The 70,437-nt window shown below is 38.9% G+C and overlaps 2 protein-coding genes and 2 pseudogenes across 3 annotated transcripts; all 4 read right to left on the reverse strand.

Annotated features, from left to right (window-relative positions):
* Positions 1–5,281: 5,281 nt before the first annotated feature.
* Positions 5,282–9,177, reverse strand: LOC143547267 (lipoxygenase 2, chloroplastic-like). The gene is made up of 9 exons (XM_077038736.1): positions 8,756–9,177; positions 8,421–8,680; positions 8,021–8,258; positions 7,487–7,810; positions 7,319–7,404; positions 7,095–7,205; positions 6,727–7,028; positions 6,380–6,646; positions 5,282–6,291 (listed from the first exon to the last, which is right to left on the reverse strand). The coding sequence occupies exons 1-9, from the start codon at positions 9,126–9,128 to the stop codon at positions 5,532–5,534; spliced, it is 2,721 nt and encodes a 906-aa protein (XP_076894851.1). The 5' UTR covers positions 9,129–9,177; the 3' UTR covers positions 5,282–5,531.
* Positions 9,178–28,086: 18,909 nt separating this feature from the next.
* LOC143547241 (lipoxygenase 2, chloroplastic-like) lies at positions 28,087–32,530 on the reverse strand (annotated as a pseudogene).
* Positions 32,531–34,343: 1,813 nt separating this feature from the next.
* Positions 34,344–38,872, reverse strand: LOC143547270 (lipoxygenase 2, chloroplastic-like; annotated as a pseudogene). The gene is made up of 9 exons (XR_013137742.1): positions 38,419–38,872; positions 38,068–38,335; positions 37,226–37,476; positions 36,395–36,712; positions 36,236–36,320; positions 36,014–36,123; positions 35,615–35,938; positions 35,266–35,532; positions 34,344–35,197 (listed from the first exon to the last, which is right to left on the reverse strand). The product of XR_013137742.1 is annotated as a lipoxygenase 2, chloroplastic-like (transcript).
* Positions 38,873–40,779: 1,907 nt separating this feature from the next.
* On the reverse strand, positions 40,780–52,717 carry LOC143547271 (uncharacterized). The gene is made up of 7 exons (XM_077038737.1): positions 52,689–52,717; positions 52,387–52,602; positions 49,388–50,026; positions 48,292–48,654; positions 48,031–48,209; positions 44,322–47,231; positions 40,780–43,616 (listed from the first exon to the last, which is right to left on the reverse strand). Exons 2-7 carry the CDS (start codon positions 52,586–52,588, stop codon positions 41,043–41,045), a joined length of 6,867 nt encoding a protein of 2,288 aa, XP_076894852.1. The 5' UTR covers positions 52,589–52,602; positions 52,689–52,717; the 3' UTR covers positions 40,780–41,042.
* Between the last annotated feature and the right edge of the window lie 17,720 nt (positions 52,718–70,437).

A 70,437-nucleotide genomic window follows, 5' to 3' on the forward strand; every position in this document is an offset into this window, starting at 1 on the left:
GATAACCTCCATGGATAAAATTATCCGAATCAGCGAGTGTCGTCCTGACCAAGCTGTCGGTTATGCCACCCAATCATTTGAAGATGAGGCTATGTATTGGTGGGAGAGTGTGGAGCAAAGGAAGACCCGTGAAGAGATCAAGGCGATGAGATGGAATGACCTAAAGGACATGGTGATGAAGAGGTTCTGCGCTGATACCGAAGTTGAAAGAGTGGAGATGAAGTTTCTGAACTTGAAAGCGGGAGAGATGACACAACGGGAGTATACTACTGAATTCAACCGCATGTCTAGGTTGGTACCTGACATGGTGAACACCGAAGCTAAAAGGATCAAGTGTTACGTAAGGGGACTTCCACCGAATGTTCGCACTTTGGTTAAGTCTAGTAAGCCCGCAACATTTGACTCGGCCGTGGAATTGGCCGAGATGATTTATGAGGACCTTGCCATGGTCATATCCCCCTACAGTTTAAAGGTTTTCACCTTTCTCACGATCGCCAGTTGCGCACGCTATCCGACGTATAGTTCGGGGCAGCGGGACCAGTACACGCTTAGTGGCTGACAATTTCGTTGTCTCCGGCTATATGGAGGATCCTACGAATTATGGTAGACGTACCATACCTTTATAGCGTTTTCACGTTATCTCACGTTTGGGCTAAATCCCGGTTTGGGCAAGTTCCCAGTTTACATCGAATCTTTGGGCCAGTCCCCAGTTTGGGCTTGTCCCCAGTTTGTTGGGCTTGTCCCCAGGTTATTTTATGGGCTTGTCCCCAGTTTATTTTATGGGCTTGTCCCCAGTTTCACGGGCTTGTCCCCAGATTACACGGGCTTGTCCCCAGTTGCACGGGCTTATCCCCAGATTACATGGGCTTGTCCTTAGTTGCACGGGCTTGTCCCCAGATTACACGGGCTTGTCCCCAGTTGCACGGGCTTGTCCCCAGTTTATTTATTAGGCTTGTCCCCAGTTTAATGGGTTCGATCCCAGTAGATAATATGAATTCTTTGCAGCGGATTTTCTAAGTTTTTTCTGAAGATCAAGAAACTAAGGATCCCGGATCCTAATGCTACTCTTGTAAGGATCATTAAGAGTTCGATACTCCTAGTAACTTAGGTCTATCTAGACCTTCTGGTATGTTCTCTATTAGTTAACTTATGTGTATTATTTGTTGCAATTATTTTGGGAATTTCAGTTTGAGAAGCTATTCTCTTAAAGTAATTTGATTACTAAAATCTTTAGTCATTTTAAGGATACGTTATCCTAAAACTTGCCCTGCAAGGAAATTCTCTTTTATAAATGTTATCAACTATTAAGAATGTTTTATCCTAAGATTTACGATTTAAGGATATTCTATTCTAAACGATTTTTAAAGATATTTTATCCCATAAATCTTTTACTCAAAATTATTTGTCAAACTATTAACAACGCCAAACTTATATTTAACAAGTTTTTGAAAATAAATGACAAGTAAATAGTCAAAAGATTTATATATTAATTAAAATAAGCCCCAAGGACTTATCCAAAATCCTTAACCCAGACTTCACCATACGAAAAGATAGACCATCCATCCGGGTTAAGTGAAAGTTACTAATAATTCATAAAGTGCAGGGAAATTAAAAACAGGGGCAACAAAGGCTTCATCCCCACAAACAGAGGATCCCTCCACTTTTGTCACCCCCGCAGATTGTCTTAAGGATCATAGATCCTTTACCCTAAATACTAATGTTTGTTACAAACCACAAAATTTGTTCATGAAAGCATTATAAAGACAAAATAAAACGGGCTCGAGCCTTATCTTTTGTATCCTTCATCGCCCATCGTTGCCTTGTTTCTACCTTCAGTTCCATCCAAACCCTTCACCCCTCTAGTTCCTGTTTCGCCCACATCAACCATCACAACCTCAATTTCCTCCTCTCCTCTACCTAAGTCAATCAAGGCCTGCTTCCATTCTTTGATTTCCCATGAAGACTTATCAAAGGATGGATCATTGGCTTCGGTAACTAACTTGATTCTAGCCTCTAAGATCGACTTAGCTGCCCATACCTTCGCCTCTTCGGCTACCCGATTGATTTCATCCTACATCTGAACGGCCAGGGCAGCAGCATGCGCCTCTATTTCTCTTTTCTCTTTGGTCATCTTAGCGAGGGCCTTCTCATTAGCAGCAGCTGTTGATCTTAGCATGGCGAGGGTCTTATCATGTTCTGCAACAGTCTTCTCATAATAATGTCGGGCATAATCAATGGCCTATGAATAAAAGTAGAATAAGCCAAGGAAAATGTTTGAGATAATGGAAATTGGTGAAGATAAAGGATCCTTACAGAAGAAAACATGTCCAGGATCTGCTTTTCGGCATCAAAGGGGTTCTCTGTGTCTGAGCTTTTCTTTCTCTTGGACCCAGACTTTGTTCGGGTTGTGATTGGACGAGGCTCGGATGTTGGAGTCGAGTTCGAAGTCTTTTTCTTGCTAAGCAGGCAGTCGATATCCTTGAGGGAGAATTTGGACGCAGACTTTCCTGATTTTGGGACACCTATAAATAGCAGATAGCAGATAAGTTTTCAACTTTTAATGCTTTTTACTGAAAATTATTATTCTTACTTGACATGATTGATTCTGGCCTTGGTCTTTGAAAGGCTTCAACAGACTTTGCCTAAAAAGTTCTGATTGCAGGATCCAATGACAAAAACCTCCTTACTCTGTCTTCAACTCCTAGAAGATCGGTCAGCAGATCGAAGTTTTCAACTACACAAATAATAGAAGTGGTTAGCGAAACGATAAAGTATCCTATTTATGTTATCTAAGGATCCTGGATCCTACCCTTTGGTATCCACTTTTTGGGAAGATTAGTTCCACCCGGAATAGAGTCTCTTCTTACGAAGAAAAATTGATTTTTCCAGAGGGTACTCTTAAGGGTGACTTTAAAAATGGGGTTCTCTTGATTAGGTTTCGATTTAAAGACGAAACGTTTGGAACCATGGGTAACGAGGTTGTACAGGTATGCTAATTCTGCTAAGCCAAACTCGATTCCTTCCTCCACTGTAATCCTTTCTATGGTATGAAGGACTCTCCACAACATTGGCATGGTCTGAATATAAAAAATTCCCGCTAAGTTGAAGAACCTTTGAGGTTGGGGAATGGATACTTATAACCTATGAGAAACGGTTGGGCCGGAAAACAAACCCAGGTTTTCGAGATGCTGTCACTACGAGCTGTGGAATCGAAAGGTCGGAAAACCGTGTTGATTGTAAAACATGATCGAATTTCATCAATTTCCGAGTCTGTGAATTTACAGACTTCGGAAGAAGGTGATTGAAGGATGTTTTGCAAATAAAGTTCATCATGAAGGAAAAAAGAGGAGGAAGAGGATGTGGAAACAGTCGACATATCGGTTAAAGATGAATAAAAAAGATACCTGAGAGGCGCTTAGATGTGTGATTATAAAAGGATTATAATTACCACATATATAGGCGGCTTGTAATTATGGTTTGTGAATATCAACCGCCTGGCACACGTCTAATCATCTACTATTTTGCAGGATTTTGAATTTCAAAATGACAGCGGTGCTCCACTGTCACCCGCCATTTTGGGGGCAATTGTTAGGCCACGATTTTTATATTGAGGATCATTTATCCTTGACTGTCTTATGGATAGTTTATCCTTGAAATATATATCAGGATATAAAGGATCGACGATCCTCGGTATTGTTTGTTTACTAATAATTGTGTTTGGTATGGTGATGTGTTAGACAGGTATATCGACTTCAAGACGAACTTGCATCAATTATCCTCATGGGACATCCTGTAGCTGGAACATGGATCTAGGATCCTAATTCAACATAGCTGATTATGGACAAACTCTCTAGAAGATTGACGTTTAAATAACAACAACGGTATCTAGACCTGGTCTACCGCTTTATTCGCTACTGAGTGGCTATCAGCACGTGGTCAAAGAGCACGTTGGTGAAGAATGGAAGACTAGCGGATTAATAGGATGAAGTCATTAAGTTTGTTAATTACCTTTTCCTTATATATTTGAGTATGATCGATAGGAATAGACACATGTACTTACACACACACTAGAGCAGAAGCAATTATCCTCTCTATACACTAGCTTTCATTGTAATCTCGATCATATACTCCACAAATATTTGTAATCACCTTTTGTTCATTAATAAACTTGACGGTGATAGTTTTCACCGTCCGGGGGTTTTTTGTGCCGGAGACCTTGATAACCATATACTCATCGACCAAAGGTTACCTTGTTGATCATTGACTAAAGTACTTCGACCAAAGATTATCCTATTAATCTTCAACCGGAGCTATTTTACCAACGATTGCCTCGACAAGTTTTGACCGAAATAGACTATCGTGATTAAGGGCTTTTTCCCTCGTGATCAAACCATTGTGTTCACCGATATCACACTTATACATTTGTTATTATCGAATTAGCACCTTACCTCACATAACAGATTTGGATACTTGATCCTTAGCTGATTTTTGTCCAAAACAACCATATGATATCCAAAAATACTTAACACTTAACATAGTAACCAAATACATAATCATATCAAAATAATATTTTGGTGTTCAAAATCCACAACTTCTAGTGTTTCACGAGAAAAAAGCTTCAAATTCTTCATTCTTCAAGGAATTTCAACATACACAATACTATTAAACGGATGTTACCGGACAGACGTTACCAGACGTTCACGAACACTATTGAACGACGTGGTCTTTGTCCGTGGTTGTCTGTTAAGCTTACCGAACAAAGTTTTGTTTGTCCGTGTCTGGTTCGTTTATTAAACGAACGAACATAAACGAACTTTCCACCGAACGGACAGCGGATGTCCAGCGGACGTCCGGTTCGCTTACAGCCCTAGCGATAACCCCTTCAAAACTTCTCACTTGCCAGTAGACATGATCAACGGTTCAAAATTGCCGGTAGACATAACCGAAACCCTACTACTCTTTAAGGAACAATTTGGTTCGGGTTTGATGATGTTAGACGGGTCCAAGTGCTAATGAGTTATGAGTTCTACAAGACCCGTTCGAGCTAAGCATGATAAATTCAATTTTATAGCCTAATGACTTATGTCCAATATTACAGACCAATTGTTTTGGTTTATTGAACGTTGACATTGTTGCAACTCAAAACACAAACCAACATGTAAAATTTATTAGAATTCAAATCACAAAATATTTTTACAAGAACAATAAACATATCATTTTATAAAAAACAAACCAACTTAAATCAACGAAATAATATAAATAAATAAATCTAGAATTCTTCTACTATAGGTGTAATTCAAACACTTTACTTCTTGTGGTTTAATCAAATGGTGATACATACCACAGTCTAAAGACGATTTACATATAAGGCATGTTGATCACATTTTAGGCCCAATTCTATAGACTGAGTGATAATAAAACACACAATGAACTTTTATTCCATATCAAAATAAAACAAAACTAAAACCATTGATTAAGACCTTATTACCACACAAACCATTACTCAACCATCATGACCCGAACCGAACCAACTAGATGGATATGCTATTTGGAACACCTCTTCCGGTCACACCTCTATTTGAATACGGCTTCAAAAGTTGGTATGGAACCAATCCTGCACCGCTTCGGTTCTTTAAACTGGGATCATTGTTTCTTAAGTCTATAATACTTTCCAGCTGATTTAGCCTACCTTGAAACTCCTCAAACGCTGCCTTTAAAGCAGGCTCTGCCGCCCATGCTGGTTCGATTTTCGCCCCAATATACTCCTCATCCGGTGAATGACTTGATAAAACATCTAAAACAGTCATCACTTTTGTAGCTTGAATTTGGGATGGAAAACATTTCAATAACACATCTTCTGGTCGTTTTAGAAATGAGTCCCATTCTTCGTCCGTGGGGTCCTCGTTAGGCATTTTGATCCTTGAAATCGTCGGCCTGTTTGGGAAGTAACCACCAAAGTCGTATTGACCAAAGTTGACCGCCGAATGGTGACTCGAAGTCACCCACATGATGGTTGATACAATACCAATTAAATCATCTTGGGTTTTGAGTTGTGGCCACCACGGTTCGTCTTTCTTATCTCCATGACCAACTGTACGGATTTCATTCCACCATGCTTGAAGCTCGTCATCAGATTCTACAAGAGTTGCTTTTGGGTAGCAGTGGTTAACATAAGAAGTAGCCCACCGTTTGATGGCATCATAAATAAGTAGACCATCATTTGCAAACGGGTAATCTTCGATAGTTAATTTTATACCGAGTGGAGAAGTTGGATCTTCAGTCGCCATACCCCTTTACAATACACATACCAAACAATTAATTTCAACAAAATTCTAATTTCCTTCATTATGATTATTGTATATATGCATAAAATGGATACCTGCTAATAAGATCGGCTGGAAGTGCCTCATGATCAAATCTCCATATCTTATCATACGCATCAGAACAAAGTTGCATACAATATTTTCCGGGAGAAAATGTTATCTCTATGATACCACCAGCATTAATGAGAAGCAATCTAGCTAGACCATTGATTTCCATAGTGTAACGGAAATGAGGGAGTAGTAGCCGGTTAATAGGATGCATTTGGCTAAGATGGCGGTTGGTGGCAATTATGTAAGGCTCTGTAACACAATGTGTTCTTAGCCTGCAATAAGATCATCAATTCATCATTCATCACAAAGTTACTAATAGGATAAAACACCATATAAGAAAACGGGAACCGACCAGTGGCTAACAAGTTGGTGATAGCCCGAATCATGGGAAAGGACTTGAGCCTTGGCTACCTTCCAGAGCCAGGCATTAGTTGCATCCCAAGAGGGAGTGTACACATGCTTCCATTGTGGTTTCCCATCAGATGGTGGTCGAGTCAATTCAATGGCTAGTGGGCGTAAAGTTCCCTCAGGCGTAAGGAACATGATAGTTCTTGAACCATAAAGAGTTCTTCCTTGAAGATCTCGTGTTTTATTTACATAAGGTAAGAGCAAATCATGGTAATCTAACATGAACAGTTTCTTTTGTGCTAAAGCCTGCAAGTGCAAAATAAGACTTCATAACCATAAGTCACCAAACTAAGAGACATCATGCTGCATTACCTCATCAAAGGTCATGAAACCTCCAATCTCTTCCTGTATAATCTCCTTGGTGATTGCTGATTCAGGTGGTCCATAAATTTGAGGGTCCAATCTACTCATCAATGGCCACTCCTAGTTATATAATCACACATGTTATAAGTGTATACAGAATCAATTTTTTTAGTTATGATGTGATTTTCATGTATGCTATAACTCTATAAGTAAGAACTTTAACACGAGCGTACCGTAACCAACTGTATGCTACATGGATTGAGACCAGCAAGCATTTGTCTGCAAAATTCCTCATCCCGGAACCAAGAGAACGTGTCCCCTATGATTAGAACCATCCATTAATACACAAAAGAACCTTATTATACTAACAAACCATAGGATGTAAAAGGACAAGCACTTACTGTCAATGGTTTCAGGTGTCTCAAACTGGATTACAGTTTTTGCAATATCAACAGCATCTTTTATTTTTACAAGTCCTGGTAAAACACCTGCAATGCCACTGTTTTGTGGAGGAACATTAACCCCTTGGTTATATAGCAAGTCTATGTGGGTGAACAATGCAAATCCTTTGTCTTTGTCTGTAAAAACCGAGTCTAAAGTCGGCAAAACTCCGTGCAAGGCAGAGTACAAAGTCTTTGCTCCAAACTGTACACTCTTGATCTCTGAAAAATCTTCATCGCTTGGTACATAGAAAGGGAGCAAAGTTCTCGTCTCCGTCAACGGATCTGTAATTCAACTTCATTAATGTAATTAGTTTCACAATTTTCAGTTTAATTATTCCTCAAACAATTTGATTAATTTCACTAACTTTTAAATGATTTTCAGTTAATAATTCAAACAATTTCAGCTTATTTCTCTAACAACAAAGCATTCAATGACATATTAACACTAAAATTATGATATAGACTTTCATTATGCATTGAAATTAGTGTGACCTTTGGTGGACATTGGGCGACCAGTACGGCATCGCCTAGGGTAAGGATATTCCTCACCGCCGAGCACTGGCCGTGCTAAATCAAAGCTTCTTTCAGGATCTGCGAGATCATTGTAAACATCATAATCGTAAATCCTGTCAGATGATTTACGCTCTCCTTCGCCATTGCCTCTAAGAGATTCCATATCTTCCGCTCTTAACGACTTCAGTGCTTCTGGCGTTTGCGACGGAAGGTAAGACTACACAAACAAACCAACCTTCAAGTTAGAACTCAGCGTTGGCGGCAATTAGTTTGAAAATAACAGTTTTATTTTTTTTTTATTTCTTTGAGTTTTTATAAACTAAACTTTAGTCCTTTAACTATTTGAAATACTATAAAATGTAAGTGTTAATAAGATTACCTTGTCAGTGAAAAAGATTCTTTTCCCGGGTACATCATATTTGGATTGAACCCAAGATTCACATGTGAAAGTAACACCATTATTGAGTTCAATGGTCTTGAAGAACATCTTCTTAGTATAATCATTGTCTACCAAGATAGCGCCTATTTCCCCGAAATCATTAGGGACGTCAAATTTGCATTTATACTTGTACACGGTAATGTCAGTATTCAATGCAGCGTATCTTGCGGTCCCCTTCACCGTCTTTCGATTTCCATTTGCTGTATAAAGTAGATTAGAATTGTTATCTAATTTAACATGATATTTTGTGAAAAGATATTAATGAGTGAACGTACAATCAAGGTCATTAGAAACGAGCTCCAATGAGAAAGTGCGTTTTAGAAGATCAGTGACAGCATTAGCAACGCCACCGCCGCTAATTATAGAAGCAAGTGCGGAGCTGATAATTGGTTGGATGTTGATGACAGCCTGAACCTTGGTGCCCTTGTTAAGATCGGGCAATGTTGCGATGGCTTTAATGTTGCCAGCAGTTGAGGTGGACCGAGCATGTGCGGCATTGGACTTGTTGGTGGACGTGTGTTGGCGGAGGATGGCGGGGGAGTAGGCGGAGTAGGAGGAGTGATTGGTGGTGCCTCCATTGATGAAGGGCTTGTGGAGTGGTAGAAGGTTGTGAAGAGAGTGAGATTGGTTGATTTGAGGCTTTAACATGATTTTGTTCCTTTACTTGCCACTTTGGCTCTTGTTGGTGTGACTTAAAACTTGGAACAATAATCTCTATTTATAGGAGTGGGTTGCGATAGTTAATTTGAGCGAAAGATAAAAGGACTAAAAGGTATTTGAAGAGGTAGGTCCCAGCAGAGCCCAGTTGGACCCGCATGACTCACCTTGAAGAGAGACGTCTGCGCAGAAACCAACTGGATCCGCAGGACCCACCATGCTCAGAGACGTGACGTCCTTACGCGCAGTACGCAAGCTGTTCCCGCAGGAAATGCCTCCCAATGGTGAAGTACTCCGCCTGTTCCCGCAGCTGCGGATACAAGCCATCAGGGAAGGCCACCCGCGCAGCAAGGCTACACGCACAAGGCACTTAGCTCTCAATAATTCAGTTGTCACCTGAAGGAATGAGCAAAGCCGGGAACAATCCCGCACAAAGGCGGGAGGGGGAATACTCCCGCCCAAATAAGCCAGTCCGTACGATACGGGAAGATCTTTTGTACTGTACTTGACGAGGTATGGGCAAAAGATCTGACCAAAGATACGACAGCTCATTGACAACAGTATGGCGAGCAGCATGCTCTTGTACTGTATGTCACTATTAGCCGCTGCCTACTCACCAACTCCTGTCATACCACGTGCATAGCCGGCAGTTGGTGGAAAAGGAATAGTACACAGCAGGCCTGGTCACTGTCAGCCGTTGCCTACCCACCAACTACCAGCATGGCACGGGCGTAGGCTACAGTTGGTAGAACAGGAATACTATTCAGCCGGCTATACCTTCTTGGAAACCTACCTTCGGCTATAAATACCCCAAATGGTATGATCATCTCATTTTATCATATACTATCTAGTATCTTACATATTATACCTGATATCTGCTCTAGCAATCTCTTAATATACATTTATATTCAAGAGCAATCTAGTCTGATTCTCACGCCGGAGGGTGGTCACAAGGAGGAACCCCCCCCCCTTCTCAGTGACGAGCTCACGGTCTGTTTTGCAGGTTATCAGAAGAACCATCTTTGCCGGGTCTAACCCCTCGTGGGAAACATCTATTTAACCCCCAGGTTATCCGTAATCTGCCCGGGGTCCGATTAGTGTTTCTTCATTGGCGCCATCCGTGCATAAAAGCTAGAACTTCATTTCTTTTCAGTTTTTTCAAACTTCTGGAAAGATGGTTAAAGAAACTCCGGTAACCACAACCCCAGCTACTGGTGGGAATACCGGCGACTACACAGTTTTTACGAACACTACCCCGGTTACCCAAGCCGGGGCAAGTGCAGTAAATTTTACGAACACTACCCCAGTTACCCAAGCTGGGGCAAGTGCAGTAAACAACCATCCCCTGGGATTCAATAATACCCAGGCGGAAAGACAACAGACGAGACTCCCCCGCCAAACACTTGAACAAGTTAAAGCCTGGGCGGAGGCACGTCAGAAGGAATTCCAAGCTGAGTTGGACGAACGCTTGCGTTCCGTCCAATAGGCTGACGAATTTGGAAGCACTCAACAGCTCAACATGAGCAGTGAGTGCGAGTCCTCGGACGATGATCGGGAGGAATCCGACATCGACGCAAACCCTCGCCATAGGGCGAAAGGGAAGCGTAAAGAAACGGACTCCCAACCGAGAAGGCATTTTGGAGAAACCTTCAAACCAAAAAAACGCGGGTGGAAACCCACGTGACTTCTCCAAAACATTCAGACCAACTGTGGCAAATGCGGGAACGTCCAAATTTGCAAGGGACATTGCGGAAGCAATCGCCCCGAAAAGTGCCAAACAGATGTCCAACATCGGCACTTACGATGGTATATCTGATCCAGACGATCATTTGAACAGATTCATAGCGGGGGCAACCGTCAGTAATTGGATGGAACCTACGTGGTGTTACATGTTCCAAATGACGCTTGTTGGGCCAGCTAGAGCGTGGTTCAATCGTCTACCGGTCAACCACATCTACGACTGGGCAGACTTCCAACAGAAGTTTAGCCAACACTTCAGCCAACAAAGAAAGTATACCGAAGAGCAATGGACAATCCTCAAATGCATTCGAGAGGAAGATGAATCTTTGCCAGACTTCATCACTCGCTTCAACTCAAAGAAGCTAAGTTTGGGTAATATTAGCGAAGATCTTGTTCGCGCTGCTTTCATCCAGGGCGCGAACGACCCAGAGCTCATCCGCACCTTAACGGGTAAAGATGGCATGCCATCCACATGGGATGCCATCATGACAGCAGCAAAACGCTTTGCGGAAACGGAGAAGCAACTGGGTAGAGATCTCCCCCAGAGCACAAACCTCTACACCCAGAAAACAAGGGAAAACAACGTCCTTACCGCCCGACTAAACAAAAAGCGGAAGCTAGGCATTTGGCAGTCAAGGGTAAACTTTGACACCTCATCCGGCTTGCAACATCGGTTAGGCGGAAGGGATAACGTACAGTCGAACCAGAACTCCAGATGGACGCCACTCACCCAAAGCGTCACCGAGATATTCGCCACTGAGGAGCTCCCATGGCCAAAGGCTCCAATAATCCGACATCGTCACAATGCTGATCGGAGCAAATACTGTGACTTTCACAAGACAAAAGGCCACAACACTGAAGAATGCACAGACGTAAAGGACATGGTCGAAGCATTTGTCAGAGATGGGACGCTCGCGCACCTCGTGGCGCAATGAACGCTGAGCAGGCTGATGCGTGTAGAACCCCAGTTGGGGAAAACACGAATAAAATTGCAGCTTCAATGTTGGAGACTACATACTGCGTAAACAACGAGATCCCGAACCAGGTGCATATCGGCTCGATGGCACTCCCATCCCAACAACATGAAAGGGAGCTCAATTACACAGTTTGCATGTAGATCAATTCCAAATTTGTAAAGAAAAGGCCCAGAGCCACTTCTAATGGAAATGATTCTCCTTAAAACATCGACGCTGATGATTTTACATTTATACTTATGAACTTTCAACACTGATGCCGGTTTTCACCGCATAATTACGTGGAAAGTCGTTGCGTGGGGAAGGCGGTAAAACCCGCATAAACGCAAAAAACGGCAAACCTTCACGCAGGTCAGTTAAAGGTAAAGTTCAGTCATCCCACTAAATGAAAGTGCCGGTTCTATCCGCACGAATCATGATAGAGGAAACTGAACACTAACCTATTAACAACCGCGCGTCGAACGGTTAATTTATTCAACACGGATATGCCGGTTTTCACCGCATAATTACGTGGAAAGTCGTTGCGTGGGGAAGGCGGCAAAACCCGCATAAACCCAAAAACGGCAAACCTTCACGCAGGTCAGTTAAAGGTAAAGTTCAGTCATCCCACTAAATGAAAGTGCCGGTCCTAACCGCACGAATCATGGTAGAGGAAACTGAACACTAACCTATTAACAACCGCGCGTCGAACGGTTAATTTACTCAACACTGATGCCGGTTTTCACCTCATAATTACGTGGAAAGTCGTTGCGTGGGGAAGGCGGCAAAACCCGCATAAACCCAAAAAACGGCAAACCTTCACGCAGGTCAGTCATAGGTAAACTTTGGTCATCCAACTAAATGAAAGTGCCGGTCCTAACCGCACAAATCATGAGAGGAAACCGAACCTATTGACAATCGCGCGTCGAACGGTTAACTTATTCAAAATACTTTAGAAAATTTCTAACAGAAGGATGAGGAAAACCTCCACGCAGGTCAGATATAGGTAAAGTTTAGCCATCCTACTAAGTGCAAGTGACGGTCCTACCCGCACAATCACGAAAGAGGAAGCAAAACTTCAACCTATTATCTACCACGTTCAAAGGTTAACTTATCCTAAACACTTAGAAATTTCTAAAAAGATGAGGAAAACCTCCACGCAGGTCAGATGTAGGTAAAGTTTAACCATCCTACTAAGTGCAAGTGACGGTCCTACCCGCACAATCACGAAAGAGGAAGCAAAACTTCAACCTATTATCTACCACGTTCAAAGGTTAACTTATCCTAAACACTTAGAAATTTCTAAAAAGATGAGGAAAACCTCCATGCAGGTCAGATGTAGGTAAAGTTTAGCCATCCTACTAAGTGCAAGTGACGGTCCTACCCGCACAATCACGAAAGAGGAAGCAAAACTTCAACCTATTATCTACCACGTTCAAAGGTTAACTTATTCTAAACACTTGGAAAATTGCTAATTTAAACTAAAGTATGCATGAGCAAGTCATAACGTTTATAAAGCAAGTAATCCAGTGAAAGTAGCGGTCTTACCCGCACAAAGATTTATATTTCATAATATTCATTACAAGAATGGCCGGGTAACTACCCGCCTACAAGAATATAAATCTATACAAGCTAAACCTATCCTAACAGTGGGAAGGGATCTTCAGGATCAAGCTTCAGGGCCACTTCCACTTGGACCAGCACCATCAGCAGAGCGTGGCGGTTCAAGGAAAGCTTTAAGGATAGCTAGCCCATCATCAGCAGCAGCAACTTCGTTCACCTTCTCCCACACCGGATGCGGGAAGGCGGCATACTGATTCACTGCTTGGTCATAAACAGCTTCAGTATCCACATCATACAAAGGGAAGTTGGAAGGCGGGATGCCTTTCTCAACGAACCCTAGACCAAGCAGGAAGCCGGCCTTTTCCCCATCCTCATGAGAAGCGTTGAGGGCTGCGCTCATAGCATCGTCATAAGACGTATCCGTGAAGACTCGATGCACAACCTACAAAAAAAATATACAAGTATCAAAACCTTTTCTATTTACAAAGAAAAGCGTGAAAACATTATGAAGCTAAGCTTACCTGAGACAACGCTTCTCGAAGAAGCCATTCCTTGGAAACCAGAGCCTCCTGGAGGGCAGCTTGAGCTTGGTTACGGGCGCGTTCGGCTTCACTTTCGTTGAGGTTGGCAAGCAACACTTCTTTAGCCGCAGCCTCTTCAACGCCCTTTAGCTTCCGCTCAGTATGGTCAAGCACCCCCCTCTGGTCCAAGATCTCTTGGAGCTTCTTGGCGTCTTCCATCGCCAAGGCATCATGAGCCTGTTGGAGCGCCTCTAGTTTGGCTTTAAGTTCCTCATTCTCGAGGCGTAAAGGCTCAGCAACAGCTTCAGCCTTGGTGGCCCTCTCGGTTGCGTTCCGTGCAGTTTCCTTAGACAGCCGAAGCTGTTCGTTAACAGCTTGGGCAGCCTTGGAACGGGCCTCGAGTCGGGCCTGAACTTCAACCTCGAGGGCCTTGAAGGCCTTCTCCTTTTCCGCAGCCACTGCGGTAAGCCTCCTATTCTCCTCCCGGACAGCCCGCGCCTGAGCTACTTCTTGAATGCGAGCTGCTTTTAACTTGTCGTTTTCACGACAAAGCAGCTCGACGTGCGGCTGCATCCGGGCCAGGAGAACCCGAAGCTCATTGGTTAGCCTACCCTCCTGGTAGCTAGCCATGGCTTCCCCCAACGCACCACTGGGAGCTGCGTGACGAGCCCACTCCACGCACTCCACAGGTGTGCAAAGGGTTGTTCCTAGGCGGATGTTCCATCGTGGAACATACACTTCATTGGAATCCGACACTGCAAAAAACAAAAAGCAGTTAGGAAAAGATGATATATAAAAAAAAAAAAGAAAAAAAAAGAAAGGCCAAAAGAACCCTACGCACCTGTAGGGTCAACAACAGGCCGATAGCCGCCAAACCCATCACCTGAACCCAAGGGAAATCCATCCAAGAGGTCAGGCAGATGGGAAGGAGGCAGAGGTTGGCGAGAAGCCCCAAGCATACCTGAAGGATCGGCTGTAGCTGCCGACGTCGGAGGCATGGAGGCCGCCGCGGTAGAAACCAACGGAGGTGAACTCACCGGAGGTGAACTCACGACCGTGGTCGCCGCTGCGGAATGCGCATAAAAAGTAACTGCCGGCTCAGTGAAAGATGCGGTAAATATGGCACTGACAGCCGGCGGTGATGTCACCACAGTTGGAACAGTTGGCTCAACGGGATGAGCAACTGAACCAACTGAAGCAGGCGCAGCCGTCTGGGTCGTCACCTCAGGTAGGCTGACCAAGCCTACCGTCATGGGTCCGGAGGTACTCCTCCCCGCTCCACCCTGGAATGCGGTAGCATCCACGCCTGCGCAAAGAAGATAAGTATTAATGATAGAAAGCTACGAAGTTAAAAAAAAAGGAAGTTTGTACTTACGGGTTTTCTTGAGCCTAAAAGTGCGGACAGGCGGGGACGAACCCGATGGAGCCGGCCTCTTTATGCCGCTCACCGTCGTCATCCGGGGATCTCCGGAGGTGACAGTCGCAGCCTCCGGAGCAGTAGTCCTATCACCACCCGGGTTCCCCGCCACCTCCTCGCTCTCGGTCTCTGAATCAGACCGAGGCACCGGATCGGCAGTGGAGGCCTTCGCCTTTCCCTTCCCGCCGGCAGCCTTCTTCTTCCTCACCAACGGAGGACCATCTGCGGATTCCTCATTAGAACACAAGATTAGAGGAATTCCAGCAGAGGTTTCAGCATTGAGGGGTCGAGGGTTGAATAACGCCTTACCTGGCCGCCTGGCGCTCAGGATCTCGTGGCCTGGCGGGTAGACCTCCACGAACCGATCCGCCGTCTGTTCAAGGATGGGCAACTCGTTCTCATCTAGAGCACGAGTACCCATCCGAGCGGGACTATCAGCCTCCCGCGGATACAGGAGCGACTGCAAGTCGTTCCCCTCTGAAATAAAAGAAAAACGGTTAGAAGACAAACCTATACAAACAAAGAAGACAGAGCATACCGTAAGGAACAGAGTTCAAACCGTATTCAAGGACGATCGGGATCTTTTGCGCCTCCGCATCCTTCCACACCCGGCTCATCCCGAGCATCACCATCCCGGACTCCGCAAACCGGAGATTGGACTCGGGATATCTTTGAGAACCATTCCGCCTCCTGGTAGTTGGAGGCGTGAAGGCTGGGGAGTGCTTGCCCATTCTTGAACTTCATGGCAAGGGGGATGGCGCGAGCGGAGATATAAAAGAACTCCCGCTTCCATGAACGAAGACTGCGCTCGGTTGCGCAAATCTTCAAACCCTTGATCCGGGTTATCAGAGTATACCACCCCTGGATGCACCTCCAAGAGTAGAAGGTCATCAGGCGGTCGACGAAGGGCTCAACGCCCAGAATCCGGCACACCCACTCGAAGTGGCGAATCTTCGCGATCGCCATCGGGTGCACCTCGGTCAGGTGTACACCGTGCCTCTCTAGGACACGGTACACAAACTTTGTCAAAGGGAACCTAAGATTCCCATAGACAAAGAATGCGGCATATACCCTGATCTTGCCTCTGGGGGCATCATACACCGTCTGATGAGGTTTAGGAAACTCAGGCTCGAGAGACTCGAGCATGAACTTCCTGACGATGTACTGATATAGATCGACAGGCAGAGCACACTGGCACTCGCCAGCAGTACTCTTGTCATCGGCGTACACCCCAGCCTCCTGGGCTGTAGCCTCAAGATCGTGAGAAGACATCTTGCACGTATGAAGAAGAGAACGATTTCAAGAGAATGCTCGACTGAAAAGGTGAGTATTCGCCGGAAATCGTTTTGAAGATGAAGAGAAGTGAAAGTGTGGATTACAAAGGACCCTCTCCCCCTTTATATACTAATCGCAATTAATGCGATGAATTTAATGCGGAAGAGAGAGAAATCGAAGGTGCAATGAAACTATGACACGTGGCAAAAAGCAAGCTGGCAACAGCTGTTGAAAGGACGCGTGCCATTAATTTCGCGGCCACGCGCCCGAAAAATCGCGCCCACGCGCCTGAAAAAGCGTCTGGAATGACCATGTACTGTCACGTCACCATAACTTCCTGCACGTCCTGACACAGTCAGAAGAAACCGTCGCACGACGTTTCAATAGTTTGGACTGTTCTTATCCTTTCACCAACTCTTCGAATTTCAAAATGATTCAAAAGTAAGCGGGAAAATACCCCTTACCTTGGCAAACAAGTAACTGTAAGACAGGTGCGAGTACAGTGTTAAGGCAAAACCCTTCACATACTTAGCACCTGCAGGGAATCGAAGCCAAGAATACATCGGCGACCAAGTAACTATAAGACGGGTGCGGGTACAGTGTTAAGGCAAAACCCTTCACATACTTAGCACCCGCAGGGAATTGACGCCGGGAATACCTTGGCAACCAAGTAACTATAAGACGGGTGCGGGTACAGTGTTAAGGCAAAACCCTTCACATACTTAGCACCCGCAGGGAATTGACGCCGGGAATACCTTGGCAACCAAGTAACTATAAGACGGGTGCGGGTACAGTGTCAAGGTAAAACCCTTCACATACTTAGCACCCGCAGGGAATTGACGCCAGGAATACCTTGGAAGTAAAGTAACCGTAAGACGAGTGCGGGTACAGTGTCAAGGCAAAACCCTTCACATACCTAGCGCTCCGCAGGGAATTGAAACCAAGAAGGATCTTCTGGGCAATGCTTGCGGAAACGGGAATAACATCCCCGCATAGCGGGAACGTCGAGAACTACATTGTTTGAAGCTCCAGGATGGAATTGGTGGTTTTAACATAATTGATCACTATGTTCAAAACTACCAAAACCTCATGGAGAATCCACACAAGTGGGACTCAACGCTCCTGACTTGCGAGGAGGTTACAGACCTACCCGCATCATACCCAAAGATCAAGCAGGAAAGTCAGGAATTTCTGCAAGTGACATAAGGACTTCCGCGGGAAGAATCCCCATGGAAAACCTTAAAACTAAACCCTTTTCAAAACCCTTTGCTTAAAGTCCAAAAGTTCACCTCACTTTATTAAACATTCATGAGAAGAACATTGGACTGGGGGGACTTGAAGAGGTAGGTCCCAGCAGAGCCCAGTTGGACCCGCATGACTCACCTTGAAGAGAGACGTCTGCGCAGAAACCAACTGGATCCGCAGGACCCACCATGCTCAGAGACGTGACGTCCTTACGCGCAGTACGCAAGCTGTTCCCGCAGGAAATGCCTCCCAATGGTGAAGTACTCCGCCTGTTCACGCAGCTGCGGATACAAGCCATCAGGGAAGGCCACCCGCGCAGCAAGGCTACACGCACAAGGCATTTAGCTCTCAATAATTCAGTTGTCACCTGAAGGAATGAGTAAAGCCGGGAACAATCCCGCACAAAGGCGGGAGGGGGAATACTCCCGCCCAAATAAGCCAGTCCGTACGATACGGGAAGATCTTTTGTACTGTACCTGACGAGGTATGGGCAAAAGATCTGACCAAAGATACGACAGCTCATTGACAACAGTATGGCGAGCAGCATGCTCTTGTACTGTATGTCACTATTAGCCGCTGCCTACTCACCAACTCCTGTCATACCACGTGCATAGCCGGCAGTTGGTGGAAAAGGAATAGTACACAGCAGGCCTGGTCATTGTCAGCCGCTGCCTACCCACCAACTACCAGCATGGCACGTGCGTAGGCTACAGTTGGTAGAACAGGAATACTATTCAGCCGGCTATACCTTCTTGGAAACCTACCTTCGGCTATAAATACCCCAAATGGTATGATCATCTCATCTTATCATATACTATCTAGTATCTTACATATTATACCTGATATCTGCTCTAGCAATCTCTTAATATACATTTATATTCAAGAGCAATCTAGTCTGATTCTCACGCCGGAGGGTGGTCACAAGGAGGAACCCCCCCTTCTCAGTGACGAGCTCACGGTCTGTTTTGCAGGTTATCAGAAGAACCATCTTTGCCGGGTCTAACCCCTCGTGGGAAACATCTATTTAACCCCCAGGTTATCCGTAATCTGCCCGGGGTCCGATTAGTGTTTCTTCAGTATTATAGCAAAAGATAAAACCATAAAAGTCCAACAGTTAATTATTGTTCTGTTGAAAAATTTAAAAGTGGTTTTGTTCTATAAAAATACAAAAATGTTTTGTGTTCATACTTCAATACTTGTGATTTTTTTATTTTGAATATCGTTTACAAATATATATATATATCACAGTTTTTTACTTCTCTTTACTATTTAATCAATTACATGCTATATATCTAATGACCATAGTCCCATACCTCACTCAACTGTGTTTAGTTCAATGATATCATATGTCTACAATTCTTAGACCATGAAGTTTTATAGTGTTTGATTCTTTATTCAGACCATCTACACGAGAGAGAGGCCATTTCCTTTTATCCAGTTGTGGGCAAGGATGGATTTGAACCCCTACACCTTAGTTCGTAAGCACATGCTCTAATATTATATATCTACAATTCTCGCCGCGTCTTCACTGAATCTGTATCCAGAAGTTCGCTAAAAAGGAACATTTGATCTCCGCAATTATTTCGGGTTAAGAAGACGTTGAATTACAACTTAATCTTTAATTATTTTATATTTTTAATGACACGTTCCAAGTTGTGAAATGAGAGAAAATGAATGGCATAATAAAGGTTTTGTATTAGACACGTACAAGTTGTGCACATACATATTTTTTATAGTAAAGGAACTTGTTAATAATATATTTTCTAGATAAATAGCTTTTTTGTCAAGCCTTGATCAGTGAATCTACATTCTCTCTCAACCTTTTTTCTAATAAAATCCGGTTGTTGTGGTATTTCGTCTATCCCGCTTAAAAGCTCGTCAATCATCTTAGAAAAGACCTCTTAACTTTAAACGATTTTACAAGTTATATCAAAAGTGTGCATTATGACAATAACATAACCTTAAAATTTATCAGAGTAAAGTGCCAAAATTGTCCCAAAGTTAATTATATGACTTTCGTCTAAAAAGTTTTTTTTGTGTAAATGGAGCCATCGAGGTTTCACAATGAAATAGGGTTGGGGATGGCTGTCATAGGCTAAGTAGCCCGGGAATGAGCACGAGATCAGGATACGGGGACGTTATGGTACGGAAAATGGAAAAAATAAAAAATTCAAGATACGGGTACCGCAAAAAAAATATAATACATTAAACATATTCCAACATGGTATATATTGTTTAAGAATTGAATATGTTACTTCAAACTTAGGGTCACAAATGAAATACACAAACCTAGAGAGAATAGATTGGAGAAAAAACACATTTTATATCAAAGTTTAAAAGTTTTAGAGACTAAATGCAAACAAGTGAAAGATAAAAGGGTTTTTTTTTTTAAAAAAAATTAAACTTGTGTAACCCTTAAAACTTAAAAGTCATGTTCCAGCCACTATTTTACTCAACCTCTATCTTCGTCTTCCTTCTTCTTCCTGGTTTTCCGGCAGAAACTGTAGCTCCGGCGTCGGAATTTGCTATTGGGTTGCCGGAAACGTCCCCTGAGATACGGTTTTGAATTTGTCCCCATTAACCAGATTCGTTTAGGAACGTTTCCAACGCGTTTCTGTCCCCGGGACTAGTACCACATCATCAGTGTCGTCCACGTGCTTCATAGGCCACATGTGTTGCTGGAGTTGGTGAGAAAATCGTCGAAAAAACAACGTGGGGGTGGGTGAGTGAGAATGAAGATGAGATGGTCCCTATGTCGCATAATTGACTTAAGTCTTAGGGGACGATTTTGACATTTGCTAAATTTATCATTTATTTTTAACTTACTTTTACTAATGAGCATCATATTAAGTTGATGTTATATTTAACCCTTGTATGTTATGTCGATTCTCATACTAATCAAGGGTGACTTAGAGTATTCAGAATGTCTCTATTCATACCCATGTAATTTAACCAAAATACACATTTATTCATAAGATTTGTTCACTTTTTATAAATCTTTCACATCCGATTCTCCATATATGTATACACTCATAATTAAATAATACATCTTCCTACTCACAACCACATTGAATTATAAGACACGGGATGAATAATGAATATCCAAATATAAGGTTTTATTGAAGTTTTCAAAACAGTTTGTGGTATAGGTTATGGAGATGAACACTTCAATGTAAAGATGAAAATTAACAAAATCATATATTTTTCTAATAATTAAGGTATATAAAAAGAGATAGGGACTCTACATTACGGGTGCTCTTAAAATTAGGGGAGCATTTCATACAATTCATTTATACATGAGAACCCACTTTCAATTATGTTTTCAAAAACAATTTTGTATTTTTAGTTTAAAGCACTTAAAAGTTAACTTTTTGTCACCACAAGTTTAGTTATATGTATGTTTTATACCGAATGCTTATCTATTTGTTTTGTTGGTATACTCACAATTTTTTTTGTTTTCCTCTTTTAACTTTTAAAATTTAATGTTTTATACAATTTTAATTATATCGTTGTCGGGTTCTTATATTTATATACGTTTGGATGTATATTACATTCCAAATGAGTTGCGCATTAGAATGTACAAATCACCGAAGCAAAGCGTACAACTATTCAAAGATGATACATGTTTCGACTCTTTCACATTTTCCCTGTCTCTTCCCCCTACAACTTTAAAATCTGATGTTGAACTATAAATATCAAATTTGTACATGCTTATTTTATCAGCGTTAATATTTTTATTTTATATCAACTTCGTTTTTTGCCGTCTTATTTATAATAACAATCGGACATGAACTTTTTTAACGGTTATTATTAGTTTTTTTTAATATAGACTTCCGAATATTATCAGCGACCTTGCCGCAAGCTCATGTTTGTAGCGATTGTCTTTTTATAAAGAGTTTCGAATGTTATCAACAACGTAAATGTCTCGTTTTTCTTATGCAAAATTACGTATGTTATCAAAGCCCACTCCAACGTACGGGTTAGCGTTTGCACCTACTGAAGTTCATAGTTTTATTTATAAATTTGTAATATATTAGGTTAAAAAACCCAAGTGACCCATCAAAAAAAATTTTAGTGACCCATTCGTAATTTTTTTAGTGCCCCAAACTTAACTTTTTAAATTTTAAACTAAAATTTTTAAGCCTAAATTTAATTTTGTTATGAACAATAACAATTAAGCCCATATTAGTTAATTGCTTAACCACTTTAATTGAAAATTTGGCATTAGTAGGAGGCGAACAGATTAGGGTGATGGCGGCTTCACATGTTGTCGATGACACTGGTAATAGACCCAAAAGAGACAAAGGTACACAGTCATCAATCAACATTATTATAATTTTGATTGTTTCAACAATGTTGTCGATATGGTAATTCAAGAATTTGGTTATCACTTTAATGAGATTAACACGGATTTACTTCAAAACATGTTGGCTTTCAATCCGTCTGATTCATTTTTCAAGTTTGATGCATCGATCAAAGTTAATGAGATTGTATGAGTTTTATTCATATGATTTTGATAATGGAGATAAAATTTCTTGCATCTCAACTTGGTTTGTATATTGATAGTGTACGAAAACATGAAAGATTTGCTAATCTGAAAGGTATTGCGGATCTTGCTAGAGTTATGGTGGAAACAAGGAAACATCTCTTTTCATTTGGTTTATCGATTATTAAAGCTAACATTAGTTTTGCCTATTGCAACCGCAACGGTTGAGAGATGTTTTTCGACAATGAAGATCCTAAAGACAAATTTATGTAATCGAATTGATGAAGATTTTTTGAATGCTTGTGTAATTTGTAGTGTTGAAAAAGAAGCACTTTTAACTGTTACAAATGAAGCTGTAATTGACCATTTTCAAAAGATGAAATCACGTATAGGTCAATTATAATATGTATTTTGTTTATCTTTAATAAAATTTATTTTTTACATTTCTATATGTGGTTTGTTTAATGTAAATTTTTTACTCAACCCGTTTCGATTTGACCCGACCCATTTTGGTTTGACTTGTTTTAGTTTGAATTGACGAGTTCTAGGTTGAATTCTTTTTGCACCCACTGGCTAAATTTTCTAGATCCGTCTAATCGTTTGAACGTTAATTATTTTCAACTCACGGGTTCGAGGCAATGTTTTGACGTTAGTCATTTTAACAATTTTACGCCCATGCAAGAAGGGTATGGTACGTCCTAGCTACTATACTAGCTAGTAGCTAGTTTCGTGATATTTATGGATTATCATTTACCTTTATTGTCTGATTATGATTTATTAGTATTAGAAGCCAAATCTTCCCTGCAACACCATCACCTCACCACCGCTGACACAATGTACACATAATTCTGTAAGTTCACACCCCCTAGATTGGCGCACCGTTTAGTTTTTGGATAGATTACATGCGTACACACATACATGTAGATGGAGACAATTTTAAGATAACACATGCCGTTCATTTTCCCAAAGTTATATGGATGTTTTTGTTTCCTTACTATTAGCTAGGCTGGCTGGCTGGCGTCGTGGAGGGCGGTCAGAACATCAACGTGTTTATTGAGGATCAAAATCAGTGAAGTGTAATGTATGTAAGAGGGACAGAATATTAAATATATGTATTTTTCCTCTACATGTTTTTATAATGGAAAATTTTCAAAAATAACATATTTTGACCAACATTTTTCATAAATACTCTAGGTTTTCAAAACATCATTAAAAGGATTTATTTTTCTGTCAGATCCAACGGAAATAAGAATTGATCCGACGAGTTAGTATAGCCTATCAGATATTGACGTGCATTCAAATTTTTCGACGGATCCGGCGATTTTTTAAACTATCCGACAGATTCGTGTTTAGGCAACGTAATGGTAAGAAGTCGGATCTGACGGTTTAATTCATGCTTCTATCGGATCCAACTGTTTAATTTATCTATCAAACCCTATATTTTCAATTCTGGGTTTTTGATTTTGTGTTCTAGAGTTGAATTAAATATTATGGTAATGTTCTCAAAAAATTAAGAGATTTGCACTATAAGTTTGCTTAATTTTGTAGAGAAATAAGAAAGATGGAGATGGATGTTGGTTTTAGGGGTTTAGGGTTTGAGAGGTAGAAAATTAACAATTCCGTCGAATCCATTAAATTTTTGTTGGGTACACTAATACGTTGACACGTGGAGCGATTTTCAAAGGTTCACAAATTTCGTCAGATCGGTTCTTGTTTATGTTGGATCTGACGATATTTTTAGGCCATTTTGGGGGTTTTTTTAATAGAATATGGGCTAATTTTAAAAATTTTGGGTCAAACTAGGCTATTTTGGAGATTTGCATTTATAATGTGTATAAGTTTATAATCAATATTCAGATATACGATAAATAAATATCATATATAAGTACAAATAGATGTGGCAATTCATATTGCCACGTCTATGAATGGGTTTGGGTCAGGATGATTTTCTTTAAAATAGTGGGTTAAGATGGGTACGAGTCAAGATGGGTAAAGTTAACCCATCTTGACCCAAGTGAAGTTTAAAATACAAAGGGTTTTAAAACCCCTAAAAGAATTAAAAATAAATAAATAAATAATATCTCAAAATATAAATCAAAAACACAAAATATAAAATAGCTAAAATTTTTCCTCCATCATTCTCGTTCATTAAGAAAACTGGTTTTGTATCGGTTTAGGTTCGATTTTTTTGGTTTTTTTCGGCTCAGTTATGTTTTTTTCATTTCGGTCGATTTCAATTTCTTGGTTTCTATTCGGTTTCGTGGGTTTTGTTTGGAATAAAATGGATGGAGTTTCTTTTACTCCATTCTAACCTATAAACAAACTCATTCTAACATATAACCAAAAGTCACTAGCATTTAACCAACTCATCTTGACCTTTTTGCAAAATTCTGTTGATTCATCTTGACTCATTTCAATTTTAAAAGTTATCTATATTGACACACAACAACTCATTTGGGTTTGTTTTGCCACCCTTTAGAAGTACAAACATACCTCAAGATCTCATAAAATATGATTAAAGTTTCAAGATATCATATACAAAACTCCGGTGATGGATTTAAAACATAATTTTAGGGGCAGAGTGAATTGTTTTTACTGTACATTAAGAAAACTTATTTAACATGTTTCGTGGGTACGGGTGCCCGATTACATGTTTCGCGTATATCGGGGTCTGGTAACGTGTTTCGCGCTTTCCTTATGCGCTACACGTATCGACACTTGCTTACCCGTTTCGCGTATTCCAATGTCCGGTTACAAGTTTCACATGTACCGGGTCTGTTAATGCGTTTCGAACCCATGCTCGGCAACCTTTTTTTTTATTTTAACAAAGATATCCGATGATCAAGACAATTCCAGTGAAAGGGTGTTTTTCGCTCATACAACCACCTGGTTATGCATTACGGGTGTCTCGGGCCTGATTTCGCTTTATGCGCTTACCCCTGCCCGGTTACCTTCTTGGCGTATACAGGAGCCCGATTACCTGTTTTATACCGACGCACGGTAACGCACGGTAACCCATTTCATGCATACCTTCGACCGGTTATTTTAGTTGGACTTTCAAATTTTAAACTAATTGTAGGCTGTTAATCATCTTGGGTTTTAAAACTTTTAAAGGTAAAGTTGTGGGCTTTTAAATATTTTTTAGGGGAACGTAATACAATTTTAGGGGTAACTTAATACATAAACGTAAAAATTTTCACTTTGTCGGAAAAATTGAGGGGTAGCGGGTGCTAACCCTGATATAAGCTGGGTCCTTCCCTGCTAAACTCGATGATAACATCACAAGGTAACATCGGTTAGCCCAGTCGCCTAGAGAATGTATATACGGTTAAACTCTAGCTCTAATGTAAGAATAAGTATATGTACAAATAATAAGAAGTCTAGAATCTCAAATTTACAAATTGGAAAAAATCTCTTTATATATAACATTTACACAGTATATATAACATATGCTAGAATGGTTTTGACCAATTACCTATGGGTAGCTATGATGAATGATATGAGAGATTAGAGCATTAAAAGGGAAATAATAACCCATTTGTCAGTGTTGTTTTGACCCATGACTAGGGGTGTTCAAAACTATCCGAATCCGAATCCGTATCCGAATTATCCGACTATCCATATCCAAACTGTTTGCCTAATTCGGGTCAGATCAAAAGAAAACAGGGAACACAATTTGATTTTGAAGTCTATGAAGGTAAATCAAGATCAAGTAAAGAGGGAAGGGAATTAGTTTAATTTAGTTATTCTATTGTTTATGTTTATTGTTGGTTTAGTTTGAGTTATCTAGTTTTGTTTTTGTTTATTTATTTACTAGCTTTAGATCCCGTGTATTATACGAGACTGAAAAACAATAAAAGTAAATTTCATTTAAGCATTACATATAATAATGATAACCAAAATTATACATTTACAATTCACAATATCTAAAAACCTATTTGTATGCAACATTTGTAGTTATATCTATACATTTTCAATCTTTATCCAATATTAATAGTTTTAGGTCGTCTACGCTTTTCCTTTACATAATGAAACGTAGAGGTGGGCAAATAAACCGGTTAATCAAACCGACCCAAAAAATGAACCAAAACCGAACTGGTTTAAAACCGATTATATAGAAACCGGTTTGGAATTGATTGAACCCGTAGGTTTGGAACCGGTTTATAATTTTCTCCCCCCAAACCGGTTCCAAACCGGGCAAAACCCGAACTGAGACTGTTTGAAACCCAAACCGAAACTGATCGTAACTTGGTCAAGAAACCGGTTTCAACCCGAGCCGAAACCGATCATAAACAAGTTTAACTTTTGTTGACTAATTAAACTGAATTGCTTTCAACCCAAACCGCTTTTGAGTTTAAAACCGGTTTGTTCACCTCTAATACGGTTGTCCCCATCTAAAAATTGGATATGTCAAAAACAAACACACCATGCGCTCATCCCACCAAAACGGTGGAAAATACACCACAAAATGTCTGATAGCTAGACTTCTTATTTTGACCGGCCGGTCAAATTGGTCATAAGGTCAATAAAACAAAAAAGTCAAAGTCCAACTAAAACTTCAATACTTTTCAAAATAGCTGATTTTACGTCGACCGAAGCATCCGATTATCCGAAGAACAAGTAACAATCATTTCAGTTGGTCTAAGAGCATCATCGACTAGAGAGAACCCAAATACGATTCGAATACTTTAACCGCCAAAATAATAATATTGGAAATGCATACATATACAAAAATATAATGAAGAAGAAAGCTAAATCCTAACAAGGCCAAGTATGAATTTACCATAACAAAATAGTCAAGTCAGATATATCATTATATCTAGAACATTAGTTATAACCATCCGATCAATGAATAAAAATGAAGTGTCAAAGATAAAATTGCGATCCACTACGTAAACTAGAATAAATAAGATACTCTGTACCTTAAGATTTATAGTGCTTCAAGTGGGTGTTAACTGTGTTAATCCCTCTTGATCTAACCAGTCTGTCAGCTAGGTAATGAAAATATTGCTTGTAGTTTTTACACACTAATTTTAAGGAAAAGGGTCTTTAAAGTTTAAACCCCAAAATTGAGTTCTTTAGTCTCCTCAAAACTTTCTATTGATTTATCCTAATCCACATGACCAGAAGTGTATATATAAAGACTTAAACACAAGAAATGTATATATAAATGAGTTTTTCTTTCTTTTCTTTGGGCCCATAGTCCTATAAAGACTTCTTGTTCATCATCGTATTGTGTATGAAGAACCAACCACTTCAAAACCTCTTTCAAAGTTCTCTTGTTCAATAAGAGTTATTTTGTTGAGCTTGATTTTTATTGTCACATGACTCAAAGAAATCTTGAGCATCCATGTTAACAGACTAGCATATCTTGAATCTTTTCTTACTTGGCATGCATTTTTTTACATAGGAAAGCCCTTGGTTCCAAGCATCTTCCGATACATCAACCCCTCGGTTCATTTTGAACCGATAAAAAATCAGCTCTAAAAGATAGGAACTATTTAAATAGTACCTTAAAAGAGAATAAAAATTTAAAAGAAAACATGGCTATAGGGTTGGCACACTAATCTTAAAAGAAAATTAACTTTAAACCCAGAAAAATTTTTGAGTTCTTTAGTCTCCCAAAAATCTAGTAAAAAAGTACATGTTTATGTTTATATGTGATTCAAACACTTTGCTTCTTGCGATTTAATCAAATAGAGTAAACCCCCTGGATTATGACCTTATTACCACACAAACCATTGCTCAACTAGATGGATATGCTATTTGGAACACCTCTCCCAGTCACACCTCTATCAGAATAAGGCTTCAAAAGTTGGTATGGAACCAACCCTGCACCACATCGGTTCTTTAAACTAGGATCATTGTTTCTTAAGTCTATTATGCTTTCCAGCTGGTTTAGCCTTCCTTGAAACTTCTCAAACGCTGCCTTTATAGTTGGATCCGCCTTCCATGCAGGCTTGATGGTCCTACCAATATACTCCTCGTTTGGTGAATGACTTGATAAAACGTCTAAAATTGTCATCACTTTCGTTGCTTGGATTTGTGATGGGAAACATTTCAATAGCACAGCTTCGGGTCGTTTTAGAAACAACTCCCATTCTTCGTCTGTAGGGTCCTCGTTAGGCATTTTGATTCTTGCAATCGTCGGCCTGTTAGGGAAGTAACAACCATAGTCGTATTGACCAAAGTTGACTGCGGAATGGTGAGCAGAAGCCACCCACATGATGGTTGAAACATTCCAACTAAATCGTCTTGGGTTTTGAGTTGTGGCCACCATGGTTCGTGTTTCTTGTCTCCGTGACCAACTGTACGGATTTCATTCCACCATGCCTGAAGCTCTACATCATATTCAACAAGATCTGGTTGTGGGTAGTAGCGGTTGACATAAGAAGTAGCCCATCGATTGATGGCATCATAAACAAGTAGACCATCATTTGCAAATGGGTAATCCTCGATTGTTAATTTTATTCCAAGTGGTGCAGTTGGATCTTCAACCGCCATACCCCTAAGGTGTAAACAATACCATACAACACTATTAACTTCAACATATTTTTAACTGATCCCTTCATTTGATTAATGTTTTCATGCATACAAAAGGGTACCTGCTTAATAGGTCTGCTGGAAGTGCCTCATGATCAAATCTCCATAGCTGATCATAAGCATCGGAACAAAGTTGCATACAATATTTTCCAAGAGCAAATGCTGACTCTATAATACCACCAGCATTAATAAGACGCAATCGAGCTAGAGAATTAATTTGCATAGTGTAACGGAAATGAGGGTGAAGCAGTCGGTTAATAGGATGCATTTGGCTAAGATTGCGGTTGGTGGCAATTACGTATGGCTCTGTAACGCAATGTGATCTTAGCCTACATAATATATAACCTAATAAAAAACAACATAATTAACTAGATTAGATAATTAATGCTTAAACGTACAAGAAAAATGGAACCGACCAGTGGCTAACAAGTTGGTGATAACCCGAATCATGGGATAGGACTTGAGCCTTAGCTAGCTTCCAGAGCCAGGAACTAGTAGCATCCCAAGAGGGAGTGTACACATGCTTCCATTGTGGTTTCCCATCAGATGGTGGGCGAGTCAACTCAATAGCTAGGGGGCGTAATGTTCCCTCAGGCGTAAGGAACATGATAGTTCTTGAACCGTAAAGTGTTATCCCTTTAAGGTCCCGAATTTTGTTCACATAAGGTAAAAGCAAATCATGGTAATCCAACATGAACAATTTCTTTTGGGATAAAGCCTGCAAGTGCATAATAACACTTCATAACCACAAGGAACAAAACTAAGAGACATAATGTTGCATTACCTCATCAAAGGTCATGAAACCCCCAATCACTTCCTGTAAAGTCTCCTTGGTGATGACTGATTCCGGTGGTCCGTAAATTTCAGGGTCCAATTTACTCGTGAATGGCCATTCCTAGTTATAAACGTTTACACAATCACTTTTTTTAGTTATGTTGTAGAATTTTCACATGAACATACCGTAACCAACTGTATGCTACACGGATTGATACCAGCAAGCATTTGTCTGCAAAATTCCTCATCTCGTAACCAAGAGAGCGTATCCCCTGTGATTAGATCCACCCATTAATGCAAAAAAAAACTTACACTAATAAACCATAGAGGATAATCACTTACTATCAATGGTTTCAGGGGTCTCAAATTGAAATAAAGCTTTGGCAGTATCAACAGTACCTTCTATAGGTCCTGGTAAAGCATTATTATGTGGAGGAACATTAACACTTTGATTATATAGCTAGTCTATGTGTGTAAATAATGGAAATCCCTTGTTTTTGTCTGTTAAAAGCGAGTCTAATGTCGGTATAACCGCGTGCAAGGTAGAGTATAAAGTCTTTGCTCCAAACTGTGCATTTTTTTATCTCTGAAAAATCTTCATCGCCTGGCACATAGAAAGAGGGTACATTTCTGGCCTCCGTCAACGGATCTGTAATCCAATCGTCTCAAATTAATAGTTTAAATTATTTCAGTAAATTCCTCAAACGAAGATTTCAATCACCGATTAATACTAATAATATTAATATACCTCTAGCAGACATTGGGCGACCAGTACGGCATCGCCTAGGGTAAGGATGGTCCTCACCACCGAGCACAGGTCGTGCTAAATCTAAGCTTTGATCAGGATCTGCGAGATCGTTGTAAACATCATAATCGTAAATCCTGTCGGATGATTTACGCTCTCCTTCTCCATTTCCTCGAAGAGATTCCATATCTTTCGCTCTTAACGACTTAAGTGCCTCTGGCGTTTGTAACGGAAGGTAAGACTACACAAGCAAACAAACCTTCAAATTATAACTCAACGTTGGCGGCAATTAACTGAAAATAACCGTTTTTTTTATTTTTATTCCCTTCAATTTTTATTAAGAAACTTTGGTCCTTAAGATATTTGAAATAACATTTAAACCCTTGAAAAGTAAGAAAGTGCAAGGTGAAACTTACCACTTTTATTATTCTAATAATACAACATAATTTATATAAAATTAAACATTCCTATTCCAGCGTTGCAACATGCTTATCTTTATCAATGTTTCGATAAAAGTTTTGTTCAAAATTGATAAATTGGCTGGTGAAATATAACTAATATTTTTTATTTATTTATTTATTTATTAATTACTCATAACACAAACCGAACTACATCTGGATAATGGATAAGCGAGCAACAAGCTGCGTCGCTATCCCCTTTTGAATCGCAAAGCCTATTCTACTAAATATAAATCATTGGTTCCTCGGGCTCTGCGAGTCACTGTGGACCACCTTCTGCACCCGCTTCAAGAAGCGAACCGCCTCGAGAGCTAGGGATCCAAAAGTGTCGAAGGCAAATGGAATGAACACGTGCTGATTCTCCAAACACGATGTCTCATGCTTAGCAACCTTCCTAGACTCCGCTCTCAAAACCGCATGTCCCGGTACGAAGCCACTGTCTCTCAGCCCCACCAATGGGGATACCCCAGTGAGGTCAACACACGCATGCTTACCCCCTGCCCAGCCAAACACAAGAACATCCGCATGACGCAGGGTAGATCTTCCCTCATGCGGATCAGTCAAAAAGTTAACAGGTGCCTCTTTCTTGGCTGAGATCCCGGCACGTCTAAGCACATCCCATAACACATCTCTAACCTAGTCATGACGATACTTGAATCCCGGCAATTCCTTACAGTGGAGGGCATGTCACCGAATCTATCCAAACAAGCTTTTTTACAAATGGGGCATAATTCATCCGGAGGGAAAAGGGGAATCATAAGCCGGTATTTAAAGATGGCTCTGTATTCAACTGCCGACATCCGCTGCCCAAGACCTTCAATGGGCACAACAGTCAAAAAATCCTGGGCATGAGCCCCCTTGAGACAAGCTAAAACTACCTTTTGTCTCGGGGTCATATCGAATCGCTCCTCCAAATCATGTACGTGTTTACCATAAAGAGCACTCGCCAAGGTTTGTTGAGGTTTCTTGGGGGCGGTCTCCTTATCAGTAAAACCGCCTATATCAAGGTCCGGGAGAGTTGTTCTTAGTAATGGTGTTTCATTTACATGTTTTTATAGTTTTAGATACGGGTTTCTTGGGGTCCGGGACCAGTATGATACAGGTTTCTTGGGGGCGGTCTCCTTAACGAACTGAACTTTCGTCCGAACAACTTTGGTATCACTCGTTTTTATAGTTTTAGATATAGATTTCGTTGAAACAGAGTTGAATTCACAATAGAGTTTCTTTTTATATCGTAAGCTGCAGCGAGTGTTGGTATCATACTGGTCACGTGAGGAACCGAATTGATACCGTCCCAACAATAACGAGATCACACAGATTCTGATTGATCAAGCTCGATATATCGGTACTATCGGACATGTTATAATATTCGCTTTTATTGTTTTCATTCAATGTAAAACACTATTATGACTTTATTTTTCGGGTTTTATCTTTCGGTTGCTATACCGAGTTCCGGTACTATCAATATATACCGTAATGAACCCAACCAAAACTGGCCGCATTATGTAGGAATGCGCGAGAGAACTCAATTGGCTATACATAAAGATTAACATTAATAAAATTACCTTATCGGTGAAAAAGATTCTTTTTTCAGGAACATCTTGATTCGATTGAACCCAAGATTCACATGTAAATGAAACACCATTACTAAGAACAATGGTTTTGAAGAACATCTTTTTCTTGTACAATGAAACAAAAATTTGATTTTCAATATTGAATTCATCAACTATTATGACTAATTAGTGGATTATAACGTTGGGAGTTGATGAATTCAATATTGAAAATCAAATTTCTAAGTAACTCCTTTACTTCAAACAAAATTATTATTTAGACATTTTAGTTTGATTTTAAAGCAACTCAAAAGTTAAAAACACTTCATATTTGTAGCTAGTATAAGACATCTCTTAACAGTTTTTTTATTTAAACCAGCCACATTGCCTCATCAGCTTTTTTAAAAACCACCATTTTTACTCCAGCAATACACATTTTCAAACTATTTTTACATTTCTACATCATCACTTACTTTTATATTTATTTTTAAATAAAAATTTCACAATACTATAAAATATATAATCAATTATATGAACATACTTCTTGCGGATCGCTCGCATATGAACCCGAAGAGACTAGCTATTCATAAGAAAATATTTAACCGTTAAACTTGTCGTTACGTAAAAATTAACATACAAAAAAATACATATTTGTATATATGCATAATATTTTAATATATTTAATAAATATAAATATGGTGTGTGTGTATGTGTGTGTGTGGTGAAAGATGTGATGTTTGGGTGCCCATAATTGATGGTTTTTGATGGTTTGAAAAACCAAACTTGGTTTTTGGTTCAAACCAAGCTCTCCAATGGTTTCTTGGTTTTAGGTTGGTTTGAACCAAACAAAAACCACCAATGGAGATGCTCTAACTAGTCATGTTTTTAATGTGTTTTATTGTTCAACTAGTCAATTGATGTTTAAGTGTATTTTTTATCTCTTTTTTAAAGGGTTTATAAGACGTTATTGTTTTCTTATCAATGGTTTATTATTATATGTAAATGGGTTAAACCGGAAAATATTATCAAATATTATCAAACTTATTATACTATTAAGTGAATAAGTTATGTATAATTTTATACTATCACTAAGTAAAGAAGTACGAAATATATAGTTTCTCTCGGCCCGTTTTGACACGACTTGTTTTAATCTGCCAGTATATCATTTAGTTAGAATTGGCTAATGACTATCATGTTCGGGCGTTACAGTATTCAAGGCCCACCTTCGATATGATTTTGATCGAGTAATTGATCGTTGCAACTCTTATCAAACGTGCATTGAAGGTTCATTTTTATACGACCGACTTTGTTAATTATTTTTTGGGTTTTAACTGCCTATTGAACCGTACCGTGAATACCCGTACTTACCAGGACAATTACCCATGTTTTGATGGTTATGTTAATCCAAGTCATGCTATTGTGGGAATTCATATAACTAAGCCACCAAGGTCTGAATCCCATTTTACTGTTGACGATGGCGGACAAGCATTTTGGGGCCTCAAAGCGGCTACTAAAGTTGACGCCTGCTTTTGGTCCTAAATTGTGGTTCATTTATTAAGTAGGTGTTCAAAATCATACATACGTTGACGCATAAGCTAGTTATAATGTGCGTCTAAACTATTACAACAGTTCGGATTCAATAACATGTTTAAATTATAACAAAAGTGAGTATAGACAAATAATATACTAATTTCACTTCAAGTTAAACATAAACATATGACAATGCAGCACCAGATACAAGTACATATGATATACTTACTTCACTTCATGCTAAACATGACAATATTGGTGTGGCAAAAAGATACTTAAACAAAGTAACAAGTCAAAGAACCGTAATACATTTTATAGGGCACATTAATTTGAAAAGGATTTAGATATAAGGCATCTTGATAATATTATAGGTTCATTTCTGTAGCCTGGCTGATGAACTTATTCCATATCAAAATAAAACACAACTAAACTATGGATTATGACCTTATTAACACACAAACCATTACTCAACTATAGGGACTCGAACCCAATTAAACCAACTAGATGGATATGCTGTTTGGAACACCTCTCCCAGTCACACCTTTATCGGAATATGGCTTCAGGAGTTGGTACGGAACCAGCCCTGCACCACTTCGGTTCTTTAAACTGGGATCATTGTTTCTTGAGTCTATTATGCTTTCCAGCTCGTTTAGCCTTCCTTGAAACTCTTCAAACGCTGCCTTTAAAGCGGGCTCTGCCTCCCATGCGGGCTCGATGGTCCCACCAATATACTCCTCGTCCGGTGAGTGACTTGATAAAACGTCTAAAACCGTCATCACTTCCACTGCTTGGAATTGGGATGGCAAACACTTCAACAACATATCTTCGGGTCGTTTTAGAAACGAGTCCCATTCTTCGTCTGTGGGGTCCTCGTTAGGCATTTTGGTTCTTGCGATTGTCGGCCTGTTAGGGAAGTAACCACCAAAGTCGTATTGACCAAAGTTGACTGCGGAATGGTGACCAGAAGTCACCCACATAATGGTAGAAACGATACCAATTAAATCGTCTTGAGTTTTGAGTTGTGGCCACCACGGTTCGTCTTTCTTGTCTCCGTGACCGACCATACGGATTTCATTCCACCATGCTTGAAGCTCTTCATCAGATTCTACAAGATCTTGTTGTGGGTAGTAGTGGTTGACATAAGAAGTAGCCCACTGTTTGATGGCATCAAAAACAAGCAAACCATCATTTGCAAATGGGTAATCCTCAATAGTTAGTTTTAAACCATGTGGTGCAGTTGGATCTTCAACCGCCATACCCCTAAGATGTAAACAATACTATTAATTTCTTTAATATGATAATGTTTTTTTTTTCAAAAAAATGGGTACCTGCTAATTAGGTCTGCTGGAAGTGCCTCATGATCAAATCGCCATTGCTGATCATATGCATCAGAACTGAGTTGTATACTATATTTCCCAGGAGAAAACGCTAACTCTATAATACCACCAGCATTAATGAGAATTAACCGAGCTAGTGAATTGATTTGCATAGTGTAACGGAAATGAGGGAGAAGTAGTCGGTTAATAGGGTGCATTTGGCTAAGATGGCGGTTGGTGGCAATTATGTAAGGCTCTGTAACACAATGTGTTCTTAGCCTGCATAATTCAAAACAAAAAAATGTTTAGCACGGATAAATGCCTAGACATGTAAATTATTATTGGAAAAAAGAGAACCAACCAGTGGCTAACTAATTGGTGATAGGCCGAATCATGGGATAAGACTTGAGCCTTGGGTAGCTTCCAGAGCCAGGAACTAGTAGCGTCCCAAGTGGGAGTATACACATGCTTCCATTGTGGTTTCCCATCAGATGGTGGACGAGTCAGCTCAATGGCTAGGGGGCGCAAAGTTCCAGCAGGCTTAAGGAACATGATAGTTCTTGAACCGTAAAGAGTTGCACCTTTAAGCTCTCGTGTTTTATTCACATAAGGTAAGAGTAGATCATGGTAATCCAACATGAACAGTTTCTTTTGTGCTAAAGCCTACAACAACATAATCAATTTTCTTAATATTCAGTGACATTTCATAACCATAAGGCACCAAACTAAGATACATGCATCATGTTGATTGTTGCATTACCTCATAAAGGTCATGAAACCTCCAATCTCTTCCTGTAAAATCTCCTTGGTGATTGCTGATTCCGGTGGTCCATAAATCTCGGGGTCCAATTTACTCTTCAATGGCCATTCCTAGTAATATAAATAGCCACCATCTAATTTAACTTTGCGTCTTTAAAGATAAATAATTACACAAACAATTTTCTTAAGTCATGATATGAAATTTTCACATGAACATATGTACCGTAACCAACTGTATGCTACACGGATTAAGACCAGCAAGCATTTGTCGGCAAATTCCTCATCTCGGAACCAAGAAAACGTGTCCCCTGTAATTAGAGCCATTAATAAGTTAACACACAATAAATCTTGCACTAATGAACGATAAAGGATAAATGCTTACTGTCAATGGTTTCAGGGGTCTCAAACTTGATTACGGTGTTTGTAGTATCAACAGCGCCTTTTACGAGTCTTGGTAAGATACTTGCAATGCCATTATCAGGGGGAGGAACATTAACACCTTGATTATAAAGCAAATCTATATCTGTGAATAATGAAAATCCCTTGTATTTGTCTTCAAAAACGGACTCTAAAACCGGTAGAACTCCATGCACCGCAGAGTATAAAGTCCTTGCTCCAAACTCTGCACTCTTTATCTCTGAAAAATCCTCATCGCATGGTATATAGAAAGGTAGCAAAGTTCTGGTCTCCGTCAATGGATCTGTAATTTAACATATTTGGTTTATTTACACTTATTCTTCCTCTAAATTCAACATATTTTGTTTACTTTTCGCTATTTCTACTAGTAATTCAACATACTCCATCTGTCCCATTAAAAGTGTCCATATTTTCTTTTTTGTCTGTTCCATTACAAAATTTATTATCCAATTTCCAAGTTTACCCTTAAACACACACAACTAACATTAATAAACAATATTGATGAACCCAATTTCCAAGGGTGTTATTGTCATTTGGTAAGCAAAAAAAATAATCATTCAATCTCCTTTGAATTTTTTATTTTTCAAACCATGACACTTTTTATGGGACGGATGGAGTATTTCGTTTAGTTTTCACTATTTCTTCATATAATTCAGCATATTTTGTTTAGTTTTCACTATTTCTTCATATAATTCTGCATATTTTGTTTATTTTCTCTAAACTCCTCATGTAATCAACAAAAATTTTAATTCAATTCTGGCATTCATTCATCTCATATTAATAATCCCAATTGTACCTTTGGAGGACATTTTGCGACCAGTACGGCACCGCCTAGGGTAAGGATGTTCCTCGCCACCAAGCACAGGCCGAGCTAAATTTAAGCTCGGGTCAGGAGCTCCAAGATCATTGTAAACATCATAATCGTAAATTCTATCGTACGATTCACGCTCTCCTTCTCCGTTGCCTCTAAGAGACTCCAGATCTTCCTCTCTTAATGACTTCAGTGCTTTTGGCGTTTGGACGGAAGGTAAGATTACACAAACAAACCTTCAAATAAAAACTCACTGTTGGCGGCAATTAGCTAGTTTAAATAACCGTTTTATTTTCTTTTTATTTCCTTCAGTTTTTATAAACTAAATTTTTGGTCCTTTAACTATTTGAAATACTATTTTAACCCCTGTAAAGTAAGAAAAACATATAAATTTATTTCAAAGAACATAAAATATTAATAGTTATATATATAATGTAAACTTATGTAATGGTTACTAATAGTAACCATTTCATAAAAAACATAAAAACATATGAACTTTTTTACTTTTTTTTGAATATTTTTTTAAGGTTTTTGATCTTAATAGAAAACCCCATAAAAAATTAACAAAAAAATCATAACGCAAAATATAAATAATAAATAAAAAACAAAAAATCTAAAAAAACTAAAATGTTTTCGACGTTATCCTCGATAAAAAAAACGAAACCCGTTCCGACCCTAACTTATTCCGACCCAAATCAAAACAACCATTTTTATAATTGGCACGTTCTGACCCTAACCCATTCTGACTCAAACTCGTTTTGACCCATGACCCATTCGACCCAACCCAACTCATTTGCCACCTCTAGTTACTGTAAATATGTATAAACAAGACTACCTTATCAGTGAAAAAGATTCTTTTCCCAGGGACATCATATTTGGATTGAACCCAAGATTCACATGTGAAAGTAACACCATTATTGAGTTCAATGGTCTTAAAGAACATCTTCTTGCTATACTCATTTTCCACCAATATAGCTCCAATTTCCCCGAAATCATCAGGGACGTCGAAGTTACATTTATACGTGTACACGTTAATGTGAAAATCCAATGCGTCGTATCTTGCATACGCCTTCACAGTCTTCCGATTGCCCTTTGCTATATCAAGTAAATTAAAAATTAAAGTCTATATAACTTTTAACACGACACATGTCACATGTAATAATATTATGTTTATGTACAATCAAGGTCATTAGAAACGAGCTCCAACAAAAAGGACCGTCCTAGAAGATCCGAAACACCATCAACAACACCACCAATGCTTACACCAGCAAGGGCAGAGCTAATAGTTGGTTGGATGGTGATGACGCCCTTAACGGCGGTGGCCTTGGTAAGAAAGGGTATTGTTACGGCTTTAATGTTATTAAGGCCTGAGGTGGACCGAGCATGTGCGACATTGGAGTTTTTAGTGTGCGTGTGTTGGCGAATGATGGCGGGGGAGTAGGCGGAGGAGGAGGAATGATTGGTGGTGTCACCAGTGATGAAGGGCTTGTGGAGTGGTAGAAGGTTGTGAAGAGAGTGAGCTTGGTTGATTTGTGGCTTTAACATCATTTTGTTCCTTTACTTACCACTTTGGCTCTTGTTGGTGTGACTTAAAACTTGGAACAATAATCTCTATTTATAGGGGTGGGGTGGAGTGGGGTGGGTGAGGAATAGAGGATGTGATATTAAATTTTTACTAGAGGAGAAAAACTAAAAGGGATATTAAATTCATAAAACTAGTCGAAAAAACAATGATATGTAGTTTTGTAAAATATTACGTTTTTTTAATTGTCCCTCTTTGCGTGTATATATTTTACTACTACCTCGTTGCAACCAGGGTTGGCTATAGGCGAGGGCAATACTCCCGGTTTGGGCATGTTTTTTACGGGGACACTAAATTTATATATATATATATTTACAATATAAAACCGAAAAACTTAGTAGATTCTCTGTATATCATGTTAAAACCTAAAAAACCAGTATTATAATTTTGTTATGTTTATTACTATAATGTTAATAATCATTTAAAAAGTTAGTTTATATAATTCGTTAGGGCCTAAGGGTCTTTTTATCGGCTCGTATAGGACACTTAAATCTTCAAGACCGACTATGATTGCATCGTTACAAGCTACTTATAAAATTGATTTTCGATCACCGTATTTTTATTTTAATTTATTTACATGTATATAATTAACTATTATGTGTGTGCATTCAAAGATAAATAGGACAACAAGCATTATTACAAGAGACAGACACCAAGTTTACATTTGACTTCTACAGCAACCTTAATTGGCTAAATATTTGGAAATTGCATTTAAATGACATAAATAGCATAATTATTTATTTGATTTCTTGTGTCGTGATAGCAATTGCATCATATCTTGAGCCTTCAGCTTGAAAGACTAGCATTGATCACTTGAATCTTTCCTCTACTCAATGTGTATTATCTACATAGAAAAACCGACAAAAACAAATAAACCCCTCTAAAGATCCCTCTGAAATTTACAAGAAACCTAACATTTATTTTATGTATAGCTTGAGACAGTTTTAAATCAGATAACTTATCCCGTTCAATTTCCCAAAGTTATATTAAAGTGTGTGTTTCCTCAACGAATGGTCGCTATTAGTTGGTCAGGAGGAGGTTGGAACTTCAACGTGTTATTGTGGATCAAAATAATTGAAGTCTGTATATTTAAGAGGGCCAAAATATTAATACTTTTTATTGTACATGTTATTGATACCTAATATTCTGATTTTATATATGTTTATATTATCTTCTGAAAATAAAATTGATGTATAACTACCACCGGTCAGAGGCATGAGGCCCAATGCAAAGCCCATAACTTCTTAAAGGCTATTTAATGTTTGTACAAAACAATTTCAGTATGGAGCCAAGTAAATACCTAGAGTATGCCGCCTGCATAGTTAAAACTAAGTTTTCCGGGTAATTTTACGCCATGTGGCACCCAAGCGGTATTTCAACATGTTGTAAAAAATGGACGTAGTTAAAACTCTCTAGCAATCAATTACTTTTTTAACTATTTAATATAAATAAACATTTAATTTAAAAATAAAAAAAATGATTGGATAAACTCACCCCTCTCTAGAGTTTTCTCCACATTATTCCTCACCAAAATGCCATCCATAATGCCTAGAGGGGCGGTCTTCCCAGGCATTTTGGACCTAAAACGTCTCCTAAAAAGCCCAACTACGAATGGTCTTATAAGACGACTTTAAGTTGAATATTAAAGTTGTCGCTCTTACTATTTTGAGATGAAATACATGCACAAACCGAACACCTCTACTATCAAGAAGCTAGCTGGGATAAGTAATAACCAGAAAACAAAACTAATAACCCAATCTAAATCAACACTTCTAGTCCTATTTTCAATCCACAAGAAGCTTACACAGTTACACTTTAATGTCTCCCAAAATCTTCTCAACATCATCATCATCATCGTACTCAGTATATCCCACCAATAGCAATGCTATGGTAGGGTCTGAGGAGGGTAAGATGTAGACAGCCTTACCTCTATCCCATAGGGATAGAGAGGCTGCCAAAATCTTCTCAACCTTCACTGGAATTTATGAATTTGAATAAAAATGAAAAGATGTATTTTACAACACAAGTCGAAAGATTTATTATATAATAAAACGGCATTATGTGTTAATAGTGTTGATTCTTAGAACAATAACTTTAATTATTAATATAACACAATATACATAACAAGCACCATTTAAATTACACAATATACATAACAAAAAAAACACAATCACACCATATTCATTACTAGAATCACTTAAACCCAGATTTTACACACTTTTACTTAATAATCTCTTCCTTCATAGCAAGTGACAAGGCCCCAAGATTTCCCCCATTCGCCACGACAACTCCCGGCATAGCCACTGCTCGACTCCCGACAAAACCCGCTTCTTTAACCTTAATCTTTCCAAACTTCACCTTCCCGCCTTCGCCATCGTACACATGTCCAAACAACAAAGCGTCACGCCCAACACACCCGTACGGTTCAACCGTCACCATCTCCGGGTTCAACACCGCACCCATGCTATCCACATAAGCTCCATTGTCCCAAGCAATGTGTGAGCCCATTAGGTTCATCCATAGCCCGAACAAAACCGAACCACTAGCCATTTCCATAAAGTATTCCCCTACCACGGTCCTAACCGCCTGCCAAACCGTGTCCAAGTACACACCCGTGCTCCATATCATCACGGTTTCACCTTCTTTCTTCTTTCCCACAAGAACCCCCTTGGCTAGCCCGCAAACCACCCCGGCTAGAACCCCTGACCCGACCCAAAAACCCGGTATTAGCCAACTCAATTGGCTAAACGGATTAACGTCATGCGATTTTAAGTGAAGAACCGTGTTAAGAGGAGTGAATATAACCATCCCCATTAGAAAATAAGGTATGATGACTTGAAGTAACGGTTGACCCGACATCATCCACACGGTCTTATACCACGGTCTCGCGAGTGTCACGTTTTGAGTATCGGGCTTCTCGACTCGGGCTGTCATCGGGCAGCCCGCGAGGTCGACGTTTACATCAGAATGTTCGAGAAAGTCCCGCCAAGACTCCGGTAACGGTTTGTTGTTGCGTAAATGCTGGCAGATCGAGTACGCGACCGATCTTCCGTGATCCATGGACGCACTCTGGGTACACGATGTGGCCCGAATAACATCGATTTCGTGGCATTTTAGATACGGGTTGAACTCTAGATTAACCGATTCTTCATCGGTGAGTAGCTGGTCGATTATTATCTCGCCCACTTCGACGTACGGGTATTCATTTTCATCCCACGGTTTGGTACAATCGAGTACGGTTTCACATCCCACTTCATCGTTCGGTACGTGACGAAATTGAAACTGAAGCACGTACCGAACATGTTCATTCGAACGCACACGGCGCTTAAAATCCTCATCAAGAAACAGAAGCGGGCGTTTATCATTCTCGTCTCTCGGGATTGCACCCGTTTCGGGCGGGAGTATCCCCGCGGGTTCCACTTTCCCCGAATCCTCACCGATCGTTGCATCAAACGGTCTCAACTTAAACTTAACGTACATTTCGTCTCCATTTTCAAATCTAAACAACCTACAAATGTTCGAATAATAATGCAACTCGGTATACGAATCCGTGTTTCTTAACGACCCCCACATCGCGTCACGGATATGAGGCGCGTGCTTCACATGCTCCTCGCGCGCTGCAGCCCCACAAACCAACCATGTAGCAAAGTCACCAATTGTACGCGCGTGAAACGCGTTACCCGTTTTTAATGTCAAATCAAGAATCGAAGTCTTGTCCGAAAGAATTCTTATTGCAGCGCCTCGCGGGTCAAGTCTCGCATCATCATCCGAGCTTAAACAATTACTATGACGAATGATGATCGGGTAACACTTCCCGGGTGCGAATATTTTGTGTTCGGGAAAACCAGGAACGGTATCATAAACCCGTAAAGAACCTTTTCCAGTTGCACCAATTCGGTGAAAGTATCTTGACTTGACTTTTAAAGTTGCAGCAGCAAAGTTTGCAGCAAGGTTCCCAAGTACTTTCTTATACTTATTATCCATTTCTTCGATCCGATCATCTAGCCAGTGAGTTATATTCTTAACCATGACCGGGTTTTGTGATCCAACAAACACACCACCGGTTCGAAGGGTTGAGTTCACGGGTGCAACCGAGAGTGCACCAAGAATGACATTGGACTTGACCACTGACCCGGGTAAGACAACTCCTTGACTTCCGATAACCGAATTTGCTTCCACCTTCACGGGCCCACGAACATACCCATTTGAGTTGTGAAAACCCGTGACAATGCGACTGAAATCACCTAAATGGACCCCATCACCGATCGAAACTAACTCTGGATCGGTGATCGGGTTAATGGCTCGTATCGAGCAATGACTGCCAATCTTTGCACCTAACATGCGAAGGTACAAACAGAAAGCTTCGGTTCCCGAAAGAAACTTTCCGAATTTTAAATGTAGGGAAGTCGTTAACCGATGGCAAAACCACATTACGGTTCGGTTTTCTTGTTTTGAACTTAAGAGGATTCGGTGTAAAACCGAAGTTAGGAAAGTGAGAATAACGCCATGAACGAGGTACCCGATTGCGATGGTGATTGAGAAAGTTAACGGGCTGGCGGGAATATCTTTAAACATGATAATGTAAGCGATGACATTGAACGGAAGCAAGTGGACCGAGGCGCATAAGCAAAGAAAGCCCAAGTGTTGTAAAGGTTGGGGCTTTTGTAGTAGCCATGTGTAGAGAATGTAACCAATGGCTGCAGATAGACAGCTCATCAAACCAACCGTGTAGATGCCAATAATATGGTAAAATGGCTCGAGCCATCCATTCGTATTATTTTTTAAAATAGTACCCTGCACTCAAGGTTCAGAAACGTTATTAGCTTTGGACTCGGCCAGACCCGAATTGTGCAAAATGGGACGTTTTTAGACCCAAACGCGTTAGCTGACCCGACATACCAGCCCATAAATAACCTCTAAATTGTACAAAATATATTTAAATTTGGATTCAAACCGACCCAAATTGTACAAAATATATCCCGTTAACCAACCGGACCATTATATTCGGGTCGTAAACGAGCTAAGCCGAGCCAGAGTGGGCTCGGGCTTGACTTGTTTAAAAACCGAGTCGGCTAGGCTCAGTCATCTTAACAAGCCAAAATGTTGAGCTCGAGTCAGCTTGCTTATTTTTAATTTTTGACACATATTGATATGTATAAACTAGAAAATAATGTATGTAGCATACACATAATGCAGAATCTATAAACTACAGAACTAAAAGTTTATACATACAGATATTTGGGTTAAATTAATAAAGATTAAAATTTTGGATTTACTTTTAAATGAGCCAAACGAGAATTTGCGATATTTTCTGCTTCAATTAAAAAATGTCATATAGTATTAAGTCCGGGCACAACTCGCTTACGGGCCAAGCCGGCTTGGCTCAGCTCAGCTAGTTTACAAAAAAACCGACTTCAAGAGCACCATGAGCTTTTTGAGCAGCCTTACTAATACAACCACTAAATACGATAGATCAAGGTAATAGATAGTGATACAAACCTGTTCAACTTTAGGAATCTTGGACATCTTAAACTCACGTTGACCATCTTTACAAGTCTGCAAGGCCGGAATCTCAGCTCCATCATCCACAAAGCTCCCTTTCTGAAGCACCGCATACGGGCCCACACACGAGTTTTCCCCAATTCTGATTGGCTGCAAACTCAAAACACCATTTTTAACCTCATGGCTTTGAATCAATACACCTTCTGCAACCACTGCACCATCTCCAATCATGACCAAATACGGGTCGGTAATATCGACAGTATCAAGACCCACTGATGACCCGATCTTTGCTCCTAACATCTCGAACCATAGCCGCGCAAAAACTGTACCTTTTAAATGCACAGCGTTAACCCGAGAACAAACCTCCTGTGCTTTGTATAATGTCCACCATTTCACAAAGTCAACCGACCAAATGGATATATCCGGGATTAAACCGTAGTTGGGTTGAAGAAATGAGTTCCCAAATATACCAACAGTTATGCAAGTAGACATCATATAAAACATCCAAACTAAAGGAGCACATGCTACTGCTATTAAGTTACCACCTTTTGAGATTATATTTGTGAAAGCAGAAACCGAGAGATAAACGGGTACCATCAGCAAGAATGAGATGTAAACGAGCCCGATAATATGACACGCCCAGATACCGAATTTACGGGTTGAAGAAACATTAAGCGGAAATTTAACAGAAACGGCTTTTTTATGAGGAATGTCTGGTGAAGAACGTGTGCTATCCGGGAAAGATTTTCTTAAAAGATCTTCAGCGAAATCTGCCAGGTCATCTATACAGGTGGCGGTGAAAATGTCGATTGCTCCCACTGGAATCCCGAGAAAACCCGAAAGCTTTTGAGCTGCTCGGACCACACCGATCGAATCGACTCCATAATTTACAAGACTCTCGGTTACCGAGATGCTTGCAATGGAAATTCCAGTTTGATCAGATAAAAGTTTTTTTAAAAAATTAATAATATCTTCTTTAGATATAATACCCGAATCAGTACGTTTTGTGTCACGGGTTGTAGATTGAATTGTTGTGGATTGAATCGGTTCGATTTCTTGCAGCTTACTATCTGTAAACTGTTTTAGACACTCGAACCGCTTAATCTTGCCAGATGTCGTCTTGCAAATGGTTCTTTCTTTGATTAGTACAACTGAAGCAATTGTTATACCGTGTTCTTCCGCAACAACGGTTTGAATCCGGTCAACAATATCATTTGGTGGAGGCTTGTTTCCTTTGACCTCTGCAATAACAACTAACCCAGTTTGATCCGGGTTTTCGGGTATTATTACCCCTTTATTCAATAATATATCTTCAGGAACACCTACAACCGCACAACATCCGGGTCGAATAACCTCAGACGAGGACTCAACCGTCTTTTCAACATCCGATGCGTATATATTCCTTCCGCCAACAATAATCAAATCTTTTATCCTCCCAGTAATGAACAACTTCCCGTTAACAATCCGACCCAAGTCCCCGCTTCGAATGTACATTTTCCCAAAACGCCCTCGAAGCTCGTTTCGAAAAGTCTTCTGGGTCAACTCTTCCAACCCCCAATACCCGACACCCGCACTCGGGCTAGAAAACCAAACCTCCCCTTCTTTACCACATTCCACATGCTCTTCACCCGTCTCGGGATCAACAATTCTAACATCCACATCAGCATCATCCGGGCCCACATACCCACAACAAATTCTTCCTTCCCAATCTTGATAAATCGATTCGCCTAACCCATATGCACAACTTATATAGACCGAATTCTCAGCCATACCGTAACCAGGCGCCATCACTTCTTGAGAAAGCCCGAAATCACGAGTCAACTCGATAAACCTTTTTAAAGTTTTCGGTCTCACGGGTTCAGCAGCAACCATTAGAAAAACCATGGAAGAAAGATCAAGTTTCATAATCTTTTCCTTTTTGGAAACTAATCTTCTTATTAACAATTCAAGAGCAAAATTCGGGGCTGCTGTATGAGTAGCCCGGTACTTGCTCATGGTTTGCAGCCATAATAACGGGTTCTTAATAAACGTTATTGGCGAAAACAGTATAGCAGTCCCGCCACTAACCAAAGTGGTAAGAAGCCCGCCAATGAGGCCCATATCATGGTACTGAGGTAACCAGCTTACAGCAACTGTATTTGATGTGCTTCTGTATACCGAACGCATTAACTTAACATTATGAATAAGCCCGGTATGAGTCAGCATGACACCTTTAGCATCACCCGTTGAGCCCGATGTAAACTGAAGAAAGCACAAATCTTTTGGCAAAACCCGAGATTCTTTAACCAATATGCTTGCATCATCAAAGCTGACATGACACCCTTTCGAGTTCTTGATCCAAGAGTCCGTATGCAGCCATGGGAGATTCGGCCAAGACCCGGAGTTTTTTCGTTTACCTGTTAACATAATCTTGTTCTTGGCAGAATTCGCTTTCACGTAAACATGATACCCGAAAGTGGATAATATTGCAACTGCTTTTGTTCTTTTTGCAATGTTTTCAATATGAAGAAGTGGTTGCCCGCCCGTTTGTGACGGGTCGGGCGGAATGGCGGGTACGGGTATGACTCTAGCTCTTAGACACCCGAAAAAAGCGTCCATAAATTCAAGGCCCGGTATGTAGACCAGAAGAACTCTATCACCGGGTTCGATGACAGGCTTTTTGTTAGTTAAGAGCTTGTGAGCTATATAAGAAGCATTATTATCTAACTCTTTATATGTTCTGCTACTTATTGTTTCGCCTTTAGCATTGATCCAAGTGTACAATGTTTTATCTGCGATGACTTCATGATTTCCCCAGTGTCTTAAATAACCATCGATAGATGAGATATTTGGAAAGTCAACCCCGGGTGCTTCGTTTAGTTGTTTAGAAAGCCAGGAAGAATTGTCGGGTTTCATAGTGAACAGTCTCTGCAAAACCAAAGGGTCTATATTAGGTAACAGTTTTAATTGAGGTGGTAGAATGAGCGAGTTGGGCAACACGTCAAAACTGGTGAGTTACTGTATAAGTCAAACGGGTCGGGCACTTTTTGGTCCACATTTTGTGAAACTTTGTAAATAATTAGCGTGTTAAATATCAGCTCGTTAAAAGCTCGAATTAAGCGGAGCTTAAATGAGCTTGAGATTAAATATAAGCTTGTTTAATAAACGAGCATGAGCCCGATATTCACTTATTGAGCTCGAGCTAGCTCGCGAATCTAATTGAGCCTGTTAAATATATGATTTTTATTTAGTATATTAAATATATATTTTGATAATAATAACAATTACTATACATAAGACTGTGATAAATATAGCTGCATAATATACATTATGTTATATCTAAAAATCATATTATACCTAAAACATAGATAAAAATAACTATAGATGTATATAAATTAATTAATAAATAATAAACGACCCAAGCTAAAAACCACTCACGAGCCTAGCTCGAGCTTAGACGAGCTCGGGGTCGGCTCGTATACACAGCTTGTCAAATATGGTTATGAAAGGTATATTATTTCAATTATAACTTTTAGAAAAAATGGTTTTAAATGGTCTTATCACTTTATGTATTAAAAATACACTTTAGACGACTTGTCGACTGTATTTAGCCCTTTATATGAAAACACAATACGCAGTTTTCCCAAACACCCATAAGTCAAAACATTACCTGAACTGACCAGTGGGTCAAAATTGCAAGTTCTAGCTAGTATATAAAGTTTTGTACCTTAATATATGGAAAACTCGGTTTCGGGTTATAACTTGCAAAGTGCTTCAAAACCAAAGAAAACGCATACGATGCATTCCTTTCGGTTAGCTCAAACGCCATTAATCCTCCAACATAGTAAGTATTATTCTGTCCTTGAAGCCGGTTTTCCACCTTCTCATAAAACCCATCCTTCATTTCTACATTTCATTTCAACAGGTATCAGTTTAACAATATCAGTACATAATTTTCATAAAATCAAACCTTAAAATAATACCATACCTTGACTGTTAACATGTGGGAAGTACTTGAAACGCCGTTGTAAAATTACTTTATTAACCTTTCCTCCCATTCGCGTGACTGCATCAACCGCAAGCTTCATGACTGTTTCGCCCACAATATCTGCTGCATTGCCATATGACCAAAACAAGAATATGTTTGTATCTGAGTAGAATCTTTGCATTGCAACTGGATTGCCAATTGTGTTTGGATCATCCATAAACTCCTCAAAGTAATAAAACCCGACTGGAATATGATCCAACCCGTCTATCTTCAACACGGTTGTATAATAATCAATAGTCTCAACTTTACTAAATAATTCCTTTTCAAGATCACTCAAATCCATAGCCTTATTTACATATTCTTCTGCAATAAACATCAAAAACAATAATCAAATAAGCTCTATTCCATTGTTACAGATATTTACAGTGTTGTAAAAATCATGATTTGGTGCCAGTTCGGTACTTTATCAATGCGATTTTCGGTCAAAGGTGTGAAAATCAAACCTTGGTTTTAACCCATTAACCCGAGTACCTAACCTGATCCATGAACTAATCAAGGCCTGCTTTGAAGGAGGGCCGGGTAGTCGACGGCCCCTGGCCCGGTCATCCAGTAGCCCAAATTTTTTTATTTATTTGTATATTTATATTTTTTAAAAATATATGTATTCTTAAAGTATAAGCCCAATTACTCAACTTATTTAAGTCCATTTCTATATAAAAAAAAAGAAAATTGTTTGTACAAGTGTACAACCCAAATCATAACAAATAAGCCCATTTAAACATATAAATGTTTAAGCCCAATAAATATTTTTTACTAAAGACCCAAAAAATTTCTCGCCTTCGTCTCAAAAATTTTTAACGATTTTCGTGATGACCCTGGAACTGGTATGTTTCAATTATTTATCATTGATTTATTATGCTTACGTTTAATTGTTTATGTTTGAACTATACGTCTATACCGTGTTAACTTTAAAGTATTTATCCGATGAATCCCAATTAACTATCAATCGCTAGTCATTACCCCACCGCCAACACTGCATATTCAACTACTTTAATCACCCTAATGATGTACTTTTGAAACAAGAAAATAAACAAACCTGTGGTTTCCAAAGGCGATCTATACGTCTTCCCACCATCAACCGGAAACGAACCCGATATTATCAACTTATCAAACTCCATATCCACCTTCTCACCAATCTCAACCTCCACACTAACACCATCATCATTTCTTCCAACTCTCACCACTCTCGCATTACAATAAACCTTCACCGGAAGCTGCTTACTAATCCTCTCCCAAACACTCGTATACCCACCCTTAAATCTCCTAACTTTTCCCGCCATTGACGTCCTAGTAAACTCATGCACGTACGCATACGGCATGTCATGAACAAACCCGTAACCAGAAGCTGTGAACCCGTACGCAACGGACTTTGGGATACTGAGTCCATGGGATTTGAGGAATGAAGGAGTTGGGTCTGAAGCGATGTTGGTTATTGCGTGTATGCCGGTTTGGGATGTTGAGTTGGCGGTGTCTTGGAGTTTTAAGGTTAAGGATATTATGGAGATGTAGTCGTCGATGAGTTTGGTGTCGGTGTAGTGTCCGGTTGAGGTGTTGATGGTTGCGAATTTGTGGTGGTGTAAGTCTTCTGTTTCGGCGGTGATTTGGTTTGTCAGGTGGAAGATGGTTGGTGCGCTGTTGGCTGCTAGGACTTGACCTCCCAAGTCATAGATACTTCCTGGTCAAAAGTTTTGACAATAAGAATTCAACTTCATTTCAGTCAAATAAGAAGCGAAAGTTGGCCTTTTATTCGCCTAGGTGTACAAACGAGTCTAGCTGAGCTCAAGCTCGGCTTATTTAGCTTATACAAAGCTCGAGCTTGAGCTCTATTTTCAAAACTCAAGTTCAACTCGTGAATATATTTTTAAGCTCGAGTTCGACTCAGACTCGACACGTTTACTATTTATCAATTATTTTTATATAACTATGATTACTTTTATATATCTTTTTCTATTATAATATTTTATGTATAAAATAATATATATTATGTAGTTATTTTTATTTATTTTTTTCATGATATTATATATATTAACTAATAATTATTAAATATATATTTTAAAAAATTATATAAATGACAGGCTCGTTTAGGCTCGCGAGCTGGCTCGAGCTTGATAAGCGAAGCTTAGGCTCGGGATTTTATATTAAACGAGCTTGCTTTTAGGCTTGAGCTCGGGCTCGAGCTCGATTGAGCTTTTTAACGAGCCGATCTCGAGCAACTCTTCTCGTTTGCACCCCCTGTATTTGCCTTAGTCTATGTGTAATGGGCGAGAAGAACGATATTCAAGAGGAACACCCCCCCCCCCCCCCGCGATATTCAAGAACGATATTAAATATATATTTTAAAAAATTATATAAATGACAGGCTCGTTTAGGCTCGCGAGCTGGCTCGAGCTTGATAAGCGAAGCTTAGGCTCGGGATTTTATATTAAACGAGCTTGCTTTTAGGCTTGAGCTCGGGCTCGAGCTCGATTGAGCTTTTTAACGAGCCGATCTCGAGCAACTCTTCTCGTTTGCACCCCCTGTATTTGCCTTAGTCTATGTGTAATGGGCGAGAAGAACGATATTCAAGAGGAACACCCCCCCCCCCCCCCGCCCCGATAAGAGGGGCGACAATGGGGTGATGTGTTTTTATCGCTAGCTTGGTTTGAGGATTAATATTATTATATTATGTGTGATATAGAGAGAGAGAGAGGCTACAAAACTATTACACCCGTAAAACAAAATTTCATATTTGCTGACTGGACATCAAATGTTATAAATCACTTCATTTTAAAGACTCTTCAGTACATATTGCCTTATAAAATGCTAAAATGTTGGAGTTAGTGAGTTAAATTTAGCTTGTTTGGGATGGATGTCAAGTAACTCTTGTCCTGAATTTTTAAAAATTTTTGTGTCTAAAATATGTCAGCTAATATTAGTCGGCTTGTCCCTCTTAACAGAATCTGATTGGTCTAGTAAGGGATGTATAGAAAGCTACAGGCTACAAATCAAAGTTTCTGTTAGAAGAAAAAAATATGTATCTATTTTGATCATTTTCTATTATAATTATTATATATATAGCAAGGTATTTTTAAAAAACAAAGAAAACAAATACACAAAAATATCCAAAAAGTTGTATCTTCTGAAAAACTTTTGTGATAAACAAGAAAAAAGAAAACAGATTGGTCAATTTCAAGATATTTATGATGATAGCAAGCAAAGTAGATACTTTAGACATTTTGTATTTCATGACTTTTTTTTTAAAACGGATTTGTCGGTTCATCAATCATAGATGGTTTTAGAACCGCTAATCCTATGTTTCATGCAATGGTACCTAAAATTACTATCGAAAAAATATATTAAAGATCGTTGGGCCATGCGGGTTCCTTGTAATAATTGTGACTCATATCTTTAGCCAATTTAGCTTTTAATACATGATCATTCAAGTCATGTTTTTTTGTTATTGGTATAGGTGAATTCTATATATTCATCCCCCGGAGGAACTAGACATGATAATTTTTCATCATCCGGCTCGAGCAAGAATAAAAAGAAATAACTTAATCAATATAAATATTATCTAGGCACCCATATATATGATATATGGATGCGTTTATGTAAGTAAAATAAAAATTTTACTGGATTCTTTTTTCTAGAGTTGAAACTATCAAGTGCAAAATATTAAGTTCTTACAAACAAATACTCAATACCCAAGTAGGCTTATAAAATATATCGTGATCTCATCAATTGCTTTTTGGGTTGTCTCAGACCTTAGAATTGGTATTTATCCCCAAAATTTTAAAGACCTTTTATAAACACACAAAGTAAGAGCAAAACTTGTCTAGCATAGAAACCAAGATTTATAAATACAGGGGAAAGTTAACGTACAAACTAAAAAATTGTACTAAACATGCGAATCAAATAGTATAATTACATTACTTGATTCTCACGAATAACACGTTAATTTAATTTGTATTTGATCCATACGGTGACCATACGCTATAAATATATACCTAATAGTTATCAAGTGTATATGGTATATAGTCACAAAACAAAACGTACCTTCAATATCTACAGATTCACACATTCCCCCTACGGAATGATGTTTCTCTAGAACAGTAACATTAGAGTAACCGAGTTTGCATAGTGCATAAGCTGCCGATAACCCACTCGGACCACCCCCAATAATCCCGATTCTTGTGTCGGTTTGAAAACAAGGATGCGCCTTCGAGAACTTATCTTCTATCGCTTCTCCCGTCTCCATATCCTCTAGTATTTCTGTTGATGTCAGAACTTCTTGATCAACTGAGAAACTAAATTATATTTGTGAAAAAAGAAGTAATACAAACCAAACACGATCGTACCTAAAAGAAGCAAGCGAATACGAAGAAATATACCTGCAAATTTAGTAATAACTATTATTTAGTTGTATGATTAAAAGAAGCTATATATACGTTGATTAATCGAACTATTTTATACAGATTACAAATGGGATTTAAAAGCATGATATATAGATGAAGTTAGTGAAACATGTATAAATTGAATTTTTGCACGTTTACAATGACTAACTAAATGATTAAGACTACATGGAGAAATGGTCATTACATGCATTGTATTTTAGTTACGTGTCTTGGACCAATATTCCATATTTCCATGAATTAATAGGTCCTATTAATATATTGTGTCTCCCCTATATTCAACTTCGACCTTTGATCAATGATCAGTCGATATATTTACTTTGTATGAAAAGAAGAATTGCAAAAAAAAAAAACATTAGAAAAAACAAACAAACAAACGAAAAAACATGTTATTCTATTGCTTCATGATTGTTCAATTGATTCAGTTTGCGGGTGATACAATAGCGGCTTATAATTGGGAAGTCAATGACGATTATTGGTAATCTCGGTTCATATCCAATTGTAAACACATTTTTCAAAACCTAGTCCAATAGTTGCATTTGTTTATTCTTTAACGTTTAGGTATGGCGTATGACTATTTGTTTGTTTGTTTAAAGCTATCCGTTGGAATTGACAAATACATTCCTTATAATTTTAATTTTTATATTAAAACTAAAATCCTTAGGTCAATACGTTACTCTATCGTCTAAGGACAAATTAGCAAAATAAAAAGGAAATTGTGTTTGGTTCGGGTCAACATAAATGTTTGTTTCAAGTAATCGAGTTTACAATCAAATTCAGATTTGTTTGGCATCCCTAGTTACATGTAGTAGTCAAGATGAAGTGGTTACTTAAGCAGTGATAGTCTAACGATATATTAATAATAACAAGTGCCCCCCCCCCCCCCCGGCATGTTGCAGTAGGGGACATGTATATGCAGAGTGAAAGAAACCACAATCATTGCGATGGGGGACATGTGCATGCAGAGTGAAAGAAAACATGTGCGTTGCAGCGGCGATACGATGGGACTTTGGTCAGTATGGCTACGGTGCTATATTTAAAGCTCAGGTTACCATATTAAAAACTTGTGAGGTTGTTGTGTAACTTAATGAAAGTTGTGGGTACCATAAGTAAAAACAGAAACTTTTGTGGTTATTTGTCTAATTTAATGGAACTTACGAGTTACCATATTAAAAAGTTGTGGGGTTAATTAATGTAATTTAAACTAAGTTATGGGGTACCATAAGTAAAAAAAGAAAGCTTTTTCGATTGTTTTTGTAACTTACGCCTTGTTCTTGAGTTTTTTAACCAAGGAAAGAAAAGGAAATGAGAGGTAAGGATAAGAAAGGGAAGGGAATGAATTTTTTTTAATTAGGCGTGTTCTTGAGTTGGAAGGAAATTAGAGAAAAGGAAATGATAACTATGTTAAAAAATAGTTATCCTTAGTAATCATCCCATTTTTGGGAGGATAACTTATTGAGAAAATACATTAATTTAATCACTCATAACTCCTCTTACTCCTTTCCTTTCCATAAACAACTCAAGAACACCCATTTTTTAACTATCCTTAGTTTTCCTTTACTTTCCCTTCTTTAAAAAAACTCAAGAACAGGGCGTTAATGAAACTTGATGATTGAGGTTGATTATGTAACTTATTGAAACTATTGGGGTACCTTATGTAATGTGTTGGCACAAACACACAATTTTTAATACCACCATTTTAATATGAAATAGCTGCATTAAACCGGTGTGAAATAACAAAACTTGCACCGAAACATAAAAATTTTGTCATTGAAAAGAATAGTTAAGTCTTAACTTTGTTTTGATCGAAAAGTAGATAAATATAAGCATATCGCACTTATAATACGATATTTCATAATTTTATAAAAGCATTATGTTGACAAGTTATATACAAAAGAAATCAACAAATAGAAAATTAAAAAAATCAAATCTTTGAAAAAGTGTAGAATGTAAATTGTAAGTTTGCTTAAGGTGAAATATATGAGTAGAGTGCTATTATTTAATATTAAGAACATTCATTGTATGTTTCAAAACAATCATGAACGTATTTTGCACTTGATACATATTTTGAGGCGGGTGCGGTAAATCAAACAACCGAACAAAAGATAATATTAAGATAGAATATAAGTGAACGATCTTATTATTGGTTAAAAAGTTAATAACATTAAACAATAACCGACCCACCCAAGGTGAACTCTCCTTGGGTGAATGATTTATACCATACAAACACACACATATAAAAGACTACAAGTGTTATATTTATAGCCTAAGGGGCTGGTTGGTTCATTCAGATCTGAATGAGTCAGATCTAAATGAGCCTCTGTCTCATTCAGCAACAACAATAAGTCTAAATGATTTATACCTAATTTTAACCATTCAGATGTTTTTTAGTTTGGAATCAAACAGTCTGAAGTCTGAATGAATCAGATGTTTACATCTGAATGGTTCCATTCAGATGTAAACAAACAGCCCCTAATACATATATGTTAGAAGTCTTATCCCGTTGAAGTTAATGCGCGTCCCGAAGCTCTCGTTTCGTGTCCAGTTTTCTCGTCGGCTTTAATTATTCACTTGACCATTAACATGTAATGGGTTTTGTAATTTTGATATCGCTGGTCACACTTTTTGGCCTTACATTCATTATATGTAAGTTGTAGAGGGCTATTATTTAATATTAAAAACATTCATTATATGCATGTATAATATGTACATTTAGTGGCCGATAGTGATCATGATGTTAATATCTATAGCATTGAATTCGTTCGGTATCAATTTCATAAATGCTATTGTTCATATTATCGACAAATCATGGCCGTTGTGTTATTGTGTTTCAAACTATCAACCATTGAAATAGTTTTACAGGTCTTGTTTATAAAATTTCATTTGGATATATTTATACGCTGGATTAATATTTATCATTTACTATTTAGAATTCTGTTTTTATATAGAGGATGAAGTGAGACTGGTTTTACGAACGTACCTATTTCTTTAATTTAAATATCAATTGAATTTTAATTAGTAGCATGATCATCATGTAAACAAGCTTACCCATTTTTTATTTAAATTTTATAAGTGACGTCCTTATTATTTACGGTCGCGATAAATGAATATAAAGATCATTAAAAAAACTCATAATTAAAATGCCAGTCAGAAACGATTAATGTTATGGGTCTAATATAGCGAATTAGGGTGACTGATATAGTCCGTTAGGATAATAATAATAAGAGAAAGGATCAAATAAGAAGTTTGATTTTCCTAAGAAGGCTAGGAATAAGGAAATTTTTGTCTAATACCTTAATATTGAAAATCCACTTAATTTAATTTCAAAAACTCACTTTAATTAAAACCCACTTAAAATTTCACTTATCTCCTACAACCACCACCACCCACCGCCACCACCTTGCCGGGAAAGTCTTCGGAAATTTCGCCGGAAAATAAAACACTATGAAAAACACAATGTAAAAAACACAATGGAAAAAACACTATGAAAATAAAAACACAATGAAAACACAATTAAATAACACAATGCAAAAAACACTATGAAAAAATAAAACACAATTGTATAACACAATTTTGTAAAACACAATTATGGTAAAACACACTTTGTAAAAACCCACGAATTTTTTTTTATTTTTATAAAGAAATATGGTACTCATATAAAAGATTAAAAAACACTCGTTTTTTTTTGGTAAAATTGTTTAGAAAAAAAAATGTATAAAAAAATTATAGACGTTTTAAAATGATGGGGGGATTTGACATGTGCTTTGTATGTGAAGAGAGAAAGTCAACAAATGTTTTATCCCTGTTATGCCCTTACCCGTGTTTTACACTTGATAATCTCTCTAATCTAATCTTAACCATTCAATTCTCAAATGAATGAACAAGATTATTTCTTATTCTTCCTAGAAAAACTAATCTTCTTATTATAACTCAACCTATAATAATAATAATAATAATAATAATAATAATAATTGATTGATTGATAGATAGATAAATAGTACAATATTATACGAAAGAGAAAAAAACATATATGAATATGTATTCAAAAAGCCGAACCTTTCCCGAGCGGTTGATGATGATCGATAAGGAATCTAATACACACTTAAAAGAATTTCTGCAAATACAATTAACCTAGCTAGGAAAAATCATTAATAAAATGATGATAATATAAATTAATAAGTATTAAGAATAACATGATACAAAATATTAGGAAGTAAACTAAGACAAAAAGACACATGTATCATGTTGCACTATAAAATTTATAAAAATATTAGAGCGGAAGTGACGATACGGTAATTATAAGCTAGGGTGGAGGCCGGTATAGGGTGGAGGCCGGTATGCCAGCGAGAGTGCTGCGGGGTAAATACTAAGAGCATCTACAACAAGCCACACCCTCAAGGTTTGGATGATGTGGCAAAGAAGCAAACTTGATGTGGCAAGGAAACACCATTGTGGTGCCAAGTCCAAGAAAACAAAGTCCATGGCTTCAAACATGCTTCAAACTTGCATAGTGGGTCCCTCCCCTCTTATACATACACATACTATATATATACATATACATATGCATACATATTTAATATTTTTAATAAGGTTTATGGAGGTATGTTGTTGTGGAAGAAAGTTGAGGTTTTTAAGAAAAGTTTGAAATCTGATGTGGTGATGATGTGTCGGTTTGTATGAGTTTGTTGTTGTGGATGCTCTAGGAAGGAAGACGGCGCGTGATGGGATGGAGTCAATTCGATCAACAGTGGGTGGCCATCCCGATTTAGAAGCAAATAAGAAAATGAATGAGGTGAAGGCATAAAATGGGAGCATACCACCCATCCAAATCGATATCGAAAGCAGGATGGAGATGGAGGACCGAGCTGTAAGATCCATATATACCATGCACTCTAATTAAGCTTTGAAATTTTTATTGAGCATCATTTTGTGGTAATAAAACTCGGTTTATATAGAACTAAACGATAAACTTTTGAAAGTCTATTTAAACATTAATATAATCCGGTCATTTAAAATGAACCCTATTTTATTACATATTGCATTAAAATGTTTCTTACCTTTTAAACATACACAATAAAAAAAAATTCAGTTATAAAACCAGTTTCTATTTGCTTTCTACTTTCTAGTCGAATTTGCTAATAAAACTTGTTTTTTTTTTCAATAAACCATGACTATATTAGAGAAAAAAAAATATTTATGATTGATGATATATGCATGGATTAAGGACATTTTATAACTAAGAATTAATTGTATATAATTTATAAAATAAAAATGAACATACCGACCTTGTGAGACAATTAAGGAGAATCTGAGTGATCGAACATTTTGGAATGAACAATGAAACTCACGGAAACATCAAATTTATAGACAAAGAAGAAGCACGTGGCACAACAGGTCATGCACATGCAGACACATAGCAAGGCCAGAATATCCTTACAACCCTGCATGCATTACGTCCTTGTACCTTATGCTTTCATGAACGTACAATCAAGTAGGTTTGAAGGAGTTTGGTGAATTTAATACTTGCAATATTGTATATCTGATCATATAAGCAGAATATCTGGGGAGTATATGCTGCAGGCCCAACAAATATTGATCATTTCCTCAAAAATTCACACACGGTGAGACACCAAAGAAAGACACAAAGAAACACACCCATTAGGGTTTGATTTCTTGATGTTGATCTTGATTCAATCTTTATAATTAATTCAACTATAAGTTTTGGTATTAAAGATTCTTTTATTTGTTTCTTGAAAAGATTTAATTTGTATATAGGATATGATTCTTGGTTGCAAATGTAATATTATTGTTCATAAAATAATTAATGAAATGAAATATTATGTTTGTTTTATGGTATTAATGAAAATAGCAAGACAGACCCTGTGACCACTGGGACATAGGAACCCTAAGGTCAGTTATTCAAATGATACTTGTCTTTATATTTGCACACTTTAGTAAATAAGGCTATGGTGGGTTAAATGTGGTGTGGCTTGGAAGAGACATTTTGTTTGTGTAGGCGCCATCTTAGTAAAGGGGGCATGCATTAATATTGCATTCACATTTAATTAAGCAACTAGAGCGTACATGTTATGATGAGGTGAACTGCGGTAGAGTGAGAGCTTTATCAAATAATTAATTAAAGATTGAAATGATAAAGCGGCTAAACCTAATTGTCTTGATGAACAATAAAATTGGGCAGCGTATATATGAAGGAACCGGCGTGAAAGGAATTGGCGATAGAAGAGGAAACGTGTAACATCTCGAAAAATATCATATATATATATATATATATTTTGGGTTAAAAATATCAATTTTAAAAAAATAGAAGGACCAAAAAATATTTAAATATACATGGTAAGAGAATAATATATATATATATATATATATATATAAAGTTGAAAGCATTCCACAATTAAGATAATGGGAGAATGGAAATCCATCCCACGTGAAAAGAAGGAAGTAAATAGAACTCTTCCACATTGATATAAATAAGACAAATAAAGTTCATCTCACATTGAAAGTGAGAAATTAACTTTTGAAAACTTTTATAATGAGAATAGTTTCCATAATAATATTCTTTTATGTTATGCATACACCAGTGGTCCTAGCGGAGAGTGCAGAGCATCCAACGCGCACGGGCGAGGGCGAGGACGAGGCCGACGACGGCGAAGGACGATGGGCGCAATTTGGCGCTTTAATGGCGCACCGCATCGCCACGAGCCGCTTGAGAGCCGCCTTTATGTTTTTGAAAGTGGAAGCGAGACCGAGAGATGACAAGATATCAAAGTTAAAGAACCAAAATGGGAAAATCTTATTTGACCCATCGCGATGCGCGATGGGGATCGGAAAGACAACCCATCGCGTATCGCGATGGGTATGTTACAAAACCAAAGAATGGGCGGTGTCGCGATACGCGATACCCTCAAACCAACCCGTTATCGCGTATCGCGATGACGAGGCCTTACACCTGTGGCACGTTCCCTGCCACTTGGCACCACGTGTCCATCCACGTGACACACGTGACAAGGCTAGATATGACACGGCATAGCTAATCGCGATACGCGATGACCTCCGAATGGTCCATCGCGTATCGCGATGCGTTATTTTATTATGAAAATTGGTCGTCAACCCATCGCATATCGCGATGGATCAAGCTGATCAGCCCTATAAATAGGGCAGCCAACCCTTCCATTTTGTTCACACTCACCTCATTCTCTCTAGAAAATCCTTCTCTCTCTACCTCGTTTTGTGTGCCACCGACCCAACGATCGTACCTCGTTTTTCGTGCCCAACACCGACGTTTTCTTGAAGTACGTGCCATCACGAGACGAACCAACCCCGCCTCGAAGTGTGTGCCAATAAATCCCAAATACCGGCGTACTTCGATTTACGTGCAAGAAGTGTTGATCAAGATTCCTCGATAAACGTGCAAGCGTGAAAGTGCTGCCCGAGAATTTAGGAGATTATAAGCCATTCAATGTAGGAGTTATGCCAAATATAATATTAAAATAGGCTTAGACCGTAGTCGAAGGTATACTCGATACCTCGAGAATAAACAAAGAAAATATAAACAAGGACAATGTTTTGGACAAAAATCAGCTAAGGATCAAGTATCCAAATCTGTTATGTGAGGTAAGGTGCTAACTTGATAGTAACAAGTGTATAAGCGTGATATCGGTGAACACAATGGTTTGATCACGACGGAAAAAGCCCTTAATCACGATAGTCTTACTTCGGTCAAAACTTATCGAGGTAATCGTTGGTAAAATAACTCCGGTCAAGGATTAATAGGATAATCTTTGGTCGAAGCACTTTAGTCAATGATCAACAAGGTAACCTTTGGTCAATTAGTATATGGTTATCGTGGTCTCCGGCACAAAAAACCCCCGGACGGTGAAAACTATCACCGTCGAGTTTATTAATGAACAATAAGTGATTACAAGTGTTTATGGAGTATATGATCGAGATTACAAAGAAAGCTAGTGTAGAGAGAGTGTTTAGTTCTGCTCTAGTGTGTGTAAGTACATGTGTTTCCTAACTGATCACAATCTACATTATATATAAAATATAATAACTCAAGGGAGTTATGATTATAACTCAAGGGAGTTATAATTAATAAAGACTATTAACTAATAATCCCTAAAAATCCGCCATGTATTCAATATAATCGTAACAACCACTTTGACCACGTGCTCCATCACTCAGGCTGCGAAATAGGTGGTAGACCAGGTCTTCTAGCCGTTACACTTATTAAATATCAGCCTTCATATAAGATACAACCGTTAATAGCAGCAAATACCGATGATCCATGATCCTGACATAGCTCTGGAACTCTCCAGAATGATAACTAATCCAGACACGTCAATATCTTCTTGACTGCAATTTAGTGGATAAACTGAGTCTTCTAACCGTTATACCTGCTAAATATAAGACCACACTTGAGAACAACCGTTAGTAAATAATAAGTACTGTGGATCCTTGATTCTGACGGGATCTAGAGCACACGCTAAGGATAACTGATCCAAAGCATATGCTAGGATAACATATCCACAGTGTCAAATTTCTGTGCACTAACATTTGCCCCCAAAATGGCGGTTGTGATAAGATCACAGCTGTCATTTTGAATTCAAACTTTCTGCAAAAACATATGAGATTTGACAAGCTGGATATAATTGTCATATATCAATGGAGTTTCCTTGGGAACTTCCCTTCCGGCTGTATATCCTTCTCCCTGCAAATCATGAACAATTAGTAACACCTGATTAACCCGGGTGGATGGTCCATTTTTTGAATGATAAAATCCGGGTTAAGATTTTTGTATAAGTCCAGGTGACTTATGTTTAATAATAATCTAAAACTTTTGACTATTCGCTTGTTACTTGTTATTTTGAAAGTTTGTTTGATATAGCTTAAGTCTCATTGAAAGTTTTAAAAAATAATATTCTTTAGTAAAAAGTTTTTAGGATAAAATATCCTTGCAAAAATAAACCAGGATCTTAAATCCTTATAAAATAGATTGAGAATAATGAATCATTATATCTATGAAGATATAAACTGAAATCAAATAAGTGTAAATCGATAAACAAAAATCATATCATAAGGTCTGGTTAGACCTAAGTTACCATAAGTATTGATCTTTTTGCAATCCTTATAAAACTGAATTTAAGGATTTTGAATCCATAAGTATTGATCCTCCGGTGATCCTCAGAATCTAATTTATGACACCTGATGTAAATAACTTATGATATTATCTAGGATTAGACCCAATAAACTGGGGACAAGCCCAAAAAATAAGCTGGGGACAAGCCCGTGTAATCTGGGGACAAGCCCAAAAATGGGGACAAGCCCAAATACGGATGTTAACTGGGGACTCGCCCAAACCGGGATTTAGCCCAAACGTGAGATAACGTGAAAACGTTATAAACCTTAGCTAACATGAAAATGTTAGAAACCTTTGTCTTGAGATAACGTGAAAACGTTATAAACCGGTGGTATGGTACGTCTACCATAAATCGTAGGATCCTCCATATAGCCGAAAGCAACGAAATTGTCAGCCACTAAGCGTGTACTGGTCCCGCTGCCCCGGACTATACGTTGGATAGCGTGCGCTCCAGGTGAGAGTGTAGAAACTCTAATTTATAAGAAAGGTGAAAACCTTTAAACCTTGGAGGATATGACCATCGGGGGTCATATCCAATCGTGGGCTAGGCCAAGGAAAATAGCAATGTACCTTAAGCGTGAGGGAGAGGTGGCCAACCTCTTAGACATTGAACCTCTTATTGAAATCTGCATTGTTACTTAAAAACTTGGAAAAGATAAATGTTAAGAATACATTATCCTTAAATTATTATCAAGAATATGAAATAAATAAGTGATCAGATAGAAATTACCAATTTTAGGATCCTTGATCCTAGATGAATGCTTGATTTTCGAAGGATACTAGATCCTGACTAGAAAAAATACTTCTTGAGATGGATAGCATTCCATGCTCTTGGTAATCTGTTGCCTTCCATGGTGAACAAATGATATGCCCCTTTCCCTGCTTCCGACTCGATCAGATAAGGACCTTCCCACTTGGGTGCTAGTTTCCCATCTGCTGGATTGGTTGTGTTTTGGAAGGCTTTCCTCAAGACTAGATCTCCTTCTTGAAATCTTCTTATCCTTATATTTTTGTTGTATGCCCCATCTACCCTTTGTTGATATGCTGTCATTCTGATCTTGGCTAGGTCTTTGAGTTCTTCAACGGTATCTAGATCTTGGAGAAGGATTTCATTATTGGCCTAAGGATCACGGATGCTTGTTCTAGCAGTAGGAACCACCATTTCTGTGGGGATTACAGCTTCTGATACAAACACCAATGAGAAGGGTGTTTGACCTGTTGCATTCTTAGGTGTTGTTCTATCAGCCCAAAGAACATAAGGAAGTTCTTCAGCCCACTTGCCTTTCTTGGATCCTAGTTTCTTCTTCAAGTTGTTGATGATAATCTTGTTGCTTGACTCTACTTGACCATTGGCTTGAGGATGAACTGGTGTAGAAGTGATCATCTTGATGCCCCAACTGTCACAAAAGTTAGTGGTTCTTTTCCCGATAAACTGGGAACCATTGTCACAAACAATTTCAGCGGGAATACCAAATCTAGTTATAATATTTCGTTTAATAAAAGATATTACTTCCCTTTCTCGGACTTGTACAAATGCTTCTGCCTCAATCCATTTGGAGAAGTAGTCAGTCATAGCAATCATAAAGACCTTTCCACCGGGTGCTTTTGGTAGCTTGCCTACAATATCCATACCCCATTTCATGAAAAGCCATGAAGAGGATATAGGATACAAAGGTTCTGCTGGTTGGTGAAGAATGTTTCCATGCCTTTGGCAAGCATCACACTTCTTTGAGTATTCCATAGCATCCTTCTTCATTGTTGGCCAGAAGTATCCAGTCCTAAGTATCCTGGAGAATAATGCTCTTCCCCCTGTGTGGTTGCCGCAATCGCCTTCGTGGAAGTCTTGAAGTACCTCTTGTATTTCAGGATCCTCAATGCATCTCAGATAGGGACCTGCAAGAGATTTTCTATACACAATATCTTGTAAAATAATGAATTGTGATACCTTTAATCTGAAAGCTTTAGGATTTTCCCCTGTAGGGATCTCTCCATCTTGCAGGAATTTTTTGATTGGAAGGATCCAAGATCCTACTTTTGAAGAGGATGGAGGATCCGTATGTTCTCCTGTGCAATCCACTGTTATCTTCACGGATTCTTGTTCTCCAATTGCCGGAGACAATATATGAATGATGGGTATCTTTACATCATCCGGGATCTTCAACGATGATGCTAAGTTTGCTAAGGCATCTGCCCCAGCATTCTCTTCCCTTGGTACCTGTATTATACTAAACAATTCGAATAATTTTGCCAATTCCTTCACAATTTCTAAATATTTGACCATATTCTCACCTTTCACAGTATAAGAACCGTTAAAGTGGATAGTTATAAGTAAATAGTCTATATAAACTTGAAGATACCTGATCCTCATTTGTTTAGCTAAGAGTAAACCTGCGATAAGTGCTTCATATTCTGCCTCATTGTTGGTGGCTTGAAATGCACATGCAATGGACTGGGGTATTATGTCCCCCTGTGGCAATTTTAGTAGTATGCCCAAACCTGTTCCTCTTACATTGGATGCTCCATCTGTGAAGAGGATCCAAGGATCCTTGGTTTCTTCAAGTTGTTGGACTTCTAGATCAGCTTCATTTTGCATGTCACTACTGAAATCAGCCACAAAGTCTGCAAGCGCTTGTGATTTAATGGCTGTTCTAGGCTCATACTGAATATCATATGCACTCAGCTTCACAACCCACTTGGCCATTCTACCTGACATTTCTGGTTTTCTAAGCACATTCTTAACAGGATAGTTAGTTCTCAAAATAATAGTATGTGTTTCAAAATAGTGTCTCAACTTGGTTGAGGCCATAATCAAAGCAAGAATTAATTTTTCAATGTGAGAATACCTGACCTCTGCGTCTAAGAGGCTTTTACTTACATAATAAACGGGATGTTGTTCACCATCGTGATCCTTTACAAGGACGGCACTTACAACATTACCTGACACAGCTAGGTAGAGGTATAAGGATTCTCCATCCACAGGCTTCATCAGAGCCGGTGCTGAGGATAAGTAATCCTTCAAGGCTGTAAAAGCAGCCTCATGCTTTTCCGTCCACTCAAACTTCTTATTCTTCCTAAGGATGTCATAGAAGTCCTTGCACTTCTCGGAGGATCCTGAGATAACCTATTGAGAGCGGCTATTCTTCCTGTGAGCCTTTGGACATCCTTTGCGTTTACATGAGATTTCAAATTGAGGATGGCTTCAATCTGTTCGGGGCTTGCTTCAATTCCTCTTTTAGTCACCATATATCCCAGAAACTTTCCAGCCTTAACACCAAAATGGCATTTTTACGGATTCAATTTCATGTTATATTGGTCAAGGATATTGAATGCTTCTTCAAGGTCTCTAAGGTGATCCTCAGCTTTCTTCGACTTTACCACCATATCGTCTATGTATACTTCCATAGTCTTGCCCAACTGATCCTTGAACATCATGTTGACTAGTCTTTGGTATGTTGCCCCTGCATTTCTATCACATCCCCATTCTAGGCCTAGGGGTATGATCCATAGTTTGTACTATATTCGTAAATAAATCAGAGTTACGGGTTTTAGCGGAAGACTTTATAAAAACAAAGGATCAATATTATAAATATTTACAATACAAAAGACGAGACGAAAGTCTCGTTTTAAGTTTACTTGTTTATATGTTTTACAAAACCACCATATTTTATATTTACACAAAATTATCCGAGCCATCGGATTCTTGAGCTTCTTCGTCTTGCAAGCTCTATTCCTGATTACCTGCAAAATGTTAAATAAAATACGTCAGCAACGAATGCTGGTGAATATGCTGACGCTAAAATATTTTCTTTACTTAATTACCCCTCGAGACCACATAAGTCTCGGCCCATCTTGGCTTAGGAATAATCAAGTTAAAACAATCATCATAAACTTGAGTCTCTACACTAGGTCACCTCAGCGAAACACCGCAACGTTTATGACATAACTTAGGTACCATAAATATACACATAACACGTTTGTTTGTTTAAAAACAAGTTTGTAAAAGTGGGGCGTATTCACCTTTCAATGGGATCGGCTTCCAACACCGTCTGTTAGTCTTTCTTCGCTATCTCGCACCTATAGTACGAGTATAACATTCATTAGTCGGATACACGATCCGGCTTAAGCCCTTTAGTCTTATCATCTCGATGAACCTTTAGTTCATTATTTCTTTTAACTTTAAAACCTTTAGTTATAAAGTAATCTTTATAAACCTTTAGTTTATATTTAAAAACCCGACGTTTCTTCTTCTTTAAGAAACGTATTTCTTTTATTATTTAAGCATATTCATAATACTTAAATAATATATTCTATAACAAAGAATAATTATATACATATATATTTTCATCTTTCTTTTCTTTATTTTCTTTGTTATACATTTTCTCTCTTTTTATATTCATAGAGTATAATTCCAACTTAGGGCATTAAGCCGTTAAAATATTTTATTATTATTTTGGGTCGGGCATTATGCCTACCTTGCTTGGCTTAATAATACCCTTCACACTCGGGCAGCACTTCGACGCTACTCGCTTTTCAACGTTCACTTGATCAACACTCCTTTCTGCACTTGGAACGTTTCTCGAGACACCTTTGGCACGCACTTAGAGGAACCACCGGATCGTCGGACATCACTTCCTTCTTGTTCGAGATGTCGGGGAGTGGCACGTAAATCGAGATAACGGGCACTGAAAATAAGGTTTTGGGGCACGGTTATCGAGACGGATCAAAGACACGCTTTATGAGGTAGTGAGAGAGTCTAGAGAGAGAGTATGTGTGTGAAAATTTGGTGTGAAGAGACTGAATTCGTGGCTGCCCTATTTATAGCCCAAACTGGATCCCATCGCGGTACGCGATGGGTTCCTTGGCTTCCCCATCGCGTACCGCGATATAGGGTTGTCGAGTCAGCAGGTAGACCTGCCACATGTCGACACGTGGCAGGCGCCACCACACGTGGCAACACGTGGCGGACGTGTTGCCACGTGGTGACACGTGGCAGCAGGCGTTGCCACCGTGTGCCACGTGGCACACAGGTCACGTTGTGTCAGACACCCCATCGCGGTACGCGATGGGTGTCTTTCTTGACCCTGAAACAGATTTTACATTTTAGTCCTTGGAGTTTGGAAATTGGCAGGATTGGTCCCTTGACTTTGGAAACTTGACATTTTTGGCCCAAAATTTATGTGATGTTACATCCTCCCCACCTTGAAATAAATCTCGTCCTTGAGATTGCTTTACGAGAACAAGTGGGGGTATTTCTCCTCATTTCGGACTCGGGTTCCCAAGTATATTCGGGTCCTCGTCGGGAATCCCATCTTACTTTCACGATTTTCAATGTTCGTCTTTTAAGTTTCTTAGTTTTCGAATCTTCGATTTGTATTGGTCTTTCAATGAATTTTAAGTTTTCGTTAATTTCAACATCTTTTAGGGGCATCGAAAAAGATTCGTCGGCTAGACATTTACGCAGATTCGAAACATGGAATACATCGTGTATCCCTTGCATTTTCTCGGGTAGTCGCAAACGGTATGCGACGGTACCAATTCGTTTGAGTACCTCGAAGGGTCCATCGAATCGAGGACTTAACTTGCCTTTCTTGCCAAAGCGGACTACGCCCTTCCATGGCGAGACTTTCAAAAGAACTTTATCACCGACACTAAATTCTAATGGCTTACGACGGACGTCAGCGTAACTCTTTTGGCGATCACGTGCCGTCTTAAGTCGTTCGCGGATTTGAAGAACTTTGTCGGTGGTTTCTTGGACTATTTCGGGTCCAGATAATTGATTATCTCCAGTTTCAGACCAGCACACGGGCATCCTACATTTACGACCATACAACGCCTCGAATGGTGTGGCTTGAATGCTCGAGTGATAACTATTGTTATACGAAAATTCCATTAGGGGTAAGTGGTCGTCCCAACTTCCACCTAAATCAATCACACAAGCTCGGAGCATGTCTTACAACGTTTGAATTATCCTTTCGCTTTGCCCATCGGTTTGTGGATGATAGGCGGTGCTAAGGTTAAGCTTTGTACCAAGTGCTTGTTGGAAGCTTTTCCAAAAGTGAGACGTAAAACGACTGTCTCGATCAAAAATTATAGACAGTGGTACTTCATGCAAAGCAACGATGTTGTTCACATAAATACGCGCTAATCTATCCATTGAATACGATTCATTAATGGGTATGAAGTGTGCGGACTTTGTTAACGATCCACAATTACCCATATAGCGTTATGTTGACGAGTCGTCTTCGGAAGTTTGGTTATGAAGTCCATGGTTATTAACTCCCACTTCCATACAGGAAGTTCGGTTGCTGAAGCAATCCCGAAGGCTTTTGATGTTCAGCCTTGACTTTTAAACAAGTTAGACATTTCGCAACATGCGAAGCGATGTCCTTTTTCATCCCATTCCACCAGTAGTTCGACTTAAGGTTTTGATACATTTTGTCACTACCGGGGTGTATCATATACTTGGAATTATGGGCTTCGTTCATTATCTTCTCACGCAAATCTCCAATGATCGGTACCCAAATCCGGTTTCCCATTCTAAGGATACCATCGTCACCTTTGACGAGCGAATCAATGGTGCCGTTGCGTTTTTCATCGGAGATCTTGTTTTCATTAATCGCTTGAGTTTGAGTAGATTTGATTTGTTCAATAAGGTCGATTTGAAGTTCTAACCTTAACGCTCGAACTCGTTTTGGCTTTTCGTGCTCTTTACAACTCAAGGCATCAGCCACAACGTTGGCCTTACCTTCGTGGTAGACAATTTCGTAATCATAGTCATTTAGAGTTTCCATCCAGCGTCGTTGGCGCATATTTAGTTCTTTTTTATCGAAGATATGTTTCAAGCTTTATGATCGGTGTACACGATAAATCTTACTCCGTAGAGATAGTGCCTCCATATCTTAAGTGCAAAGATTATGGCGCCTAACTCTAGATCGTGAGTCCTGTAATTCTTTTCATGCACTTTGAGTTGACGAGAGGCGTAAGCGATTACTTTCTTGCGTTGCATTAGTACGCATCCCAAACCGGAATGGGACGCATCACTAAAAACAACGAAGTCTTCGGTACCTAATGGAAAAGCCAGTATAGGAGCTTGGGTAAGCTTTTGTTTAAGTATATTAAATGCCTCTTGTTGCTTTGTTCCCCATTTGTACTTGATGTTCTTACGAGTTAATGAAGTTAGGGGAACAGCGATTCAAGAAAAGTTCTTGATGAATCTACGGTAGTAGCCAGCCAATCCCAAGAAACTTCGGATCTCGGTTGGCGACTTTGGGACCTCCCACTTAGAGATAGCTTCAATCTTAGCAGGGTCCACTTGAATACCGTTGACGTTGATAATGTGACCAAGAAATTGCACCTCGTGCAACCAGAACTCGCATTTCAAAAACTTGGCGTACAACTTCTCGGTCCTAAGGATTTCATGTAAGGTTCGAAGATGATTTTCATGGTCGTCCTTAGACTTAGAGTAAATAAGTATGCCATCGATGAAAACGAACAAATTTATCCAAGTAAGGCTTGCAGATACGATTCACATGTCCATAAACGCTGCTGGCGCATTAGTAAGTCCAAACGGCATAACCGTGAATTCATAATTACCATACCTTGTTCGAAAGGCGGTTTTCGGAATATCTTCGGATTGAGCTTTAAGTGGTGATAGCCGGAACGAAAATCACCTTTAGAAAAGAAGCTAGCACCTTGAAGTTGGTCGAATAGATCGTCGATACGCGGAAGTGGATAATGATTCTTGATTGTCACCTTGTTGAGGGCTCGATAGTCAATGCACATCCTCATGGATCCATCCTTCTTCTTAACGAACAGTATTGGCGCTCCCCACGGTGATGAACTTGGTCGTATGAAGCCTTTCTCGAGGAGCTCGTCCAATTGTTTCTTTAGTTCCTTCATCTCGGTTGGCGCGAGGCGATATGGGGCTTTAGCGATCGGAGCAGTACCAGGAATGAGATCGATCCTAAACTCTACTTCACGATCGGGAGGAATGCCGGGGAGTTCGTCGGGAAATACATCAGCATATTCGGAAACAATGGGAACGTCTTTAAGTTCTTTGGGTTTTGATTCTTCGGTGACGTGGGCCATGAATGCTAAGCATCCTTTATTTAAACACTTGTTAGCCCTTATCATGGAGATTAGGGTAACTCGGCTCGCGTCTTTATCCCCTTGAATTCGAATAGTTCGTTTATCAGGGGCTTGAAGTTCAACGGTCTTGCTATTGCAAAGGATACGAGCATGGTTGTCGGATAACCAGTCCATACCCAATACAACATCAAAACCAGCAAGAGTCATGGGTAACAACTGAATAGGCAAAACATAACCGGCTAATAAGATTTTTCCATTTTCTAAAGCTTCGGTGATTTTAACAGTTTCGCCACTAGCGGTCTCGACGCTTAGAGTTTTATTGAGTTTGATTAAAGTTTCGTTTAATAGACTACAAAACTTATAATCTATAAAACTTAAGTTGGCACCTGAATCAAACAAGACTCTAGCATATGCGTTGTTAACAAGGAACGTACCGATGATAGTTTC

This window comes from Bidens hawaiensis, unplaced genomic scaffold (genome assembly GCF_021521415.1).
Source record: "Bidens hawaiensis isolate Kalapana, Puna unplaced genomic scaffold, B.hawaiensis_p1.1 tig00014686_1, whole genome shotgun sequence".
NCBI lineage: Eukaryota > Viridiplantae > Streptophyta > Magnoliopsida > Asterales > Asteraceae > Bidens > Bidens hawaiensis.

Bases quoted from the DNA above. Each gene is read 5' to 3' on its own strand.
- LOC143547267 (XM_077038736.1), bottom strand. From the start codon at position 9,128: ATGTTAAAGCCTCAAATCAACCAATCTCACTCTCTTCACAACCTTCTA. The intron at 8,681-8,755 runs GTACGTTCACTC...TACTTTATACAG, and splicing joins CGTTTCTAATGACCTTGATT to CAAATGGAAATCGAAAGACG. The intron at 6,292-6,379 runs GTATCCATTTTA...TGTATTGTAAAG, and splicing joins CCAGCCGATCTTATTAGCAG to GGGTATGGCGACTGAAGATC.
- LOC143547271 (XM_077038737.1), bottom strand. From the start codon at position 52,588: ATGGAGACGGGAGAAGCGATAGAAGATAAGTTCTCGAAGGCGCATCCT. The intron at 50,027-52,386 runs GTACGTTTTGTT...ACTTTTGACCAG, and splicing joins TGAATCTGTAGATATTGAAG to GAAGTATCTATGACTTGGGA. The intron at 48,655-49,387 runs GTTTGTTTATTT...TGTTTATTGCAG, and splicing joins ATCGCCTTTGGAAACCACAG to AAGAATATGTAAATAAGGCT.